Consider the following 72,089-nt stretch of genomic DNA (forward strand, 5'->3'; position numbering starts at 1 on the left):
CCCCATATATGCAAGCAAAGTGAGTAGCCAACAAGATCAAATCAATCATGTGAGCAACCAATCAGTAGCAAGCCACTGAGGTCACATCACACTTAGCACCAATTAAAGAAAGCCAAATAGATCACATCACTATCCAGAAATGGATTCAGATTTTTAACTGCTTGTAAAAGAATCATGAACAACAAACTCATATACAAGCAAGACATTTAAATCATCACTGCATAAGCAGTTCATCATAATTAAATAATCCAAGCATGAATTTATTACAGATCCATGCTAAACATGACAAGAACATACCTGTTAAGCAAGACAACTTAATTCATAGCCACTAGAGCAACTCTAGATAGCTAGAGATAAGCAACAAGACAAGTAAGCAACCACACAAAGTGATGCTTGAGCATCAGCATCACTAGATAATTGATTCATATAGCCACAGAATTAGCCAGTAAGCAATCACTGACAAGCTATTGATCAAATTGATCAATCATAGCAAGCCAAGCTACACAGAGGGATTAGCCAACAAGCAAGAAATGATCCAATGGATCATTGGCTTGCAGAATTAGTACTGAATTATATCACAGGCACCTCTGGCACACACACAAGTGTCACAGATGCATCACAAGTGCACCTAGACAAGCAAGTATGAATAAACCAGTAAGCATAGCAAGCCTATAAGCATGAACAGCAGGGTATATCAAGCCATAAGCAAGCACAGCATAGCATAGCATGGCAAGTATAGAGCAAGCTAGGAGTAGCAGAGAAGCAAGCATAACATGAACAGCAAACAAATCGACATGTGCCAGTACCAATAACTGGTAATCTGACCATAAGCTTGCAGTAAACCGAAGCACAAAGAAGATTGCGCAGCAGTAGCATGACTCTAGATGATCACAAGATCACCAGAGAGTGACATAGCATGAGGAGGAAGAAGCACAGTAACAAGGGGAGGCGCACAGAGGAGTAGGAGGAGGAACAGAGAACCTTACCCGCGCCTGGAGGCAGAAGCTATGGCATGGCAAGGCAGTGCCCGCGCGGCCATAGCAGCTGCAAAGCCAGGGTAGTCACCGGCGTTACGCCGACGAACACCACCACAAAGAAGACAAAGACGGAGACGACGGCACAGCGCCGCGAGCAAAGACCCGCGCCAGTCGGTCTCGGAGGCGCTCACGTCGATGGCGAGGGCGAGAGCTCGTCGGAGCTTCACAATCGCCCGAGGCGATTCTCCGGTGGATCCAGATCGAGGCGATCCGCCAGAGAAGACGAAGAGAGGAAAACTGCTCGGACAGATCGATAGATCTGCTCGAGGCGGTTCTAGATCGGTAGGTGGCTACGGCGGAGGAGGCCGGTGATGGCCGGAGCAGAGCGGCGGCCATGGCGGCGACGCCATCGCCACGGGATCGCCAGAGGCTAGGGTTAGACGAGTGAGGAGAGGGCCGAGTGAAAGTGAGTGAGGTGGGCCGCTTCGGCGCCACCGAACCCAAAAGGGGGCCAGCCTATTTGGGCCGTCCCTGGGTTAGTTTAATTGGGCTGGGCCCAATAAGGGTCCAGGGGGTATTTTGGTCATTTTACAACTAATAAAAGACCAAAACTTTACCAAATTTTTATAAAACATAAACAACTCTAAAAATCCAATAAAAATTGGATTTATAAATGAAAAATAAATCTTAACCAGAATAAAATATGAAATGAAATTATGGAACAAATTCAAAATTATGAATTTTTAGAATTTAAATAATAACTTGGAATTTTAAATTATTATTTCCTTGTATTTAAAATTCAAGGAAAAATCTCAAATAAGTTCAAATACTTATTTTCCAACATTTCAAAATGAGATTCTATTATTCCAAGTCATTTCATTTGAACAAGGGAATTTTTCCCAGAAAACTACTATATTTCTTTTTATTCCAAAAACTATAGAGGTAACTCTATAATTTCAAATTATTTTGGAATGACTAAGGTAATTATCAAGTAAAATCATTTTACTTTGAAAATTGTTGTACTTTGTGTGAATTACCATGATTAACACTTTTAAATCAATTGTAAATTACCGTCAAAGACATAAATCTTAAATACAACCCTAACTTGTAATAACTCAATGGGGTAAAGGGATTCAACATAAAATAATACATCCATGATTGCATTATTTGGAGTTTTATAACATTGTCCTTACCGGACAATGATGCTTCTTACGTAACCCGAGGTCCAAGGTTCCATCAACCGCATTGAACCGCACTATCTCGCAGTCCACGTGCAAGTTCACCCTTGCTCATGTCAACTTGATTATTTTCTATTACTTTAATGCAAAACTATATACTTATCATTCCTGCATCGCAAATGAAATGTTATTTTCCAACTATGAATATGACTATGTGGCTGGCAATGGAACCATGGTGTGTGTTGATATGGTGGAGGTTCCATTGCAATGGGTTATATCACCCTAGGATTAATTACCAATGCCGTCCAGTGATTCTAGCGCCGTACAAACCGCGTTGACCATGAGATCTATAATGGCTCTGGAAAAGCCAGCTGTATCTTTTCCCTTCTGCACACCAACGGATCGGAGAGACGGTGGGGTGCCGGAGGCACCGCCACAATAGGTTGGGAAATCCTTTTAAATCCCCATCCATTGGTGATGTTAATCTCTTCCGATCTATGAAGGATTGTCCAAAGTACACCATGAGTAAAGCCGTATTATCGGGGGAAAGTCTACTGGAGGTGTGCGGGTGGACAAAAGGGTGGGTTTGCAGTCGCGGAGAAGGCGGTGTGGGCTTGGATCTTTATACCTGGCCTCACACCAAAGGAAGTGTGAACGGGGGCACGTCTCCTGCGGATGGCAAAAAGGGTGAGATCTCTTGTGGGAAAAGTAACGCACCTCTCGCAGAGTGTATCAAATTGTGGCTGTCACTCCTTGTTCCGGGAAGGGAATCGCGAACGCGGCAGCAGAAAGGAACTCCACGAAGTTCTAGTCAACCTGTGAAGACTGACGGGCATAGTTTTCATAATAAAAGCAACCTTTTGAAGAAATGTTTTCAAAACATGCATTGACCTGCGATTTCCTGATCAATGGTCGTAGCTAGTGCATCAAACACCTTTTATTCTTTTAGAACTTGCTGAGTACCTCTGTACTCACTTTCTTTCGACACCCTTGCTAGACTGTGATCCTGAAGTGGAGGCTATCAACGATGGAGCACCAGAAGGAAGCTACGAGCTGGTCTACGATGAACCTGATCTTACCGGCGGAGTGGAAGGCGTAGACTATGGGATAGTCTACGGACCAGATGACACGGAGGTGGAGGAGTAGTGACATACCCTAGTACCATAGAGCCGAGCAACGTAGAACTTACCTAAATAAGTTGTTGAGCTCTTTTCATCTTTAGTATGAGTTGTAATTGTACTTTAGTAGTATCTTAGGGTGTTCTCATAGGACCTGTGAGAATACCAACTTGTTAAGAAAATGTTTGTAATAAAGTATGGAGTGTTATGACCTGCAATGTTTCTGTTGTACCACTCTGAGGGATATGGCAAATTGTGAGGAAGCCCCTTCACAAAGATCATATCAACGACTTGTATACTACAACATGCAGTGGTATGCTGGGTCACCGCAGAAGGAGAAGCAAGCGGCAAATGAAGCCGCACAAGCTCAGCGTGACAAGGACTACATGGAGCTCCTCAAGCGGACTGAGGAAAGTGATAGGAGGCTTGCTCACATGATGTCCATCTTCGGAGCATCTGCGAATTAGCTCCTGCTGCTGGTCGTATCCCTTTTTTGTGTCCCGCCATGGAACTTGGTCATATCCTGGCAGCGTGACAATAACTTGGTCATATCTGTGAACTTCTTACTGTGAATCTGTGAACTTTCTTGACATGTTGGTGAATCTGTGAACCTGGTCATTTTGCTGCTGTCACTCTGCTGTGAAATTTGCAGATTTGAAATGTTGTCTTTTATATTTTGCTGTTGAATTTCCTAATTTAATATATGCACTGTTGGGCTATTGTGGGCTCTTAAAAGGCCAAGGCCCAAAGTAGCCTAGAAATATATGGGCTCTTAAAAGGCTAGAGCCCAACAAATAATTAATTGCATTTTCGAAAAATGGGAGTTGAAAAGGCCAAAAAAGGCCGAAGCCCAAAAAACTTGCAGGACCGTAAAAAGGCCAAAGCCCATAACTTTTATGGACCCAAAAAGGCCAAGGCCCAATATCTTTATGGACCCCAAAAAGGCTGTGGCCCAAAACCTTTGTGGACCCTATAAAGGCCTAGGCCCAAAATCTTAATGGACCCTAAAAGGCCAAGGCCCAAAACCATATTGGACCCTAAAAAGGCCAAGGCCCAAAACTGTAATGGGTCCTAAAAAGGCCACGGCCCAAAACTGTAATGGGTCCTAAAAAGGCCACGGCCCAAAACTGTAATGGGTCCTAAAAAGGCCACGGCCCAATGGAAATTGGCCCAGGCCCAGTAAGTACATCAGCTAAAAAGGCCGTTGAAAAAAAATAAGCTAAAAAGGCCGAGGTAATTTGGCGATTACGGCCAAGGCCCAACAAAGCCGAAAAAATAATCAGAACTAATGGGCTCAGCCCACATAAGGAGCTGAATGGACCGGGCTGAATTCAAATAACGACGTTTCTAATTCGTCACAATTTTGCCACATCGGATTGCCACGCTGGACTCGGGGGCAGGTGCCCATGACGTTTTGGGAACGTCATGCAGTCAGTGACATTTTAAAACGTCACAAAGCTCTACGACGTTTTCAAGTGGAACGTCTTAAGCACTCACTGCTGACTCCCAGCTTTCGACGTTTTGAAAGTTGTCACAATAACGTCACAAGTAGCCATTAGTGACGTTTCAGTGACACCTTTATTTCGTCAACTTATGGCAGATTTCTTGTAGTGTTTGCCTTGCAGTTCCTTCGGGAGGTGTAGCTGCAAACGCTGCTCCCATGGCGCCACATCCTGCCATGGCCATGTTATACAACGCTTCTCTTGGATCTCCGGGAGGTGGTCTGGACGCCAGGATGTAAGCTTGTGTCGCCATGTACCACCGCTTCGGTGTTTTTGGGATAAAAATCCCCCTCGTGTCGATTGACATAAAGGACATGTCGAGGTTTTGGATTAAAGTTTCTCTTTCAGCCTCCCGGTATATTTTGCAGCCGAGATCTTGCTCTCCTCCGAGCTTCTCTCGTGACTATCTCCCGAAGTTCTGATCAAGTCGACTTAACTCCGCTCTTCGCCTGCTTGACGCGGAAGCTGCTTCCTTTCTTCTATTAAGAGCAGTTGTCTGTTTTTCCAATTCCCTTCTTTCTCTGGCGAGCCTATATTGATATGCTTGCAGTTCTTTTTCCGTGGCAGTTGTTTCCATTGGTTCAGAGCCATCCAAAGCTTTCGCAGCTCTATCCCATGCTGCTTGTGGAAGTTGAACTCTGACACGTGGTGTGGGCTCGACATATTTAGTGTCCAAACCTCTCCTTAGATCTGAGGGATCGACGTAGGGATTTCCCAAATCGTCGAAAGCCTCCGATGTTTCCTCTTGATCGCGACTTGCTTCTCCAATGGCATAAACTTGATGATATTTTGGAGTTTTCACTTTGCTTGGTTTGGTGACACCATCATAGAGATTGGTGAAGACCTTCCCAATAGAGATGGATTTGTCGATGAAGTCGAAGCTGTCGGTGTCGCTCGAATCATCGCTTATATAGGAGTCCGCAGATGACTCGAAGGACATGTCGCTGAAGATCTTGGCGAGTTTTTCGCTTGCCCTGCTGCCGATGAAACGTGGCGACGAAATATCCTCGTCGCTTGACTCGATGGATGATACTGAGTTTGAGAAGTCAGGACCAAACGCCGATAATCCCGACGAGATCGGAACTTCGAGACGATACGCTCCTTCTTTCTCGACGCGGAAGTGGAACTTTCCAAACGTCATCTTCATGGGCTCCTCCAGATACGCATATGCATCCAAACGGGAGGGCGGGTGAGGTATAAAATCAACTAGACCAGTTTCGATCTGTTTACCTCTATCCATGATGTTGCTTGCCACCGATGAAGTCGACGATCTTGAACGTGCCATCGAGATCAGCTCCTTGTCGCCTCTATATCCCACAGACGGCGCCAATTGACAAGGTATTAACTTGTCAATGCCTACGGATTGTAGACTAGGGTTTAGTTAGATGTAGAGGGCAAGTAGATCTCAAAGGTTTCAGCCGAAAAGTACTCGACGAATATAAAACTAGGGTTGTGTTGACAGTAGATTCGATGCTTTCTTTGTCCCTCGACTCCCGCTTATATAGGAGGTGGAGCCGAGGGATTCGTATTGTACAAGTTACAGAGTCCGGGAAGGTTTCTAACTCATCCCGCAAGATTACAAACATCCTCTCCTAATACAACTCTAGCTTTCCTTAATAACAACTTGGGCTTCCGATTCTTCTTATTCTTCGAGTCACGGGCCTTCAGTAAACCCCGGGTACTATCTTCGGCAGGCCCATTGGGGATGCCTATGTCACCGGCTGAACCTATGCGCCTCCGACTCCGTCGACAAGGTCCCGACCACGGCTCGGCAAGCTCTCCAGGACCCTCTCTGGCGTGCCGCTATGGCTACTGAGCACAAGGCCCTCATCGACAACGGCACTTGGTCTCTCGTGCCCCGCCCTCCTCGAGCCAACGTCGTCACCGGTAAATGGATCTTTCGGCATAAGTTCCACTCCGACGGCTCCCTTGCTCGGCGCAAGGCGCGCTGGGTTGTTCGTGGCTACTCCCAGCGTCCCAGCATCGACTACGACGAGACGTTCAGCCCCGTCGTCAAGCCTACCACTATTCGCCTTGTTCTCCACCTCGCGGTCTCCAGCTCGTGGCCTATCCGACAGCTCGATGTCAAGAATGCCTTCCTCCATGGCACCCTTGATGAAGTTGTCTACTGCCAACAGCCTCCAGGCTTCGTCGACGCCAGCAGATCTGAGCATGTGTGTCGTCTGCACAAATCCCTCTACGGTTTGAAGCAAGCTCCCCGTGCCTGGTACCAGCGGTTTGCTGCTTACATCGCCACCATGGGTTTTGTCGCCTCCGTCACTGACACTTCCCTGTTCGTTCTGCGTTCTGGGAATGACACAGCTTACCTGCTGCTCTACGTTGATGATATCATCATCACCGCTTCGACCACGGCTCTTCTTCAGCGGCTGTTAGACATGCTCCACAGTGAGTTTGCTATGACGGATCTTGGAGACCTTCACTACTTTCTTGGGATTGCTGTCACGCGCTCCTCCTCTGGGCTGTTCTTGTCCCAGAAGCAGTACGCCACTGATGTTCTGCAGCGTGCTGGTATGGCTGAGTGTCACCCGTCCACGACCCCTGTCGACACTCAAGCTAAGCTCTCCGCAAGTGATGGTGACCTGCTGCTTCCAGATGGTACGGAGTATCGCAGCCTGGCTGGTGCACTTCAGTATCTCACCCTCACACGTCCGGACATCTCCTACGCCGTTCAGCAGATATGCCTTCACATGCATGCACCTCGCACGTCTGACCTGGCGTTGGTGAAGCGTGTTCTTCGGTATGTGCGCGGCACTATGGACTTCGGACTGCATCTTCTCGCCTCGTCCTCGACCTCCCTGACGGCTTATTCTGACGCTGACTGGGCTGGTTGCCCAGACTCTCAACGCTCCACGTCTGGATACTGCATCTACTATGGAGACAGTCTGATTTCTTGGTCCTCCAAGCGCCAGACCACTGTCTCACGTTCCAGTGCTGAAGCTGAGTATCGCGCTGTTGCCCATGCAGTGGCTGATTGCTGTTGGCTTCGTCAGCTTTTACAAGAGCTTCATCGCCCCCTCGCCACGGCGACGATTGTCTACTGCGACAATGTCTCCGCCATCTACATGTCATCCAATCCAGTGCAACATCGTCGCACCAAGCACATTGAGATTGACATCCACTTCGTCCGAGAGCGTGTCTCTCTTGGTGAAGTTCGGGTCCTGCATGCTCCCTCCGCTCTACAGTTCGCTGATGTCATGACGAAGGGACTACCGAGTCAGCTCTTCCTCGACTTTCGGTCCAGTCTCTGCGTCCAAGAACCTCCCGCTGCGACTGCGGGGGGGGGGGGGGGGGGGTGTTAGATTGTATATATTGTATCTATCTAAGACCTAACTGTAATTGTATCTAAACCCTAATTGGCCTGAGTGCCCAATATATAAACACAGGAACCCCACGGCCTTTATCGTGCGAGGCTTCCCCCCAATATCGTTCTACAATGTGTCTACACAGTTGAATGACATAACGAGAATTATTTTATCCAATATACTTAGATGACAACATGATCTACGGATTAGTTCTCCATTATCCTACACATAGAATTTCTTGATTGCTACTTGTAATTAGTGTTTATTTTCTTTTTCGTCAAATTTGTTGTGGATGTGTGTATTTCAGTTATGCAAAGACCGATTGTAATGCTTAAATATTTGAAATAATAAAAACCCATTATAAAAGAAAAACTGAAACAGCTGTGAATCATGCACAACCTGATCGCTTTGGGGAAACATCCTTTGTCGCGCGTGAAACTTCCCAGGAGATCAGGTCGGTTGAGTCCGTACCACTCAAACGTCCCAAGGTTCATCAGGATCGGGATCTCCGCCTGGCGGGAGCCGATCGAGACGAGCGGCAGCTTTTCTTTCGCGTCTTCCCGTTGGTCACCTCGCCTCCATCAAAAGCTGAGCCGTTCGTTTTCTTTTACCTTGCTCGTGCTAGCGTCCACGTACGTACGCCGGAGTAGTAATGACAGTCTGGTCCGGTCTGGGATTACCGAGAATCTCTCGTGCCTGCCTGCTGCCCTTCTCACTTCTCACCGGCACGGAATGCGATTTAACCCGATCGATTCGTCGCCGCGGAGGTCCACGGTTACTACACTGCAAGTTCCTGACTGTCCGGCAACAGCGACTCCCGCTTTTTTGATTTTCATGTCACGTGCGAGTCTTTATTTAACACGGAGTACCACTAGCTTTGCTGCCTTCACACGATTAGAGCTCGCTGTATCAGGATTAGTTTTCTTTAATATCCAATTTTAGAATACCATGCACTTCAAAAAAAATGAGTAAGTTCTCTCTAATACGGATTCATGCGATCACCTCTAATTTGCTAAAACGGTTTCTTGGTTAACTTCCCCTTCGTGCGAGAGGGTCTTAGGTGAATAGGGCTTCCTACCTCCCGTTGGTGGCACCATCGATCTGCCTCACCTTCTGTGGTCTTAGAACCATGAAGACGCGGTGTATCTCGATCCTTATTGATGAAAGGGTTTCGATTTTTTATGTTTTCCTTAGAGCATCTCCACCGGCGTCTCCTAAATAGTCATCGGCAGAGGCGCCGGCACATTCGTATGGGAGACGTCGGCACTGCATCCTCTATTTGGGGGAGCTGTTCCCACACCGGCACCCCCATACGTCAGCCCCGATAGATTTTGAAATTTAGAACACAAATAAAAGCATAGAAAATCGAATAAAGAGAAGAAACATTCCATTCCACAAACTAATACATAATTGGGAACGTGGTTTACACGAAGATATAGTTTGGAACATGGTTTTCCACAAACTAATACATAGTTTGAACCATGGTTGACACAAATATAAAACATTGCAAAAAAAAACTAAACCTAATTAGGCCGGTCATCGCAGGTTTCGTGTGTTCGCTGCCAAGAAAGAACACTTGAGGGCACACCCAGTCACCCAAACTGGAAAATCCAGCTGGTGAGGGTGCCCCTGTTGGTTCTTTCGAGGAAGAACATCCAAAAATATGTGCCCCAATAACTCCCGTCGCGAGGTAGACGACAGTTAGGTTAAAATTGAATGAGCCGCTGATCTGTCGGCCCCGCCACTCCCCGCTGGCGTCGACTTTTGGGATGTGTGGCTGACAGGCAGCTCCCACGCCCAAAATTTTCCGCCTCGCGAGGCGCTGACGCACCCGATTTGCGCCCTTGGCGAAGGGGCCGGCACGGGGTTGTCGGCGATTGTATTGGGCTCGAGAACTAGCCGGCACTGTTTGGGGCGCGCCGGTGCGAGCCCATATTCGCTCCCGGCCCCCAAATCGCTATCGGAGCCGCTATGGGGGCCGCCGGTGGAGATGCTCTTAATCTATCTGTAGTCTGTGCCGTATTCAGAAAGATGGGGTGGCCAAGACTTCCTGAAGATAGAACAAGGTCATTCCGCCCCCACGGTAAATCTAGCATCGACAGTGGGCATGTGGAGGTTTGTATCTTGTGGATCTCGCCCGATTTGGTCGGTGTTCCTTTTGACGCACGTTTCTCTTCATCAGTGAGGCTGGTTCCTTGGAGCCTTAACACAACGACTTTTCGCATGTTTACTATAACAAGCTCTACTATGACAAGCTTTTCCTAATTTCAATGAGCGAGAGACGAGGACGGCTGCACACCTTTGGCTCGTTTAAGTGTTCGTGGTTATCGCTAGGTGGTCTAAGGACCTATTTATAATTTTATTACTTTTGAAATTTCTTGTACTACTGTTGAGGATTATAATATATCGGTGGACTTTTTGTTAAAAAAAACTTCATTCTAAAGATGTTGACATATTTCATGGGTAAAAAAGAGATAAAGGTATCCGCATGTCTTAAGATAACATACCGTGCATATGAAACACAAAGTCAAAATCATTGGCATAGTTGAAATCAGTGACATAACATAGGAGACCACAAGCTTAACGTTTTTTTTTCATCACTTAGGCCATCTTTTGCAACACACTTGAGCAATAGAATAACGTAAACACTACACATGGCAGTCCCGTCAAAGGTGATTCTTATATGCCGACCAAGTCGGTACCTTTGGTCGGGTCATGGGTTTGGTCCACTTACTATTTTTTGATTTGTACTGTTCAAAGAAATAAGAAATTTTATTTTCTTATTTTTGTGTAGGTCACATATGATCGTATTTTTCGTAAAAACTTACACGAGTAAGTATGAACATAATATATACTTGCGTGCATTATTTGAAAAATATCCAAACTTTAAATATCATTATTTTCACTTTTTCAAAACAGGGTATACGTGCGCGCGTACCCAGGTTCCAAAAGTGTCGTTCACAAAAAAAAAACTATAAATAACCCTGGATTTGGACCCAGTTTAGGATGCAAGTGGACATGTTTGTGCAGTTGACAGGTATAACCTGCCGAGCAACATATAAATTGTGTGTGTGCAGTTGTTATTTAAGTTGTCCATAGCATTTTTAAACATCACTCATGCTTTCTACATCCTCATTTATATGTTGCTCATGCTTCAAGTCAACACATTCCAGATTACCTTGTTTTTCTAATGGGTTCAATTGGCCGGCTACAATGATGTTGACAATGGCTTGTCGAGGTCAAGATTATGTTGCTCAATATCTAGTATATTCTAAAGCACTCCGGCTTGCAGGAGCGACTTCTTCATGCCATTGGAAGCAAATGGTACGTAGCACGAAGTCGTGTTTGCAGGTCATCAACAAGCCAATGATGTTCCCCATCAACGAAATGTGTCATTGCAATGATAGGTGGATGGCGAGATTGTGCTAGCTAGACGACACGAACACAATGATCAATTCTTATATTGTATAAAAAGGAGAATTATGATATCAGTGGAAGCAAAGGCTATTCTATTTGGTAGAAAATTATATCCTCGAGTAAGCAATGATGATAGGAAAACATATTGTTACATTCGAAGTACTGTTTCCTTTGGAAGCAAATTATATGCTCCTATGGAACCAATGTTGATACAAACATAATGTTGCAAACACTATTTTGGTTTGTAGGCAAATTATATTCTCTATTGGAAGCAATGAATATTTGTTTCATATTTCCTATGGTCAAAATAAAATACTAGCAAGTAACCACCTCGAATTGTCTTGGATGCAATCTAGCCGACAACAAAAGCAAAATATTGTTAGTAGGAAAAAAAAATCGCATTAGCAAGGATATTTTCCTCAAAAAAATGTGCTTCCATTTATTGAAAATGTTGCTTCTGTGGCACAAAAAGATGTTCCTTAGCACAAACAAATGTTGCCGCAATAGAGAAAAAACTTAACCAATTTGCTATATATTATTTGTAAGAAAGATCAAATAATTTCCCATATTATTATTACCCTAAAATAGAAGGGTTTTTAATTGATCGGAATTACGGGAGCAACTTTTTTGCAATACAGAAGTAGTTTAAACAGAAGCATGCAGTTATGTCCTTAAATCATAGAAATAAATATGCTGGCTATTTTTTGAGGTAAAGATAGAATATATTAAGCTAGCAAGCCACCTTATTAAAAATCTTTCAATCCCCTTAGGTACCCTGGCAAGGAAAAAAGTGCCTCTGAAACTTGCTGATTTAAATTAAAGTTCGGTTACATCGCTTACCAGCTTATCTAAAAGGAACCTAGGGGGATCACCATCCCAAGTACAAGAACTCGTATTGATAAAGCAAAATCTATCTAGCTCATGAGCAACCTCATTTGCTTCCCTCGGGCAATGTTTAAAGCTAATAGTATCTAAATTTGAAGCCAAATCAACACAATCAGCGAAAATCGCAGCTGATTCATTCCACCAAGATTGCTTACCAGTGCATGCTTGGATTACTTTAGTTGAGTCAGACTCTGCAACGACATTGTTGCAGCCCATTCTATAAGAAATTCCCATTCTATTTGCCAAAGAAAGTCCTTCACACATTGCAATAGCTTCAACCATCATGGGAGAAGCAACATGTGGAAGATATGTTGTTGATGCTGCAAGAAAAGCTCCATGGAAGTCCCTAACCACCGCACCAGTAGCTCCTGAGATAGAATCCAGATGGAAGGAAGCATCAACATTTAACTTTACCTAGCGTGGCTCTGGCTTGCACCATTTTGCACTTGTAGAATTCCCACGCTTCCCGTAAACCTTTGACGTGTTTGCTGTTATCGCGATAAATTACATTTTGCATTTATTCACAGGTGGGACAGGCTCATTGTGAGTTCATTGTCTCCGATCCACCACAAATACCAGCTTGTCACTGATATAATTTGTTTTAATCCAACATTATCGAAGCCCGTCATTGTATTATCTTGCCGGTTCATCAGGTATTTCAACGCAGCCGATCCAGCCACGTCTACTTAGAGGGCGTCCTGGATAATATAATGAATACCCAGACTTTGCCAGACTTCTACTGCAGCAGGACAAGTAAATAACAAATGCCAAACATCCTCTACACCCTGGTTACAGATTGGACAAGAGCCTGAGATTCCAATGTCTCTATTGGCTAGCACACACTTGGTAGGAATAGTACTGTGAAGATCACTCCAAACAAAAATCTTCACTTTTTCCAGAACTTTCATTTGCCATAATTTTTTCCAAACAGGGTTCCTAGTAGATACACCATGTACATCAAGCTGGCCAGCTGAAGGGCCGAATTGATAGCTCCAATGTAAGTGATAACCCGAACGGACAGTATATTGCCCATGCTTACTATAATGCCATGCTATAAATCATCGAAACCTTATTTGTTGATCGGTATTTGCATAATTCTTCTCACATCTAAAGGTCCAAATAGCCCCTTCAAGAGATCTTCATCCCACTTTCCAGATAGGGGACTAATCAGTCCATTAACTCGTGTATACACAGCACCTCCTCTTGGAGTTACTACTTTCTATTGGGACTAGCAGGGATCCAAGGGTCCTCCGAAATCTTGATTTTTTTCTCCGTTATCAACCCGCCAGATAAACTCACGTTTAAAAGTAGTTAACCCAGCTAAAATACTTTGCCAAGTGAATGAAGAACGTGCCTTTGGTCCAACTGTCATGATATCACCATTAGGATAATATTTTGCGCCAAGAACTCGAGCACATAGAGATGTGGGGTCATTGATTAATCGCCATGCTTGTTTAGCTAACATTGCTAGATTGAACGATTGGAAATCTCTAAACCTCGTACCACCATCTTTCTTCGGTTAACATAGCTTCCACCATGCGAGCCAATGCATTTTCTTGGTATTCTCATCGTCCCCCCCCCCCCCCCCTCCCCCCACCAGAACTGTGAGATAACATCCATCATTCCCTCACACACCCCTTTTGGTAATTGGAAAACCAACATCACATATACTGGGATTGTTGGCCTTGTTGAAAATATGATGGCCACACTACTTCTAATCATAGGCTAAATAGTGGTCGGGCGGAAGCAAAAGTCGGCTTCAGATTCCTATCGCTTCCCAAAATAAGGTAAAAGAAAATAAAAAAAAGTATGGCACAAACTATAAAAGCCCACATGTATTGAGGCCCACCATGTAGCAAATGATCAAAATCATACCAATCCAATATGATACGGGGCACGAGGACTTTCCATAGCCATTATTTTGTAATAAATAGGAGTTTTAATAATTAAGTTTTAGGATTTTAATAAATGAGTTTTGACTTGTTTTGGGTCTGTCCAAACAAGTCCAGTCCTAGGCCCATTAGGTGGCGCCTATCTAGAGGTGGCGCCCCAGCCTCCCCTCATATAAGGGGCTGGGCGCATTAGGGTTTCTCAGCTTTGGTTGAATTAAATCTTGTAATCCTGAAGCTCAACACCAGCCCTTCGGGGTTGGCTCCATGACGGTGTCTCGGACGTTCGTCTAGTTATCTATCAATAAAGATGTGTGAGTTCTTGAGTTGTCAAGAGTAATCATGTGTGCTTGGGTATCCTTGAATCTGTCAAGGGAGTTCAAGATCTATTGGTCCTATGGATCATCAAGGTGCATCATGAAAGATCGGGAAAACAGTTCTCATCATGTGGTATCAGTTTGCTAGGTTGATCACGGTGCAGATTGCTTTGTTGCTCGGTTGTTTCTACTCGGTTGCCGTGGCCCCCATTGGGTACGTCGCCGCCATGTTGTTGGTGAAGATCGAGGAGGAGGAAGTGAGCGACAGAGTCAAGTTTCAGGATCATCTGCGGGATTTGCAACTTCAGATCGGTTGGCAGGCCAGATTTTGTTTAGCCGCGGCGTCTAGGCAGGAAGAAGGAGATCGTCCCAGATTAGTTCTTTGACGGCGCAGGTGGAAACCATGAAGTGCAGTGATTGAATTCGTTCCGTCCGAACCAGGACGGCATTTTCGGAGCCGATCGACCGGAGCGTCCGATGGGCCTGAGTTGGGCCAGCACCAAGCGGTTTCCTGCATGCCAGATATGATCAAGGTTGATCGCGTGCTGGTGTCATCGTGCAAGAGTCCAGGAGATGCACGTTGGTTTTCCATCGCGCGTGTTAAAAAGAAAAAGAGGAAAGTCTGGTGCAGCTCGGACTGGTTTTAGTGGACACGGATTTCTAGGGATTTTCCATTGATACATGCTGTATTACGTGAAGATCAAGGACTACACGGATTGACCGGACCAGAATTTTCACAAGGAAAGTTTCCAATGGAGATACAGTTGATACAGAATCGCCCCAGATGTGGACATACACAGTTTATTTGGACCCTTGGTATGCAGGAATTTGTCCTATAAGTTTCGGGTAATCTACTCGGTATGTTTTTTCGATGGCATTCAACATGTTTGTGTCTCAATCAGTGTCAAGTTATGCACGCCGAGAGGGAGGATGAGGAGTGGCAGGCGAGCACAACTTGAAGACGGCTAGTCGAGAGAGAGGTGAGGCATGGAAGACTAGCAAGTAAAGTGGCGATATTGCTCATTTGACATCACCTTTTTCCAACCCGACCCTCACGCGTTGGGGACAACGCTTCTTGAAGGGAGGTAGAGGATGATACGGGCACGAGGACGTGCCATAGCCATTATTTTGTAATAAATAGGAGTTTTAATAATTAAGTTTTAGGATTTTAATAAATGAGTTTTGACTTGTTTTGGGCCTGTCCAAACAAGTCCAGTCTTAGACCCATTAGGTGGCGCCTATCTAGAGGTGGCGCCCCAGCCTCCCCTCATATAAGGGGCTAGGCGCATTAGGGTTTCTTAGCTTTGGTTGAATAAAATCTTGTAATCCTGAAGCTCAACACCAGCCCTGCGGGGTTGGCTTCATGACGGCGTCTCGAACATTCGTCTAGTTATCTATCAATAAAGATGTGTGAGTTCTTGAGTTGTCAAGAGTAATCATGTGTGTTTGGGTATCCTTGAATCTATCAAGGGAGTTCAAGATCTATCGGTCCTATGGATCATCAAGGTACATCGTGAAAGATCGGGAAAACAGTTCTTATCACAATAACTAAATAACAAATCTTCCGCGTAACACCTATAGATTGAAGTGGCCCACACCATGTACCCTCTACGGCTCTACCCTATCTTTTTAGTTCAATAAAGTGCAAGTACTTTTTTTGTGACATCATCATTTTAATTTAATTTATGAAAAAAGGTAAAGGGTATCCTAGCTCTGATCCACTTGCATTTCTATAAATCGTAGCGCACAGTAAGCCCTAACTACAATTGCGTTCCAAAAAAAAGTTATAGTTTTATTTGAAAAATGCAAATCAGATGTAGCAACACATTACATATACTCCCTCCGTTTCTAAAAAAGCTATTCAACTTTATCTAGATACGGAGCTATATAGACATATTTTAGTTATAGATGTATCTAGAAAAAACTTAAAACTTTTTTTCGGAACCGAGGGAGTATTACATTATGCATACATATTACATATAAATATAGACCTTGACTTAATGTCAAAAATACCAAATCGTACGTGTATCACGAAACAAAGCACACAACCTTGACTTAATGCACAAAGAAGGAACATGTCCAAATTCCAAAAATGATTGACTTCTCACTCAGTTCTCACTTCTCACGTACCGCCGGTCTACGCCATCGATGGCTGCACTTTGGACCCGCGTGCCGCGTCTTCGTTGTCCTGGGCCTCGCCGGACATCTCCTCGAGCGACTTTCCGTTGGCCTCGGGCACGAGGAATGTGAAGGCGAACCCGAGCAGGTTGATACCGGCGAGGACGAAGAGCGAGTTACGGATGCCGATCCCGGCCTTGTACCCGGCGTCCGGCTTGTGCGGGTCCTGCGCGGCGTAGAGGAACCCGAAGGCCCCGATCATGGCTCCGGCTTTCCCGCAAGCGGCTGATATCCCGTGGCACGTCGACCGAAGCCTCGCCGGGAAGATCTCCGCCGGCACGACGAATGTGGTGGCGTTGGGCCCGAAGTTGGCGAAGAAGAAGGTGAAGCCGTACATGATCACGAAGCCGACCTGGTTGCCGGGCGTCGTCCAGTGGTGGTACGGGACGGCGAGGCCGAGCATGAAGACGGTCATCATGAAGAACCCCATGAGCTGGATTTTGAAGCGGCCAACGACGTCGATGAGGAAGACGGTGAACCAGTAGCCAGGCACGGTGCCGCAGAGCGCGATGAGCGTCTGCGCGCGGGAGATGCGGAACACCTCCTCGAGGGCGCTCATGGTGCGGGCCTTGTGGATCCAGTTGATGGCGGTGAAGATGTCCTTCTGGAACAGGTTCTGGCTGTAGAAGGCGATGTCGAGGAGGAACCACGTGCTGGCCGTGCCGAGGAGGTGGAGGCCGTGGCGTCGCGCGAACTGCGAGGAGAAGAGGCCGAAGTCGTTGCTGCCACGGCTGACCATCTCCTCCATCTTCTCCGTCTCATCCTCGAGCTGCACCTGCAGCACCTTGGACATGTCGGACGCCGCTAGCTTGGCGTTCTTGGCGACGAGGGCGGTGTAGCGCGCGGTCTCTGGCATCTTCATACGCCAGTAGTAGGTGAGCAGAGCCGGCACGGCGCCGAGCATGAGGATGATGCGCCACACGAAGTCGGCTTCCGTCCCTATGGACCCGGCGGCGTTGTCCTGGTAGGCTGGTTTCGGGAATCCGGCCCTGAAGGCAGCGGAGACTATGAGTGTCACGATGCCGCCGGCGAGGATTCCGAAGCCCTGCATGGCGAACACGGCGGCGATGAACGCGCCGCGGGTCTTCTTGTTGGCGTACTCGGACATGATGGTGGCCGACAGCGGGTAGTCGCCGCCGATGCCGAAGCCGAGCCAGAAGCGGAAGAAGCAGAGCGTGGCCATGACGCTCGTCGGGGTATCCGCGAAGGAGAGGCCCGACCCGATGGAGCAGATGACCATGACCATTAGCGTCATCCCGTAGACGCTTTTGCGACCCATCTTGTCGCCGAGCCATCCGAAGAAGAGCTGGCCGGAGAGCGTGCCACAGAAGGCCACGCCGTTGACGGCCGCGGCTACGCCGGGAGGCAGGGTCCCGGGGTTGGGCTGTGACAGGTCGGTGTAGTATATCCGGCCGAGAAGCTTGGTGACGAGGGAGATGCAGAAGAGGTCGTAGGCGTCGGTGAAGAAGCCCATGCCGGCGACGACGATGGCCGTGAAGTGATACCATTGCGTCTTGGCCGCGTCCAGCGCGCTCAAGACCTGCAGCCCTTGCTGCTCCGACTGCGCCATTATTGCTTGCTGCACACAGCCGAGGGACGTTTGGCCGCCGCGATGTGAGAGTAGAAGACGAGTTGGCCTTTGTTGTGTGATTATCTGGGGCTGCAGCTGCGGGTATAAATAGGCAGGCGCAGCTCCAGCAGCTAATGGTACCCCCCTGAAGATTTAAACTGCTGTAGCCATCCTGAAGATTTTTCATGCTCGATCGTTGACAAGGACATAACGGTACGCAGTACCGTTCCTCGATTACGAATTTTTTTTTTTTAAACGGAGGCAAAAGCTTCGCCTCATCCATTAATTAAGCAGAAGGTGTCCGATTTTTAGGACAAAATCGGACAAAAACCTAGTACAATGACGGGGCAAAGCCCACACCCATCCACACGACACCGCAAAGGCACACCGAGCCACCCTAGCTACCCACATAAGCTACACAAACGCGAAGCTCGAGTTGGCCTATGCCAAACAGATGGCTCCCCAAGAAAAGGCCGGTAGCTCCGATTCTGACGACGAGCCGCGGAGAGGAGATGCACAAGAACTGCGCTGAAAAGGACCTTTACCGTCGGACCGCCCTCGAAGGTCATCGTACACCACCTAAAGGCAACTTCGACTTCACAAAAAGAGGAGGCCAACCTGAAGACATTCGGACACGCCGGGACGGAGCCGACTAACACGGTCTTGCAACAAGCAAACCATGCTCATCATCATTGTCGTTGCCGCCCAAGCCCACCGTCGAGAGTCACCTTATCGCCCAAGCGACCCAAGGTCAAGCACCCTCGAAGATGACGAACATTCGGAGCCGCCGCTCCGACATACCGCTGCTCCGTCACGCCCTGCGCGTCCACTAAGACCACCACCTTCCGGGGCCGCCGCCCCGACGTACCACCGCTCGCTCTCGAGCTGCAACGCCGCACGAACCGTTCACCCGCAACCCAAGCTGCACAGGGCAAAAGGCCGCAGACCACGGGCATCACACCATCTCATCCGGGGCCGCCGCCCCGACATAACGTCCGACCGTCCCCACCAGGACGCGTCCGACCGAGCTGACTACCCTACCGCCCACACGGCAGGGTCGCCACCCAAGCCGTGACAAGCCGCATCCCTGCACCCTAGAGATGTTGCCGCACCGCCTTCCAGGGTTGCCGCCCTGGCTCACAACCACCTACCCGCGAGGCCGCCGCCTCGGCATCCTCCAACGTAGACGGTAAGGCAACGCAGCCCGGCAAACACTGCCCTCGACGAGTGAAGCTCATGCCCTCCAAAGACGACGCCTCCAAGAAGGGAAGCGACGAGACCGCCGCCGTCGCCCGCTCCGGCCGAGGCTAGAGCTTGGGTTTTCACCCGGAGGGCACAAATCCTCAAAGGCAGTGCTCCACGACGATGCCTCCAAGAAGGGGAACGGCGCCCTGAGGCATCGCCATCGCCGGCACCGACCAAGTCGGGCAGAGCTTTCACCCGGAGCAAGCACACCCTCCCGCCGAGTCTTCCTTCACCGGCAGGGAAGCCAAAGCACGCCATCTTGCGCGCCAGCACCGTCGACCACCTCGCCCACCATGAAGCTGCCGCTGCCCGGGGTCTCCGCCCCGGCACACCACCACCACCCAGCAGCCGCTGCAAACCTGCAGCACCTCCACGGCCAGGGGCCCCGTGCTGGCCTGCCACAGCGCCGTTGTGATGCCCAGACCGCCCGCGCCCCGAGCCGGCCCGCCCGGCCCAGATCCGGCCCAGCCGCTCCCGACAGTCGCAGCCACGCCCTCAGCACCCCGCCGCGCCCGCCGCACCCCGACACGCCCGCAGCACGCCGACGCGCCCGCATCACGCCTCCGCACCCGCAACACACCACTGCACCCGCCGCCCGAGCGAGCTCCTTCTCGCTGGAGGATGCGGGAGGGGAAGAAGCTCCCCGCCGCCACCTTCCTCAGGGCGCGCGCGGCTTTGCCGGGGCCCCTCCGGCGGTGGCGAGGCAAGAGAGGGAGGAGGTGGGGTTCTAGAGGCGGCGGCGCTAGGGTTCCCCCTGGTCGCCAGAGGAGGGCGACGCGGGGGGCGTAATGTGTAATTGATTGATTACGAATAATCGTTAATAAGGATCGAAGATAGTTTAGATAATTAGTTGTAGACCATTTCTGATTGGGAAAAGCTTATGAAGGCTAAAGTGGATATAATTTACTACCAAATTTCATACTATTTGGCATTATTCGTTTCTGACAAATGAGATTTATACGGTGATAAGTTTTGTTAAGACAATCGGCTTATAATCAAAGTACACCAACAATGTACAGTAAGATTTATACGGTACACAATTATATCCATAGGTACGTTGTATTGAATGCGGATCTAAGAGCATCTCCAGTCGCGTCCCCCAAACCGTCCCCCAAAGGGATTTGGGGCGCGCCGGACAAAAAAAGCGTTCCAGCCGCGTCCCCCAAAGCTCTTTTTTGTCCGGCGCGCCCCTATACGGTGTCCGGCGCCCCGAGCCCGTCCCCGTCCCACAGGGGACGCTCCGGGGACGCCGGACACAACGAAAAGCGAGGCCAACCGACGCGGGCCCGACCCGTCAGCGGCACGGAAGGCTAAAACCCCGTCGCCTACCTTTGGTCAAGCGACGTTAATGGCGTCCCTGTTTTCCCAGGCGACGCAGGGACGCGTCTCGTCGTGCATGGCCGCGTGGCCGTCCGCGCCGGAGTTATTGCGTGCAACCACCCGCTGCCGCCGCTGTTTTAAGGCGCCCTGCAGTTAGCGCCGCTCATAATCCTTCTCGTCGCCGCCGCCTCCCCCTCCCAGATCCTCTCCTCGCCGCTCAAAAAATGTCGTCCTCCCGCAAGATCGCCGCGGCGAACGGCTTCGGACGCGGCAGCCTCACCGTGGCGGAGGCGTGGGCGCTGTACCGCGCCCGGTATCCAGTCCCGCCGGACATGCGGCTGCCAAGCAGCGGCGGCTGGAAGATGGCCGCGAACGGCATTGGCGTTCCGCCGCCGCCGAAGCCGCGCACGGACCAATGGTGGGACGCCGTCAAGGCCCGTCGGGCTCAACTCACCGCCCAGGAGCGGAGGGATCCGACGTGGGCGGTCGACAACAACGACGCCTGGTGGACGTCGTACTTCCAGGCGAAGTACGACGTCGAGATGCGCAGCACCGACGGGCTCGTCGGCGGCCCCAACAGCTGGAACAAGGACGGCCGCGCCCTGTTCTGGGGCGTTCCGGGGCGCACCCTCGAGAACGTCATCCGCGGCCTCCGCAACGGCGCTCCGCGGCTGGAGATGCCGTCGTCGCCGCCGCCGTCTCCTCAATGGCAGCCGAGGAGGACGACTTACTCGTCCTCCTCGCACTCTTCTTCCTCGGGACCGGCGCGATCGGCGCGATCGACGCCGTCCTCGTCGTACCGGTCGGCGCCCTACACCGTCCCCAAACGGGAGGTCAAGGAGGAGCCGGCGACGCCCGTCAACACGAGGCGTGGCGGTAGCGGCAGCGGGCGGCAGCAAGGGAGGCGCGGCGGCGCCCTCCTCATCTCGAAGCCGGAGGTGAAGGAGGAGCCGGAGGAAGCGTCGCAGGCGGCGCTGCTGGCGGAGTACGAGCGGCAGCAGCGGCTCATCGCCAGCAGCGACGACCCCGAGGACTGCCCAGGGCTGCGGGCGGCGTTCATGGCGTCCATGGACGACAAGGACGCCTGGAGGGGCGACCTGGACGCGGCGATCGCCATGTCCATCCTCGACTCCGGCAAGCCGCTGGTGGACCTCACCGACGACGGCGAGGCAGGACCAAGCGGCTTGGTGAAGGACGAGCCCGTGGACGAGCCCGTCGACGAGCGCGGCAAGCAGGAGGTCGTCACCGACGAGATGTACAACTTCCAGCAGTACTACGACGCCTTCGGCCGCCGCAAGCGGTTCTAGATTAGGTTTAGTTTTAAAGTTAGTCAAATTTCGTTCGAATCTATGTAAATTTGGACGAATCTAATCGAATCTAGTTAAGTTTAAAATTTGCGAAATTTTGTTTGGGGGACGCGACTGGGGAGCGACGTCCCCCAAACGCGGCACGAACGAAACACGTCCCCCAAACGCTCAATCCGGCGCGGTTTGGGGGACGCTTTGGGGGACGCGACTGGAGATGCTCTAATGGCATTAGATTATGTCATATAAGTTGTATACTCCCTCCTCCATCCCAAAATATGCTGCTTATAAATTTTGTCAAAGTTAAATTTTGTAAAATCTGATCGATTATATAGAAAAAGTGTTGTTTTTATAAAAGTTGGTATGTTTTGATATGATCAAACCTTACAAAATTTGACACACGCAAAATTATGCGCAACAAAAATTGGGACAGAGGGAGTATTTGATGGTGTAATTGTTGGTCAACTCTTTTTTTTTCAAGTTGGTCAACTCCTTTTTTTCAAGGATGTTGTTGGTCAACTCTTATCCTAACGGAACTTAATACGGCTAGATTGAGGTTCAAAGGGAGTAGTAGATAAATGATATCCGATGTGAACATGAGAATCAACTTCCGGCTGCAATTTGGTGGCAACCAAATTAGGTTTAAATTCTTTTAGCCGGGACAGCGTTTCATAAGAAAATTGCTACGAAATATGACAGAATATAAATGTGCAGGAATGCAGCGGATACTTCGGATATGCTCAGTATATCCGGTCAGTTCGTTGACAAAGAAGGCTCCATTTAGATATAATATGAGCCAACTATGGCTAGCTGTTGATGAGTTGACGTACTGATGTAGAAGTATGCAATTACATATATGTGTATTAGCTATCATTAGCCGATAATTTCTTATATAGACGATCATGATCTTTGGTAAGCGAATTCTCAAGGCAGTTTCTAATACTGCAATTGTCGGCTAACACCTGTGATGTTCTTGAATTAATGGAGCATGATTGGCTCTCGTTTATGCTGCACATGTTCATTTGCTCTCCTTGAGAATATCAGCCTTGACCCCTTGTCTGCGTTGACTTTTTTTTATCTTTTTTTTTGTTACAAATACATGATGTCTAGAATTCTAGATCAGCAAGATATAGAAATGGATTCTAGTATGATATGATTTTGAAATTTGCAACTAGAAAAAATAACATATCTCAACATTTTTAATATTATGAGGAAATGCATACATGTATAGTCCATATAGGAACCGTCACATGAGAATTTTGGTAAGATAATACGATCATTTGTGGATTATACTTAGTGTGTTTATAAACATTTTTATATTACATTACTGCAACTTACTATAACCTGATATACAATAACTTATAGTTTTTCCCGAGCTTGTAGAAATTAGCATATTTCAATCCAATTTCACATGTCTATGTATCTATGTATCTTTTACATGTTTGATTTTTCTTAATTTTGTAGAACTTAGAATATGATTTTCACTAAGTTGCTAGCATATTATGATCATAGTATACAACCGTAAATTCATGTTATGTCTACAATATGAAGACAAATAATACCTTCTTCTCCACCTTTAATTTCAGGTAAAGAAGCGGTACTTTTTAGATGGAAGTTTTACTTCAAGGGAGCATTATTAAGGAACCATGTTCATGATTTGTGCATGCATCTTAGGCTAGCCATAGTGCTAGTACCATAGCTAGTATCATGCACATTGGTCCCACAAAAATGCTGATGTGGCAACTAATTAAGGAGGAGAGAGGAGATTAGAGTATCATAGGTAGATACCGTATCATAGCGCTAATAACGAGAAAAATTAATGCTAAACAAATCTTGTACACAAATTTGCATTGAGATTCTAAAAAACAATAAATATAGCATGATTATGATACTACTTCATGATACTACCCACTATAGAGGTAGTATCATGTAGTAGTATCATGATACTACTACATGATACTTACCACTATACGAAATATTTTAGATCGTGCCAATTTATGTTAACGTCTCCTCTCAATTTGTGAGCCAGCTTTTGTTTTCTAGGATTGGTAGGAGTAATATTAATGGTATGACTGCAGCATGGTCTCCAAAATGGTGAAATGGTGCATTGAGAAACTCTCAATGCTCATTGACTAATTGTACGCAAATATCAACATCGCTAAGTTTTAGGCTTGAGCTAGCATATGTTGACATTGACTTTGTGGTTACAATAATTTAAGGGTCTAGTATGGCTGACTAAGAGTTTTAAACCATTTGACTTGCATGCATAGCCCTTTTTTTATGTTATCAACATTTTATTCCTAAAATAAAAGTAGAATGAGACAGGAAAATAAAACTAGAATGAGAAAGGAAATTCAGATTGTTTGACTTAACGCAATATAGAACACAAGAGTATCACCAAAATGCAAATGCAAAAATAAGATCGTAAAATACACAAGAAATTTGCAGAAATAGTCGCTTGCACATAATACGAGAAGGTTACTCAACTGTGACATGTAAAATACTATAGACAATTAGAAAAACAAATCCATAATTACAGAGTTTTGGTAGGGTCATATATGTGATTTCTGTGTTTTCATAGTTAAAATGTGTGTTGAAATTCTATAAAAAGATAAAGGGTGAGATTCCACAATGCATATATACAAGCCCTCCGTAAAATGCGGAAATAGGAATTACACATGAGGTTGTTCATGTTCAGTCCTATGGAAACTGAAACGGATACGGTTGCTTGGTAGCATTTTTTTGTGGAAACACAATGCAAACGAAGACATCATAAATACATACATACACTCATCTCTATAAATGCATGTATGCACACTATAGACACCTCCGAGTGACTGAGTCACGGTTTTAAGATTGATGAAGTTACCATGGGGAAAAGAAAAAATCCATCATTATAGGACACTAAAGCGTCAAATATTTCAAAACTGTATAAGATAAACAAGGATTTAAATATTAAATTATACGACATACAAGTGATAAAAATGAGACATGATACGAACTGGTATCTCAAAGAAATAAAAGAAATAAATTTGTGAGGTTATATCTAACTTGTTTCTTCAGCAACGTCTCAAGTCGCTTCCATGTAATCATGTGATGCAAAAGGGAAGAGCTTCTATGCATGAACTTATTTTCCCTAATTAGGTAGAAAACAGAATGCATATATTTCTTGCACAAGCTTTATTAATCAGAGTGCATGCAACCAAGGTTGTGTTTGGTTTGAGGGGTAGGGTAGGTTATGTTGGAATTTAGCCTTGGGCCTTAGCTCATAACCTGAAACCGGTACAAAATTTAAAATTCTTCTTGGCCCATTCATGTATGGCAAGGGGTGAGAGTAAAGTTTAGTAACACATTGATAGTAGAGAGAAATGTGGAGTGGTTTATAAGAGGATGAGATTAAAATTTGAAAATGCAGTTGTTTCGTTCCGGATTTTTTGGATCGTGGATGAGCCAACTCGGACGGGCTAAGCTCCACGACCTTTCCGAACCGCACTAGATAAACCCGTACCCAAACTCTAGCCACTTGTACGAGACATATATGCGACTGTCTCTTTCCAGAACCTTGTGCCATTGCCTTCATCTTCCCCATCCCGTCCTTCGGCGTGCACCGACCGACAGGATAGTAGACATCCGGAACCCTGCCTCTCCACGACCTATATAGGTGAGTGGCAATCCGGTTTTAGGGAGCGCTTACACACGAACTAAGAAATACCAGGAAGCGCAACTAAGAAATACCAGTTGCAACCCTCTTACACTTCCAATATCAGCACAGATCATGAGATAAATCAACTGGCTAAGAAATCGATTTATAGACTTAATAAAAAATCAGTGGCCTGATTTCTGGCAAAACAAAAAAAAAAAAACTGTCGCATTCTAACGCGACGAAAGTCCAGGCTTAGTCAAAGTTTCCGTCAAACGCAAGCTCACCAACCGATACGTGTCTTGCTTTTGACCGCCAATGGCGCCAAACCGGCCGGCAACGAGACCAGCCCGCCTCGTGCCTGTGGCAGGAGAGTCCGCAGCGCGCAGGATCAGGAAGCAGCGACCATGGCGACCCCATTGGACACCTCCTCGAGCACCCTTTGGGGCACTCTGAGCCAGGCCTCCAGCGTGGCGCAGCTGGTGGGGGTGGACGCGCTCGGGCTGGTCTCCATGGTGGTGCAAGCCGCCCTGGCAGCGCGCCGCCACCGGGACGCCTGCGTGCGGCTGGCGCAGCACGTGGAACTCGTCGGCGGCCTTCTCGGTGAGCTGGAGATGGCAGAGCTGATGCGGCGGGAGGCCACTAGGCGGCCCCTGGAGCAGCTCGGCGCCGTGCTGCGGCGGTGCTATGCGCTCGTCAGCGCGTGCCAGGACTGCGGCTACCTCCGCCGCCTGCTCCTGGGCGCGCGGATGGCCGACGAGCTCCGCGCTGCGCAGCACGAGATCGACATGTTCATCCGCCTTATCCCGCTCATCGCCCTTGTGGACAATTCTACAGATAATCGCCGTGTCAAGGTACCCATGCTTCAGCTTCTGCTTGGTTCGTACATTAGTTTTGTTCAGAATTGAAGCTTACGATGTCTGAGACTGAGGGGGCAAATGATTTAAATTCGATTGGAGTGACGAAACTGATCTGTTTGACTGATTCTGGGAATTCGGCATCTGAATTTGAGACCAATTGCAAAAAAAAAAAACATCAAATTTGTTACTCCCATGAATTTACCAATTCTGATTTCATAGGGTGGTTCGTGCTTTATAACAAGGCTAACCTCAACCATATAATCTGTGCTCGTCGATTTACGTCAATAATATTTGTCATTTTTGTTATCTTTGTCTATCAGACTGATGAAAGGGTGGCCGGCGTAATCACACATAGTTCAAATCGTCACGTCAGGTCAGATTATTTTCATTATGTAGTTTATTACATTTTAAACATTCGTCCTATATTCGCGCAAAAATAGTGAGTATTGCTCGTGTACTGAAATGTACTCCATCCATCCCAAAATAAGTGACTCAACTGACGCATTCTTAGTGTGTAGATACATCGGTATCTAAAAAAGGTGGAGTCAGTTATTTTGAGACGCAGGGAGTATCAATATTGAATCGAAAGGTGTACTTGCTTATTTTGATCAAATAGCAATGTGGAACGTTAACCACTGTGTATGCTGACATAGTGATCAGTGACAAGAATATTAGATGATTCATTAGCATACTTGGTTGACTAGTGACTACCGCTTGATCTAGATCATAGAAGTTGTTCTGGTTTGGAGCTGGTGCTACAACCTGTAAAATATATGTATATTATGCATGTGTAATGTAGATGTACAACAGATCAATCAGCTTAACATTGAAATATGAGTTTGTTTACCTAAATATATACTACATGCTTCAACAAATTTGTAGTACATTTGTCGATAAGCATGATGTTTTTTTTCTTAAAATGAACTGGTGTGATGCTTAAGTTATTTAAATGTGCCCTAAATCCGTCAGTTTTGCAGACTAGAGTGTATTAATTTTGCCACTTTTTAGGACTGTTAAAACCATTTGTAGGTGACATATCGATATAGTAATGGTGAGATATACCTTATTTTAGGTTTTCAACAAGAGCTTTGGAGTTCACTGAAGCACGCGTGCAGCGAGGTACTGAACTTTGCAATGTTGGAGATCAACCATTTGCAGGTAAGCAGTTACTTCTAATGGATTTCCCATCTACTCAGGGATGGAAACTAATAGACTGAAGTTTCAGGTCAAAGTTATTTTCTTCAGTTATTTCAGAATTGGTTTGTCATTTCGATGTACATTGCAATACCCAGCGGCTCATGTTTTTGATATATTGCACAGGGAATAAAAATTGTCCATCTAATTGATTTTGATATTTATTTTGCTCGTGCAAAACGTTCATGAGTAAACATCACAGCACTACATAGACTTCAACTGTGGTGAAATAGAATAAGCACATGTTTTGAACTAGCACTAGCTAATGGGAATAAACATATCTTGAGGATACAGACAATGACCTTCAAATTACTGAATATACAATTTTATATTGAGAAGTTCCTTTTCGGCACACAGTTACTCCAGTTAGTAACCACATGAAAAATATGAGTTGAGTAATACAAATGTCATCAATACATTTCATGACTTCTTGTATCACAATCTCCATTTTCTTGTAAGATGGCGCTCTTGTACATGGAAGTCCCTAATGACGGAATGTCGATGATCAGTGCAACAAATAGTGGATCATTTTCTCTATAATTTTGCATTCTCTTAGTCATGCCAATACTTTTTCAATCCCATTGATGACAATGATACACTATCATGACTCTCAGGAATATCGGACCTTCAAGAACAGAAAGTCTTTGACATTGAAGAACTTGTGGAGCTTTGCACTAGTATAGAAGAGGCTTGCGTGGGATTCTCAAAGTTCAGTTTCTTTCGGATCGTGGATGCTACAGATAATTTCTCAGAGAAGGCAATAATTGGGTGTGGTGGATTTGGTACAGTTTACAAGGTAAATATCAGCTAACATACGAAGCAACTAACTAAGGGATGCCTGTCTTCCTTGCCATTCCAATAAAGCATTGATTTCTGTTGAGACACTGTTATCTGAACTACCTAAGTAACCATTGCAGGGTCAGTTACCTGATGGAATTATGGTTGCAATTAAACGACTTGATGAGCATGCAACAATATTTGATTTCAAAAGTGAATTGCAGCTTGCAAAGCTTCAGCATACCAATCTGGTTAGGTTATTAGGGTGGTCCATTCATGGGAAAGAAAGGATTTTAGTCTATACGCTCATCCAAAATGGTTCCTTGGACCGTTACATATCTGGTACGTTTTCCCTTACAGGAGTTAATTTTCAAGCGTGCCTCATTTCATTCGTGCTCCCTCCTTTTCAAAATAGGTGTCCATTAAGCCTCTCCATTTTTTTTTTCAAATTACTGGTCTTTTTTCACTTCCGATGCAACTTTTTTGTCGATAAAAGGCCTTTATTTCTTTCAAGGTTTATAAGCACTCCTGATGCAACTTTAGTTTTTTTTTGGAGCAACCGGCAGCACTGCCTTTTCATTGTCTTCCAAGTAGCTTCTGTTACTCTTGGATGCCTTGCTTTGGAGAGTAAAGAGAGGCAATATAGTGATCTTGTGGGAAAAGAGATGGACAGTCTACATTTCAGCGACACTCTTAATTATTGTGTCCAACAATAGATAGGCGCTTATATAAAAAAGAAGGGAGTAGTAAAAAAAAAATCGACATGTAAAGGGAGTAGTAAATATGTACATGAATTCAGAATGTCTACAATTGAGAGGAAAGAGTGAAAGGCTACAAAAGCTCTAGGCCTCTATCTTCACCTGATTGTTTGTTGCTCGAATGATGATCGATTTTGAACCTATTATAGTTTGGTTTATTGCAGAACAGAAATTGCAGTTCATATTTCTAAAGGATAATCATTCTTTGAACATTTTGCAGATATAACAAAAAGTCCATAGCTAGACTGGTCTAAGCGACTCAAGATAATTACAGGGTTAGCAGAGGGCCTTGTTTACCTGCACAAAGGCTCCATGTTCTGGATCGTTCATAGAGACTTGAAACCACATAATATCCTCTTGGATTGCAACATGAACCCAAAGATTACTGATTTTGGATCAGCTGCAGTACTAAGTTCATACGCAGCAGAAGAGCATACAAGCAGGGTCGTGGGCACTTGGTATGAGCTGCCTGATATATCAATCTTTATAGATGTAATTTGTGTTAAGATGTTCTAATATTACAGCCTTGACCTCTCTTTTTTCACCCTTCAGTGGTTACAAAGCTCCAGAGTATGCATCTAGAGGAGTTTACTCAATGAAGACAGATGTGTTCAGCTTCGGCGTCTTGGTTCTGGTGATCATTAGCGGGCGTAAGAATACCATACTCGACAAACGAGGGGATACTGTTGGTGATCTTGTACGAGATGTGAGTGAACATGCAACATTTCTTCTATGCTCATGATCATTATCTGTTGTACTTGGGCCATACGGAGTATTTATGAATCAATCTACTTATAGTTCTTTAACGCCAAAATATTGAAAAACATTTCAGGCATGGCATATGTGGAATGAACAAAGGTTGCATGAGCTTGTGGACCGGACGTTAGGGAACAGATATGACATGACTGAGATAACGCGATGCGGTCAGGTGGCACTGCTTTGTACTCAGGAAGATCCATCAGATCGGCCCACCATGACAGATGTTGCTGCAATGCTGAACTCTGAAAGCATGAGCTTGCCAATGGAGCCTAAGATGCCTACCACACTGAGTAAAGGGAGTCCTGGTGAAGACGCGGTATCATCATATATGGGCCAAACAAGCAGAACAATAGACATAACCATAACGAGTTCGGCTCCCATGTCGACTAGAGTTCAAATCATTCTAGACCCGGAGGTTTGATATGATGATGAACATTCATTACCATATATTATCTAATGAAAATATAAGGATCATGGCCATCTTTCGGCTGAGATGGTGTACAAGATTACACATAGATAAGTTAAGTTCTGTGAGTGCAAACAACATGTTTCTGTTGTAGTAGACTGATTTCCTGCCATCTACTTCAAAATATAAATATAAATTGTTTCATTTTTTCCTATGTTATCCTCCATGGCCAGTTTTTTTTTTCTGAAAAGGACCACCGATATATTAATCATTATCAACAACAGTACACAGAACACTAAAAATAATAAAAAATGATGTATGGGGTCGGTTATCCTCCATGTCCCAATAAAAGAGGCTCTTTTTTTCATTGTTTTCTTTACATGATCTAGGAGGTTTGATCCAAAAATAATATTTTTTTCTTTATTTCAGTAGTATTACTATATTTTCTGAAAAGGGAACTTTTTTTAGAAACATAGTACAAACGCAGACGCTCACATACACGCGCATACACTCACCCCTATAAACGCACACACGCACACCCTACCCCTATGAGCACCTTCCAAGACCGAGTTGGCGGATCGGATCTTAAAATTGGCGAATTCACCGCAGGCGCCTCGTTGTCGATGAGAACGTCACCTCCTACTGAAAGAATATTCCGTTTTTATGAGACACACAGATGTCAACTTCGGAATTTGAACTCCGCTTAGGTGCACTACCAAACCTCAGGTTGATTCTCTTCAAAAGGGGACTAAGACTCCACCATTAATATCAATCAATGCACATCGCCTTTTATTAACTACTTTTACCATGGATTTCTAAATAAGTGATGTTCTCTACATACCATTTCTCCTATTTAAGGCATCTAGACATAAGGATTTCAAAATCTCATGATGGATCGGTCAGGTTTCTAAGGGCATCTTTGCGACTTGACAAACATCGACCGAGGCGATCCGTTTTAGTCTGCGTAGACAAGAAGACACCAAAAACCCGACCTAGCGGTCCAATGCAAACAGACCAACGCATGCGGACCGGTCCATTCCGAACCCAAATTGCGCCGACGCGCCGTTGACCGCTCGCGAGTCTTCCCGCCTCCTCCAAGGGCCTGTCTGGCAGTGTCTCCATGGCCGCTTAGTCTTCTGCGCGCGCTTCGGTAACATCGAGTGATGACCCATAAGTATAGGGGGTGTATCATAGTACTTTCAATAAATAAGAGTGTCAAATCCAACGAGGAGAAAAAGGTGTTGACAAGCAGTTTTGATCGAGGATTCACTTAAACACAAGCAAACAGGTTTGCAGGGGTATTTGGTATTGCACATGAATAAAGTATGAGTAAATAAAATGCAGTAATAATAATTGCAGCGAGTGGCCCAATCCTTTTTAGAGCAAAGGACAAGCCGGTTGTTTTACTTATGATGAATAAACGTTCCTGAGGACACACGGGAATTACGTCAAGTGCTTTCGCTTCACATAGCTGAATAATCTTCAATGGTTTGGTAAGTATTGTGTGGATGAACCTATGCTAATACACTACCCCATACTTGGACTAATACATACTTATGATTATACCTCTTGCAAACAACCGCAACTACAAGAAAGTAATTAAGATAAATCTAACCACATCCTTAAACTTTGAGATCCTACACTCCCTTATGCTTCGGTTTCCTAACGGGGGTTTGAGTTTCTGTCGCTCCCGCAACCCCACAATTAGTAGCCAAATACACAATAAATTCCCCTAGGCCCATAAAGGTGAAGTATCATGTCGTCGACGTTCACATGACACCACTAGAAGAATAGCAACACAACTTAAATATCAAATCATTACATATTACTCAACACAGTTCCACTACTAACAACATGACTTCTCCTATGTCCTCAAGAACTAGACGAACTACTCACAAGACATCATATGGATCATAATCAGAGGTGATATAATGATGAATAACAATCTGGACATAAACCTTAATTCAATGGTTTCACTCAATAGCATCAACTACAAGGAGTAATCGACACCGGGAAAATTTCCCCTATGAACTAGACAAGTATCAAACCCAAGATGTTACAGCGGGACGGCGTGGAGGCGGCGGTGATGATGGTACTGGTGGTGGAGATGATGGTGATGATGATCCCGATGAAGTCCAGCTCGATGGTGGTGGCGATGGCGACGATCTCCCCTCTCCGGGAAGGAATTTCCCCGGCAGATTTCAGCCTGCCGGAGAGCTTTTCTCTCTCTCTCTGGTTCTCCTGCCCGTAGCGGCGGCAGAATATTTCTCTCGTCGTACCCCCGATCTTAGGTTTCCCGAGGGGTTATAACACGCGAGGGGGCATCATCAGAAGTGGTCCAGGGCGCCCAGACCATGCCTAGGCGTGGCCTGGGGTGGGGCCACGCCTAGGGTTGGTTTGGAGCCCCCCTGGCCCATCTCGGCCTCCCCTTCTGGCTTCCTCCGTCTTCTAGAAAAATATGATTTTCTGTATCTTTGTTGGGAATTGTTGGTCTTCAGAAATATGGTGCCTTGACAATCCTTTTTTCCAGCAGATTCCTGGCTCCGATGGTTAATTCTCCAATAATCATCAATAATGCAAAAATAGATGGAATGACATAAGTATCACCTCTAAATATGAAATATATCAATCAATAACAGTAAAATATGATATAGAATAGTGATGCAAATTGGACGTATCAGCGAGCCGCACAGGTTTTCTGCGCCACCACCAATGGGTAGCTCTGCCTTCTGCCACACCATCAATGTCACATGTGCTTGGAGTCCAGTTCTAGCATTGGCACTCTGCCCCGCCCGTCAGTCCATAATGGCCCTCGCCATTGCCACAACGATCAAGTCATGTCTCCCATATCACCGACAACACCCCTCAACAAGGCCAGGGGCAAGTTTGTGTTTGTTTTGGAAGTCGAAGAACGAACATGAGGCCAGATCATCGCGGCCCAAGCCAAAGCGCAACCGCCGGTACATCGCCACAGATGTTGCATGGTTGCTCTACCACACGAGGACGTCGGCAGGGTGGAACGATGTCCACCTCCCCACTAGTTGGTTGCTCAACTTGCGCTAGGTGCTAGTGCCGTCGGTTCTACGGGATGGGTTTGTCCGATGTAGATGCCCTAAGATCATAGACGGGAAACCAAAAGTGAAATGATCAAATACCTCGGGATATCGCGTTGCCATCCTACGAGTCGACATGCGCGATCGTGTCCCCTAGGTCCCATCTTATCTCCTCCTATTGTCATCTTCCTCTCATTTCCTACCCTTTCCCTCTTCCCCATTGGGATATCCCCACACCAAATCCCCAATGGTCCTGCTGGCGGGTGCTAGAAGATGGTGAACACCGACGCGGTAGTGCGGTTATGCGGGCACACAATCTTCTACCTCCAGCGGCTGCACCACACACCGCCTTCGAGAGCTGCCGCGTCATTCACCTCAACCTCATCATCGACTTTAGTTTGGAACTTTTCTTCATTGTCTCCATCACTGTGTCTTTCAGGCTTTTGTAGTACACAATATAATCTCCTTTGACCCCCTTCCCCGACATACAAGGTGACGAGGGGTGGAGCTGCAGGTGTCGCTCGCCAAAGGTACAAACAACCAGCACTATATCTACCATCGGTGGAGTTGTATAAGTTGTGTGGTGGTGCTGCAAAATGAGGTGGTGATGCTACCGACCGTCGACAACCGTGATGCTACTGGTCGTCTACGACGGTGCTGCCCCATCAAATTGGGGATGCTACCAGCTGCAGTGATGACACTAGAGGTCGTCACCGATGCTACCAACAAGGGAGGTGGTGCTACTAGTACAGAGGGGCGATGCTACCGACAGTGCTTCGTCTATGGCGGTGCTCCAAACGATGGTACGGTAGAAAAAATGCTATGAACCTTTGGTGTTCTTGCTTTTGCATCCTTGCATAAGTGTTGAGCTCTCTATTACGATTTTTTTCAGCGGGGGACCGTGAGCTTGTTACTCTTGGAGGGTGACCTGCTAGTTGGTTTGGCGTTTGGTGCACCGATGATCTCTTTGTGATAGATTGTGGAGTGGTTGTGGAGCTTGTCATTTCTGGAGTGGAGGAAAAGTTAGCCATAGGGAAATGCCTTTTTCCTTCGTGGAATTGGCTTGGAGAAGGTGAGCCTTCATGGAATTCGAGAGACCTTTGTTATATCCCACATCTCTCCAAAGCAACGTACCTCACTTCATGTGAGGCAATACGGAAATATATATTCATCTCTGCGTGCCTCAGTTATGCCTATACTCGAGTTTACTTTCCTTGTGATAGCCATTGTGCTTGAAGTACTAAATCTTGCTTTTCACTTGTGGTGTATATATCTTGTGCGTCTTGCCTAGCTTAACTTGTTGTTGGTGCACTTAGTTGAGGTCGGTTCTCTTGGTGGTATGGATGAGGTGTCAACGCCATGCTCGCGGCGTATGGAGCTTTCCCGCGGCACACCAACGACCTTCAACGACAAGTTGTCTGCTTCCCGGCGGCGCACTCCATCGCGACGTGAGCGTATCTAGCTCCGCCACGCCCCGTCTCGTCGGGATCCGCAAGGTGGCAACACTTAGCGCTCTATCCGCCGCCGGAACGCGGCGGCTGTGTCGTCATCAGCGGTTCTTCCTCGGCGCGAGTAAAGAGGGAGGCGGTGGCGAAGGAGGAGGTCCATTCACCGCCACGCAGGTGAAAGGATCGTATGCCGCACCTAGAGGGGGGGGGTGAATAGGTGCTAACCAATTTTTAGTTCTTTTTCAATTTAGGCTTGACACAAAAGGTAAATTCTCTAGATATGCAACTAAGTGAATTTACCTATATGACAAGGCTAACAACTAAGCAAGATATAGCTAGGCAATATAAGAGATAGAGTAGGATAGAGGTAACCGAGAGTGGAGCACGTGATGACACGGAGATGATTCCCGTAGTTCCCTTCCTTTGCAAGAAGGTACGTCTACGTTTGGAGGAGTGTGGTTGCTACGAAAGCCAAACCAACAGCCACGAAGGCTTCACTCAAATCTCCGGTGAGCAACGCCACGAAGGCCTTGACAAGGTACTAACTTGTCAATGCCTACGGATTGTAGACTAGGGTTTAGTTGGAAGTAGAGGGCAAGTAGATCTCGAAGGTTTCAGCCGAAAAGTACTCGACGATTATGAAACTAGGGTTTGTAAACAATGATTCAGTCCTTTCTGCGTCCCTCGACTCCCCCTTATATAGGAGGCGGAGCCGAGGGATTCGTGCCGTACAAGTTACAGAGTCCGGGAAGGTTTCTAACTCATCCCGTAAGATTACAAATAACACTTCCTATTACAACTCTAGTCTTCCTTAATAATATCTTGGGCTCCCGAATCTTCTTATTCTTCGGGTAATGGACCTTCAGTAAACCCCGGGTACTATCTTCGGCAGGCCCATTTGGGATGCCTATGTCAGTAGCCCCCGAGATTTTGCTTGAATCGCAGAGTTAAGGAAAATCTCCACTGTTTATTTTTATTTGACAACTTCAACTTTTCTATATTTCTTCTCATAAACTTCTATATTGTACAGGGATAATGGTAGTTGGGGCTAGTTCATCTGACGGATCAGGTACTAGTTAACTGCTCTAGTGGCAATCCGCAAAAACCTACTTCAAGATCACGTCCCTGGACATGATCTCGGGATACTGGTGCAAACTTCGACAGGTGCCGCTTAAGGTCTTACCATTCTGTCGAGTCCCAGTAAAATTTATCGGGTACCTAACGCGTCCGTTAGGATTTTTCTTCGTATCTGTTGATACGGATAAAAGTAGCAGAGCGCAGTCTTCGGCGATGCCACGCCCAACAGAACGGATCTGGGGTCTTACCTTCGCAAATTTGCGGCATTCAGAAATTAATCGCAACTTTGGCGTTCTGAGAATATATTGTCGAGTGCTTTTTCGGCTGTTGGAATGGCACATTTTATCGAGTCAAAGATGACTTATATTGATCTCCCGATGGGAGTATATACAGAGTTATTTATAACTCGAAATATACTCTTTTGCTCTGCTATCTTTCTTTTTCTCTTTCATTCTTTTCTCTTTTTTTTTTTATGATTTCATCGGGCACGCGAGCAGCGTTCCCGATGGGAGTAGCCCCCGAGGCTACAGCCAAGGACTCGTACTTGGTTGTAGGCTCCATGTCTTATGCCGCTATATTTTCTTTTTATCTCCCGAAGTTTTATAATTCCTCGGGTGCGCGAACAGCGCTCCCGATGGGAGTAGCCCCCGAGGCTATGAGCAAATATTTGTATTTGAACATAGGCTCACACCATTTCTACTTTGTCTTTCTGGATCTTTTTCTTTTTTTCCAAAGTAGCCCCCGAGCATTTGATCAAAAACTTGTATTTGATCAAAGGCTCAGCATTATTTTTCCATGTCGCCTTTTATGAAGCTGTTGAGTCAAATTTTTTCTTCTGCCAAGGTGACGTTATTGCTGACGATAGCCACGATTGCTAGTCAAAAATTTGCGAGAAGTCTTCTCCCGCTGCCTTGCGGGCCCAATTGATCCACTATCTTGACACGTCGTGCGAGTGGGGGACACACGTCCTCCGCTTTTTCTGGCGCACACACCGTAACTTCTCCAATGTGAAAATACTTTTTTACCCTTGTTTCCACGTGGCTATCATCTGCCGCACACTTTTCTCATCCAACGGTCCGCCGCTTCACCGCACCTCTATATAAACACTCCTTCTTCCTCCTCGAGCACTTCCGCTCGCGCCGTTCTCCTGCTCTCATCTGCGAATTCTCCTCCTGCGACCCACAGCCTCCTAAGCTCCTCGCCTCCAAGCTGCAAACCCTGCGCCATTGTTGATGCCACCGCGGCGGTTGACAAGGCACAGTACGCCAGAATTCTCCATGGCCGCCGTGGATCTGGGGACGGCGGAGTGGGAAAGATCGAAGATTTCCACCCAGGACATCAACATGCTGAAGAAGCTGGGGATCAGCAAGAAGCCCAAAGCGCTGTGCTTCCCCAGTGAGGAGAGCTACCCAACCCCTCCAATGGGGTACCGGGTAAGTTTTGTCGACCACCTCATCTGCGGTCTTTCCGCCCCCATTCATCCTTTTCTCCGCGGACTGCTCTTTATCTATGGTCTGCAACTCCACCACCTCACGCCAAATTCAATCCTCCATATCTCCATTTTCATCACCCTTTGCGAGGCCTTCCTTGGCGTCCAGCCTAACTGGGCGCTATGGAAGCGCATTTTCTTCTGCCGCCGTAATGGCTCGCCCAATGTCGCCTATAATATAGGCGACGTTGTAATTTCTGTTCGGCCCACTGTCGACTACTTCGACGTCAAACTCCCTGACTCAGTTCAAGGGTGGTGCAAGAAGTGGTTGTACATTCAAGAGGAGAACCACGGATGTGCTGAAGACAACATCCCTCCTTTTGATGGCGCCGAAAAAATCCTTCGCCGCCGCTCCTGGGACGCAGAGGCTACCGAAGAAGAGAAAACGTCGACAGAAGCCTTGATGACTCGCATCCATGAGTTGCAAAATACTCGCGGCAAAGAGTTGTCGGGTATTCAAATCACGGCATATTTTCTTAGGACTAGAGTGCAGCCACTTCAGGCTCGCAAATACCCTCTCTGGAAATATGCTGGCGACAAGGACGCAGATCGGCTGTCGGTGGATTTAGAGGTCAAGGACTTGGAAAAGCTTGTCCGAAAAATCTCATCTCTCAGCAAAAAAGATCCTGTCCCTTCTTCTTGCCGTGTAAAACCATTCAGCGCCGCCAATCCACTTCCCAAGGTAACCTTTGTCGATTGTTTTGTTATTGCTTTGCTATCTTTTTTGTAACTCTTTTTCTGATGTCTTCCCTTGTTTTATTTTTGTTTTGTACAGGACCATCCAAACCTTGTCTCGCTTCCTCCTCTTCCTGAAGGTGGAGAAGTCGAGGAAAGGGCCGTTGTCACTGATGACAACCAAGAGGCCCCCTCTTTTGTGAATGAACCCGTGGATTCTCTAAAATCTGCGGGATCTTCTGAAAAAGATGCTGCCTCCGAAGGCACTGCGTCGGCACTGTCTCCTCCTCCTGCTGTTTCTCCAAGGAACAAAAGGAAGAGGAATGATGTCGAAGATTCCGGCACCTCCAAAGCCGAAGAAGTTGATCCTTCACGCCAGAAGGCAACTTATGATCCCTATCTTGAATCCCTCATCAGCTCGTAAGTCACTTTGATTTCCCCCTTTTTTTGTACTCGAAGATTTTTGTCTTATCTTGCTTTTTATGTTGTCGATCTTTAATCACAGTGATGATGAGGAAGAAGTACCAACTCTTGACGTGGCTCCTCGAACGAGCACGTCACATACTGTAATTGTTTCAGAGACACCAGTTGAGGGAGAAGAATCCTCGCCTCCTCAACAAAACGTTGGCGCCACCACTCCTCCTTCAAGCCCTCTTGTCCCTTCACCAAAGAGGACAAGGGTGGAAACGATCGTGGAGCCTACCCCTCAGTTGGGTAGCTCCTCTAATCCTCTCTTGGATGACGTAAGTTTTTAATTTTCTCGCCAATAGCTATATTTCCTCTGTTTGCTTTTTTATTTTCCCGTACCGATGTTTTCTTTCTTTGTTCTTCTTTGACAGCCTATGATCAAAGAGCTTGTTCGCATCGGAGCCCAATTCATTGGGTACCGTGAGTATGCTAGCAAGACTGAAGGTAGTAACTTTTTTTGCTACCCCTTGTTTATAACTTCTTGCTCCTGTTTTTGTCGCAATTTTGACGATTCTTTTCTATTTTGGCAGAGAAACTTGCAGAGGCCAACAAGCTTGTCGACACTCTTGCTCAGAAACTGGAGCAAAGTGAAACGGCTCGCAAGAAAGCTGAATTTGACGCTAGCCAAGCCAAAGCAGAGGCTGATGAAGCCAAGGCAAAAGCTGCTGGTGTCGAAAATCTGCAAAAGAGACTTGAGGATGCCGAAACTGCTTTAAACGAGCACAAGGCCACGCAGGCTACTCGTGAAAAGGGGATCCTCAAGCGTTTGAACACGCAAAATTGGCGCTTCCTCGGTAACTTTGTCGATCCCTTCTATTTTTCTTAGGACTTTTTTTTTGCTTGCTGTCGACCAACATATATTTTCTGTGGCAGGTCAAACAAGCCAAGAGTTTGATCTTGAGAATCTCACCAATGATCCTCTCCTTGACGCACTCTCTTATCTGGAATTTCATGGCCAAGAAATTCGCGAAGGCGTGGTGAATGCTGACGCAGGATTATCGAAGCTGTTCCCCTACTTCTTCCCGAAGAAAGAGGAGCCCAAAACTTTCCTTGCCCTTGCCAAGGACTTCAATCCACCGGAGGATCTTGGACTGAAGATGCGCCAGGAGAACATGAAGATTGCTGTCGAGAGCACTGTTGCCTTGGTTGCTGATACGTCTCCGACGTATCGATAATTTCTTATGTTCCATGCCACATTATTGATGATATCTACATGTTTTATGCACACTTTATGTCATATTCGTGCATTTTCTGGAACTAACCTATTAACAAGATGCCGAAGTGCCGCTTTGTTTTCTGCTGTTTTTGGTTTCAGAAATCCTAGTAACGAAATATTCTCGGAATCGGACGAAATCAACGCCTAGGTTCCTATTTTGCCCGGAAGCATCCAGAACACACGAGAACCGCCAGAGAGGGGGCACAGGCCCACCAAACCCTAGGCCGGCGCGGCCAAGGGGGGGCCCGCGCCCCCCTATAGTGTCGTCGCCCCTTCGACCTTCTGACGCCGCCTCTTCGCCTATATAAAGCCCCTGGACCTAAAACCTCGATACGGAAAAGCCACGGTACGAGAAACCTTCCAGAGCCGCCGCCATCGCGAAGCCAATATCTGGGGGACAGGAGTCTCTATTCCGGCACGCCGCCGGGACGGGGAAGTGCCCCCGGAAGGCTCCTCCATCGACACCACCGCCATCTCCATCACCGCTGCTGTCTCCCATGAGGAGGGAGTAGTTCTCCATCGAGGCTCGGGGCTGTACCGGTAGCTATGTGGTTCATCTCTCTCCCATGTACCTCAATACAATAATCTCATGAGCTGCTTTACATGATTGAGATTCATATGAGTTTTGTATCACTACTATTCTATGTGCTACTCTAGTGATGTTATTAAAGTAGTTTTATTCCTCCTGCACGGTGTAATGGTGACAGTGTGTGCATCCGTGTTAGTACTTGGCGTAGGCTATGATTATAATCTCTTGTAGATTATGAAGTTAACTATTGCTATGATGGTATTGATGTGATCTATTCCTCCTACATAGTGTGAAGGTGACAGTGTGCATGCTATGTTAGTACTTGGTTTAGTCGTGTTGATCTTTCATGCACTCTAAGGTTATTTAAATATGAACATTGAATTGTGGAGCTTGTTAACTCCGGCATTGAGGGTTCGTGTAATCCTACGCAATGGTGTTCATCATCCAACAAGAGAGTGTAGAGTATGCATTTATCTATTCTGTTATGTGATCAATGTTGAGAGTGTCCACTAGTGAAAGTATGATCCCTAGGCCTTGTTCCTAAATACTGCTATCGCTGCTTGTTTACTGTTCTACTGCGTTACTACTGCTGCGTTACTACTGCTTGTTTACTGTCCTGGGCAAAGCACTTTTCTAGGTGCCGTTGCTACTGCTCATACTTATTCATACCACCTGTATTTCACTATCTCTTCGCCGAACTAGTGCACCTATTAGGTGTGTTGGGGACACAAGAGACTTCTTGCTTTGTGGTTGCAGGGTTGCATGAGAGGGATATCTTTGACCTCTTCCTCCCTGAGTTCGATAAACCTTGGGTGATCCACTTAAGGGAAACTTGCTGCTGTTCTACAAACCTCTGCTCTTGGAGGCCCAACACTGTCTACAGGAAAAGGAGGGGGCGTAGACATCGAGCTATTTTCTGGCGCCGTTGCCGGGGAGGAAAGGTAAAAGGCACTCATACTTCGGTTCCAGGTAAAGTACTTTTCTGGCGCCATTGTGTTTGTGCTCGAAGCTATTTCCTTTAGATCCTGCAATTGCAACTTTTTGTTTCTTGTTTACACTAGTAAGGCATAATGGAAAACAACAAAATTATGAGAGAGCTTTATGAACTTTATCTTGAATTAGGACATGATGTGTTTGAAGAGAGAATTAAAAAACCCATGGAACTTTATATGCATGCTAATGGGAATGTTATTAATATGAATGCTTTGAACACTATTGTTGCTAATGCTATGGAAAATTCTAATCTTGGGGAAGCTGGCTTTGATGAGCATGATCTTTTTAGTCCCCCAAGCATTGAGGAGAAAATTTACTTTGATGATACTTTGCCTCCTATTTATGATGATTATAATGATAGTAGCCTTTTGTTGCCACCTGTTATGGAGGATGAATTTGATTATGATTACAATATGCCTCCTATATTTGATGATGAGAATAATAATGATAGCTACTTTGTTGAATTTGCTCCCGCTATTACTGATAAAATTTATTATGCTTATGTGGAGAGTAATAATTTTATGCATGAGACTCATGATAAGAATGCTTTATGTGATAGTTATATTGTTGAGTTTGCTCATGTTGCTACTGAAAGTTATTATGAGAGAGGAAAATATGGTTGTAGAAATTTTCATGTTACTAAAATGCCTCTCTATGTGCTGAAATTTTTGAAGCTACACTTGTTTTATCTTTCTATGCTTGTTGCATTATGCTTCTTGAACTTGTTTATTTACAAGATTACTCTTCATAGGAAGCATGTTAGACTTAAATGTGTTTTGAATTTTCCTCTTGATGCTCTCTTTTGTCTCAAATACTATTTCTTGCGAGTGCATCATTAAAACTGATGAGCCCATCTTAATGGCTAAAAAGAAAGAACTTCTTGGGAGATAACCCATGTGTTATTTTGCTACAGTACTTTGTTTTAAATTTGTGTCTTGGAAGTTGTTTACTACTGTAGCAACCTCTGCTTATCTTAGTTTTGTGTTTTGTTGTGCCAAGTAAAGTCTTTGATAGCAAGGTTGATACTAGATTTGGATTACTGCGCAGAAACAGATTTCTTTGCTGTCACGAATCTGGGAAAAATTCTCTGTAGGTAACTCAGAAAATTATGCCAATTTACGTGAGTGATCCTCAGATATGTACGCAACTTTCATTAAATTTGAGCATTTTCATTTGAGCAAGTCTGGTGCCTCAATAAAATTCGTCTTTACGAACTATTCTGTTTTGACAGATTGTGCCTTTTATTTCGCATTGCCTCTTTTGCTATGTGGGATGGATTTCTTTGTTCCATTAACTTCCAGTAGCTTTGGGCAATGTCCAGAAGTGTTAAGAATGATTGTGTCACCTCTGAACATGTGAGTTTTTGATTATGCACTAACCCTCTAATGAGTTTGTTTCGAGTTTGGTGTGAAGGAAGTTTTCAAGGGTCAAGAGAGGAGGATGATATACTATGATCAAGGAGAGTGAAAGCTCTAAGCTTGGGGATGCCCCGGTGGTTCACCCCTGCATATATCAAGAAGACTCAAGCGTCTAAGCTTGGGGATGCCTTGGCCCCAAGGCATCCCCTTCTTCATCGACAACATTATCAGGTTCCTCCCCTGAAACTATATTTTTATTCCATCACATCTTATGTACTTTACTTGGAGCGTCTGTGTGCTTTTGTTTTTGTTTTGTTTGAATAAAATGGATCCTAGCATTCACTGTATGGGAGAGAGACACGCTCCGCTGTAGCATATGGACAAGTATGTCCTTAGGCTCTACTCATAGTATTCATGGCGAAGTTTCTTCTTCGTTAAATTGTTATATGGTTGGAATTGGAAAATGATACATGTAGTAATTTGCTATAATGTCTTGGGTAATGTGATACTTGGCAATTGTTGTGCTAATGTTTAAACTCTTGCATCATATGCTTTGCACCCAATAATGAAGAAATACATAGAGCATGCTAAAATTTGGTTTGCATATTTGGTCTCTCTAAGGTCTAGATAATTTCTAGTATTGAGTTTGAACAACAAGGAAGATGGTGTAGAGTCTTATAATGTTTACAATATGTCGTTTATGTGAGTTTTGCTGCACCGCTTCATCCTTGTGTTTGTTTCAAATAGCCTTGCTAGCCTAAACCTTGTATCGAGAGGGAATACTTCTCATGCATCCAAAATACTTGAGCCAACCACTATGCCATTTGTGTCCACCATACCTACCTACTACATGGTATTTCTACGCCATTCCAAAGTATATTGCTTGAGTGCTACCTTTAAATTTCTATCCTCTACCTTTACAATATATAGCTCATGGGACAAATAGCTTAAAAACTATTGTGGTATTGAATATGTACTTATGCACTTTATCTCTTATTAAGTTGCTTGTTGTGCGATAACCATGTTCACTGGGGACGCCATCAACTATTCTTTGTTGAATATCATGTGAGTTGCTATGCATGTTCGTCTTGTCTGAAGTAAGGGAGATCTACCACCTTATGGTTAAGCATGCATATTGTTAGAGAAGAACATTGGGCCGCTAACTAAAGCCATGATCCATGGTGGAAGTTTCAGTTTTGGACATATATCCTCAATCTCATATGAGAAAATTAATTGTTGTTACATGCTTATGCATAAAAGAGGAGTCCATTATCTGTTGTCTATGTTGTCCCGGTATGGATGTCTAAGTTGAGAATAATCAATAGCGAGAAATCCGATGCGAGCTTTCTCCTTAGACCTTTGTACAGGCGGCATAGAGGTACCCCTTTGTGACACTTGGTTAAAACATGTGCATTGCGATGATCCCGGTAGTCCAAGCTAATTAGGACAAGGTGCGGGCACTATTAGTATACTATGCATGGGGCTTGCAACTTGTAAGAAATAATCTACATGATACATATGCTTTATTACTACCGTTGACAAAATTGTTTCTTGTTTTCAAAACCAAAGCTCTAGCACAAATATAGCAATCGATGCTTTCCTCTTTGAAGGACCATTCTTTTATTTTTATGTTGAGTCAGTTCACCTATTTCTCTCCACCTCAAGAAGCAAACACTTGTGTGAACTGTGCATTGATTCCTACATACTTGCATATTGCACTTGTTATATTACTTTGCATTGACAATATCCATGAGATATACATGTTATGAGTTGAAAGCAACCGCTGAAACTTCATCTTCCTTTGTGTTGTTTCGATACCTCTACTTTGAATTATTGCTTTATGAGTTAACTCTTATGCAAGACTTATTGATGCTTGTCTTGAAGTACTATTCATGAAAAGTCTTTGCTATATGATTCACTTGTTTACTCATGTCATTTACATTGTTTTGATCGCTGCATTCACTACATATGCTTTACAAATAGTATGATCAAGATTATGATGGCATGTCACTCCAGAAATTATCTTTGTTTATCGTTCACCTGCTCGGGACGAGCAGGAACTAAGCTTGGGGATGCTGATACGTCTCCGACGTATCAATAATTTCTTATGTTCCATGCCACATTATTGATGATATCTACATTTTTTATGCACACTTTATGTCATATTCGTGCATTTTCTGGAACTAACCTATTAACAAGATGCCGAAGTGCCAGTTGTTGTTTTCTGCTGTTTTTGGTTTCAGAAATCCTAGTAACGAAATATTCTCGGAATCGGACGAAATCAACGCCCAGGTTCCTATTTTGCCCGGAAGCATCCAGAACACACGAGAACCGCCAGAGAGGGGGCACAGGCCCACCAAACCCTAGGCCGGCGCGGCCAAGGGGGGGCCCGCGCCCCCCTATAGTGTCGTCGCCCCTTCGACCTTCTGACGCCGCCTCTTCGCCTATATAAAGCCCCTGGACCTAAAACCTCGATACGGAAAAGCCACGGTACGAGAAACCTTCCAGAGCCGCCGCCATCGCGAAGCCAAGATCCGGGGACAGAGTCTCTGTTCGCACGCCGCCGGGACGGGGAAGTGCCCCCGGAAGGCTCCTCCATCGACACCACCGCCATCTCCATCACCGCTGCTGTCTCCCATGAGGAGGGAGTAGTTCTCCATCGAGGCTCGGGGCTGTACCGGTAGCTATGTGGTTCATCTCTCTCCCATGTACCTCAATACAATAATCTCATGAGCTGCTTTACATGATTGAGATTCATATGAGTTTTGTATCACTACTATTCTATGTGCTACTCTAGTGATGTTATTAAAGTAGTTTTATTCCTCCTGCACGGTGTAATGGTGACAGTGTGTGCATCCGTGTTAGTACTTGGCGTAGGCTATGATTATAATCTCTTGTAGATTATGAAGTTAACTATTGCTATGATGGTATTGATGTGATCTATTCCTCCTACATAGTGTGAAGGTGACAGTGTGCATGCTATGTTAGTACTTGGTTTAGTCGTGTTGATCTTTCATGCACTCTAAGGTTATTTAAATATGAACATTGAATTGTGGAGCTTGTTAACTCCGGCATTGAGGGTTCGTGTAATCCTACGCAATGGTGTTCATCATCCAACAAGAGAGTGTAGAGTATGCATTTATCTATTCTGTTATGTGATCAATGTTGAGAGTGTCCACTAGTGAAAGTATGATCCCTAGGCCTTGTTCCTAAATACTGCTATCGCTGCTTGTTTACTGTTCTACTGCGTTACTACTGCTACGTTACTACTGCTTGTTTACTGTCCTGGGCAAAGCACTTTTCTAGGTGCCGTTGCTACTGCTCATACTTATTCATACCACCTGTATTTCACTATCTCTTCGCCGAACTAGTGCACCTATTAGGTGTGTTGGGGACACAAGAGACTTCTTGCTTTGTGGTTGCAGGGTTGCATGAGAGGGATATCTTTGACCTCTTCCTCCCTGAGTTCGATAAACCTTGGGTGATCCACTTAAGGGAAACTTGCTGCTGTTCTACAAACCTCTGCTCTTGGAGGCCCAACACTGTCTACAGGAAAAGGAGGGGGCGTAGACATCAGTTGCTGACAGCCAACAAACTGTTGACTGGATGAAGGTTGGCGACACCGAACAGATAGAGCAAACAAAATGGCGGTCGTTGATCAAGGCAGCCAAGCCCAACACGAAGAAAATCCTTGCCTATCTCGGGATCAAGCCATCTGCAACTCCTAGCTCATCGAGGCCGGAGGTCTAGTTGAATGCCTCTCCTTTTTTCTTTTTCTTTGCTCTCTTTGTTCCTTTTGCCCTTGTCGCCACCTTAGCTTTGGCGACAATTATCCTAGTAAACCTTTTGAAGAACTTCTGTAATATCAATGTAAATTTTCTGAAGATGAATGAAATTCTTCCTGGTGCTATCATTGATCCTGGGACTTTCTTTTCCAGTTAATATTTGATAACTACTCGACCAATCCTTGCTCTGCCGATGCTTCGCCTGCTTCTTCGTTCTCGAAGAAAACCCTTATCGAAGATTCTTCAAGTGAACCTTTGTCGCAAGATTTGCAAGAACTTCGACAACAGCTTCAATCCATGAAGAAACAAACTCTGGCGATGATGGAACAATCTCGAAAAGCATCTGAAAAAGAGAAAATTGCTCTCCAACAAGCCAAAGAGGCTATGGCTGCCAAGGATGCTGCTGTGTTGGAAGCTGAGAAAGCCACTACCCGAGAAAATAGCATGCTCGAGCTGATGTCTGAAGCTAGCACAGATATGCTAGGTATGTTTTTTCAACCTCACACTGCCTCTTCTTTGTTTTACTGTGCCTCCCCTTAAATTTCTTGCCTTGTCGCTTAATAGGCTCGGTTCTTGATGCTGCCGCCGAAGACCAAAGAGTGAACGAGAGAATGAATCTTCTTGTCAATCTTTCCCTTAACCATGGCTGTCTGTTCTGGGCCACCCCTGAACGGACCCAGCAAATTGTCAGGTTCCAAGATCGCGCTTGCCAGGTGCGTGAATTTCTCAATTTTTGCACGAGAACCTTGACCCTGGTTTACAAGACTTTATTTCCTCGAGATGAGGCTCCCAAAACTCTTCCTGGATTACTGGAGAAATTTAGAGATGCCCCTCGCATTCATAATTTTGTGCGAGCTCAATTGACTGCTGGAGCAAGGTTCGCCATGATTATGATAAATATTTGCCATCCAAAATTGGACCTGACGAAGATTGTTGCTGATTGTCTGGCCAAAAAATCGCGGCGAAAAAATGATATTGACACAATCAATGAGAAGGTAACTCCTGTGGCCGAGTCGATGATGGATGAACTTCTTCGGATGGATTCAGAATTCTTCGTCAAGGGGACCTATGCTGAACACAAAACAACCAGAGGCTTGTCCGTAGATAGTATTTTAGGCCTTGATTGAACTGTACTATATTGCGAGACATTGTGTCTGTATCTTTTTTGATCTCTTTTTTGTTCCGAAGAAATTTGTTGTATATTGTAAAGTGGTCTATATTGTTGGAGCCCCCGAGCCTCTGGCTAGAGTTTGTACTGTTTTGCTATCTCAAAGATTTTTCCTCTTGTCGTAAGAAGATGTCTTTATTTTTCCATTGATGGGTTGCAAGCCCCCGAGTATCTTAGTGTCGAAGTTCTATATTTTTGTTGCGAGGTTTTTAGACCAAAGCAATGAGATTTTGACGAGTACACTATATTTATAATTGTTAGCTTCCGATGTTTATATTTGGCGAGGTATTAGTGTACCAAGGCGAAATATGTCGGTAAGACTAGTTTATCTATATTGTACGTATTTTGTAGCTTGAAGGCGTTGAGCCCCCGAGCATATCGAAGAATAAGAAGTATATCTCCACTATCTTTATTATATTGCAGCACCGCGAGCCCGCCTCATTAAAAACCTTTCCAGCCCCACTCGGTGCCCCGAAAAGGAAAAGAGTGCGTCTGAAACTCGCGGGCGTTTCAGTACATTGTATTTTTACAGAGGAGGACTATATTTCGACTCTAGGCGTAGAACCGCCTGAGCTGCGACACGTTCCAGGGGTTTGGGGGAGCCCCTGTCTTCTTGTCCTTGATCCTGTATGCTCCTCCGTCGATGACTTCTGTGACGACGTAAGGCCCCAACCATGGTGATTCGAGCTTTTCAGTACTTTTTTTATTTAACCGTAAGACCAAATCTCCAACCTGGAAAGATCTTGGCCTTAACCGTCGACTGTGGTAGTTTTTGAGGTCCTGCTGGTACTTGGTGACTCGTGAAAGTACTTCGTCTCGAGCTTCATCGAGTGCGTCCATATCATCCTCCCGAGCTTTTCGTGATGTTTCTTCGTCATACTCTGTTACTCTTGGAGAATCATGCTCTATTTCAATTGGTAATACAGCTTCGGCTCTCTGGACGAGAAAAAACGGAGTTTCTTGTGTCGCCGTATTTGGTGTTGTTCGGATGCTCCACAAAACACTTGGTAATTCCTCTGGCCAGGTATGTCGAGCTTTTTCAAGTGGTCCTAGCAGGCGCTTTTTGATGCCGTTGCAGATGATACCATTGGCTTTCTCGACTTGGCCATTGGTTTGCGGGTGCCCAACTGACGCAAAGTGCAATTTAATGCCTACTTCTGCGCAGTACTCCTTGAATTCCTTGGACGTAAAGTTTGAACCGTTATCTGTAACAATGCTATGAGGCACTCCAAACCGAAAAACGAGGCCTTTCACAAACTTTATTGCCGACGCTGCATCTGGTGAATTTATTGGCTTCGCTTCTACCCACTTGGTGAATTTGTCGACAGCGACCAGCAGGTACTCATATCCTCCTGGCGAAGCTTTGTGCAACTTGCCCACCATATCAAGTCCCCATTGGGCAAAGGGCCATGACAATGGTATTGGTGTCAGTTCTGCCGCCGGAGAGTGAGGTTTTGCGGCAAATCTTTGGCACGCATCGCAAGTTCGTACTATTTCCTTGGCATCCTCAATTGCTTGTATAACTCCCCTTTGACCACTGTGAAAGCTTTGGATCGTCGAATAACTCGCCTTGCCTCAACTGGATCGTCGGGTATTTCCTTCCTGAGGATATATGATATATATGCTTGCATCCAAGGAACTTCTACCATCATCACGAGCTCTTGGTCCTCTTCGTCCTCCGTGGTTTCTTTGAGGGGCGCCGAAGTTTTTTCTTCCTTTTCTTTTTTCTGCACCTTTTTCGGCTTCGTGGATCTCTCCGCTATTTCTTCCCAAAATACTCCTGGCGGGATTGGGAGGCACTGCGACCCGATGTTTGCGAGAACGTCGGCTTCATCATTGCTCAATCTACTGATGTGATTTACCTCGCATCCATCAAACAGCTTCTCGAGCTCATTGTACACCTCCTTGTATGCCATCATGCTATCATTGACTGCGTCACATTGGTTCATAACTTGCTGAGCCACCAATTGTGAGTCGCCAAAGATTTTTAATCGAGTTGCACCGCAAGCTTTCGCCATCTTCATCCCGTGTATGAGGGCTTCATATTCTGCTTCATTGTTGGATGCGTTAGGGAACGTCATCCGGAGGACGTATTTTAACTTGTCTCCTTCAGGTGATATAAGTACCACTCCTGCGCCAGCTCCTTCTACTCTCTTGGACCCATCAAAGTTCATGGTCCAAGTTCTTGACAAATCTGGGGGTCCCGTGTTTTGCAGCTCCATCCACTCTGCAATGAAATCTGGCAAAACTTGCGACTTGATTGCCTTTCTTTTTTCATACGTGATGTCCCGAGGGGAAAGTTCTATTCCCCAGAGGGAGACACGCCCTGTAGCTTCTGGATTGTTCAGTATATTTGAAAGAGGTGCTTCGTTGACTACTATTATCGGGTGTGCCAAAAAATAGTGGCGCAACTTCCTTGCCGTTGCAATTACTCCATATGCTAGTTTCTGGTACTGCGGGTACCGCTGTTTGGAAGGTGATAAAACTTCACTGATGAAATATACCGTCCTTTGCACTCCATGGAGTTTTCCTTCTTCTTCTCTTTCGACAACTAGCACCGTGCTAACCACTTGGGGTGTGGCTGCAATGTACAACAGGAGAGGTTCCTTTTCCTTCGGCGCCACCAAGATTGGTGGTGTCGAGATTGTGCGTTTCAGATCCTCAAAAGCTCTATCGGCTTCTTCGTTCCACTGGAATTTCTCCCCTTGTTTTATCAAAGCGTAGAACGGTAACGCTTTTTCTCCCAGCCTGGCGACGAATCTGCTCAAAGCTGCGACTCGCCCAGTTAGTTGTTGTATTTCTTTCAACTTTGTTGGCTTCCTCATTGTTACGATAGCTTGTATTTTATCAGGATTTGCTTCAATCCCTCTTGCTGAAACTAGAAATCCCAGAAGTTCTCCTGCTGGGACGCCGAAGGAGCACTTCGTCGGGTTCAGCTTGAGGCAGAATTTGTCGAGGTTGTCAAAGGTTTCCTTGAGATCCTCAATCAGCGTCGCCCCCTTTTTTGACGTTATGACGACATCGTCGATGTATACTTGCACGTTTTTCCCAATCTGTGTCGCCAAACACTTCTGCATCATCCTCTGATATGTTGCTCCCGCGTTTTTCAGACCAAAGGGCATTGTTCTATAGCAAAACACGCCGTAAGGTGTGATGAATGCTGTTTTTACTTCATCTTCTTCTTTTAATCTGATCTGGTTATAACCAGAATATGCGTCCAGGAAGGAAAGACGTTCACATCCTGCCGTGGAGTCGATAATTTGATCGATCCTCGGGAGGGGAAAGTGATCCTTTGGACAATGTTTGTTGAGACACGTAAAGTCGACGCACATGCGAAGGACCTTAGTGTTTTTCTTTGGCACCAACACAGGATTTGCTACCCATGTGGCTTCTGTGTGCAACTCCTTGATAAAACCAGCTTCTCTTAGTCAATCGATTTCTGACAGCATAGCCTTGCGATTTGGTTCCGAAAAACGTCGCAAAGGTTGTTTGATTGGTCTCGCTAGTGGATCCAAGTTTAGGTGGTGCTCGGCAAGTTCCCTGGGTACTCTTGGCATGTCAGCTGGACACCATGCGAAGATTTTTCAGTTCTCACGGAGGAACTCGACGAGCGCGCTTTCCTATGCGAGGTCCATGTCGTTTGCGATGGACGTCGTCTTTTTCGGGTCTGTCGGGTGAATTTGCACCTCCTTAGAATTTTTCTCAGTATTGAAAGTTGATTCTTTATTTGGCCTTCCAACGTCTGGCAGCACGTCGTAGTCAGTCATACTCCTTGACGCTAAATACTCAGCTTGCATCCCGAAAGTTTCTGATATTCGATGAAAATCCTTATCACATTTATCGGCTAAGGCGAAACTTCCTTTGACTGTGATTGGTCCCTTAGGTCCAGGCATCCTCCACAACAGGTATGTATAATGTGGTACCGCCATAAATCTAGCATATGCTGGTCGTCCCAACAGAGCGTGATACTGCGATGGAAAATCCACAACTTCAAACTCCAGCTTCTCGATTCTATAATTCTCTCGGGTTCCAAACTGAACGTCGAGATTAATCTTCCCCAACGGATAACTTGGTTTCTCCGGTGTGATACCATGGAATCTCGTGTCTGTTGGCTTTAGGTTTGCTAGGGATATGTTCATCTTCCTCAATGTATCTGCATACATAAGGTTTAAGCTGCTGCCGCCATCTATGAACACTCGAGAGACATCAAATCCCGCAATGACTGCTGGTAGAATAAGTGCTGATTGCCCTGGTCGAGGAACTTGCTGCGGATGATCTGCTATGGTGAAGCCGATGTCTTGCCCTGACCAATTAAGATACTCGACTGTTGGTGGAGGCATTTTTTCTGCCATGAACACCTGTCGCGAGATTACTTTCTGAGCCCTATTGGATGGCCTTCCCTTCTGAATCATCGAGACCGCTCCGTTAGAGTTAGGATCAACGTAAGGCGGTGGTGGAGGTGCTGCCGCTATTCTGAGCTGGTGTCGATTGTCGTCCGTAATGGCGGGAGGGGGTGGTAAGTGAATCTCACTCCTAGGTTCTCGAGGATTTCTCTGTGCTGCCCGAGCATTAGCATGCTCTGCCCACCTTAACATTGCCTGAAAATTGCGACAATCTTTCTGCAGATGTCCGGACTGTCTTTTTCCTTTGCTGTCGAGGAAAAAGTGCATCTGACACGGCCCATTCATCATCTCTTCAGGAGACACGAAAGGCCTCGGGAACCTCGGCCCACTATTTTGCCTATTATTTCGAGAATCATCTCTATTGTCGCCTCGCTGCTCATTGCTTCTCTGATAATCATCTCTGTTGTTTCCTCCTGTGTTTGCTCGGAAGCCTGCCGAGATTTGACCTGGAGCGTCATAGCTCGGGTACTGCCGAGGGAATCGTCGCCTTGGCTGATAATTTCGACCGCGGTCTTCCTCTGGCGACCTGTGCTGTTTGTTGTGAACAGCATCTTCTCCATCTACCCATCTGTTTGCTATTTCCATTAGCGCGGATACTGTCTTTGGGTTGGTCCTCCCCAAGTCCTCGACAAAATCTCCACGCCTGATTCCTGCGACAAACGCATCTATCGCTCTCTCGTCAGATATATTTTCTGCCGAGTTTTTGATGATGTTCCACCTTTGGATATATTTTCTCATTGGCTCGTCTGGCTTTTGTCGGCATGCTCTCAACTCCTCTAACGACGCAGGTTTCTTGCACGTGGACCTGAAGTTCTTGACGAACACGTCCTCGAAGCTTTCCCAGCTGTCGATAGATCCTGGAGGAAGTTTTTTTATCCAAGACCTTGCGGCTCCACTCAAATGCACCTGGATGCTTTGCATAGCTGTTGCTCTGGTTCCTCCTGTGAGCTTCACCGTCTCGAGATAATCAACTAGCCAATCCTCTGGATCTTGAAGGCCGTCGAATTTTTTGAAGTTATCGGGTAACTTGAATCCCGAAGGGACTCGAGTTTTTCGCACTCTCCTCGTGAAGCACGGCAAGCCGCACATATCCTCATCGTTTAACTCTGGGGACTGTCGATGTTCTCTCCTGCTTTGTCGCGCTCTGTCGACCCTTGCTTGTGCTGCCGTATCCCTTGCTCCACTTGGTCCTTCAGGAGCTGCTGCTGCTGCTGCCGCAGGTCGTGGACTATTTTGCCTTGCTGTTCCTTCGGGAGGTGTTGATACAAACGCCGTCCCCATGGCTCCAACTCCTGCTATCGCCATGTTATACAGTGTTTCCCTTGGATCTCCTGGAGGTGGTTTAGATGCGAGGATAAAAGCTTGTGTCGCCATATACCCAGCCTCTGGTGTCTTAGGGATGATGTTTCCTCTTGTGTCTATCGACATAAAAGACATGTCGAGGTTTTGGACTAAGTGCTCTCTTTCTCCTTCGGGTACGTGTTGTAACCTCGATCTTGCTCTATTCCGAGCCTCCCTGTGGCTATCACCCGAAGTTCTAGATTGTCGACTCACCTCTGCCCTTCTCCTGCTGGATGCAGAAGCTGCCTCCTTTCTTCTGTTTAACTCAGCTGTCTGTTTTTCCAATTCCCTTGCAGCTCGTGCGAGCCTATATTGGTATGCTTGTAATTCCTCTGGTGTGGCTGTGGTGGCCATTGGTTCTGATCCATCCATAGCTCTCGCGGCTCTATCCCATGCTGCTTGCGGGAGTCAAACTCTGTCTCGCGGCTGTGGCCCGATATATTTATTGCCTAGACCTCGTCGCAAATCAGAGGGATCAACGTATGGATTTCCCAAATCGTCGAAAGCCTCAGATGTTTCTTCTTGGTCATGGCTTGGCTCTCCGATGACATAAATCTGATGATACTTTGTATTCAGATCTATGTTGGGTTTGGTGACACCATCGTTAAGATTGGCGAAGACCTTGCCCACTGCAGTAGATTTGTCGATGAAGTTGTAGCTGTCGACACTGCTTGAGCCATCGCTTATATATGAGTCCGCAGATGACTCAAACGACATGTCGCTGAAGATCTTGGTGAGTTTTTCTCTCGCCCTGGTGCTGATGAAGCATGACGACGAAGTTTCTTCCTCTCCTGATTCGGTTGACGATGTATAGCTTGAAAAATCGGAATCGACCGCCGACGATCCCGACGAAATCGGAATTTCGACACGATACGATCCCTCTTTCTCGACGCGAAAGTGGAACCTTCCGAACGTCATCTCCATAGGCTCCTCCAGATACGCATATGCATCCAAACAGGAGGGCGGGTGAGGAACAAAATCAACAGGACCAGTAGCGATCTGTTTACCTCGATCCATTGCGTTGCTTGCGATTGATGAAGTCGATGATTTTACGGTTGATGAAGTCGATGATCTTGAACGTGCCATCGAGACCAGATCCTTGACGCCTCTAATCCCCACGGTCGGCGCCAATTGATAAGGTACTAACTTGTCAATGCCTACGGATTGTAGACTAGGGTTTAGTTGGAAGTAGAGGGCAAGTAGATCTCGAAGGTTTCAGCCGAAAAGTACTCGACGATTATGAAACTAGGGTTTGTAAACAATGATTCGGTCCTTTCTGCGTCCCTCGACTCCCCCTTATATAGGAGGCGGAGCCGAGGGATTCGTGCCGTACAAGTTACAGAGTCCGGGAAGGTTTCTAACTCATCCCGTAAGATTACAAATAACACTTCCTATTACAACTCTAGTCTTCCTTAATAATATCTTGGGCTCCCGAATCTTCTTATTCTTTGGGTAATGGGCCTTCAGTAAACCCTGGGTACTATCTTCGGCAGGCCCATTTGGGATGCCTATGTCAGGCCTAGCCCACTTCCACTAAGGGATTTCCTCGAGGCGGAAACCGGGCCTTTACAAGGTTCTTGGGGCACACATCCACAACCGAATTGGAGGCTCCCAAATCTGTTACAACACAACAATCAACAACAATACATCAACACAAATCAACTAGGGAACCAAATAGGAACACTAGCATGAGATCCCTCAAACAAGAGAGGGGGAAATGAGAATCGCTTCGGTGAGGATGTAGATCGGTGTCTTCTCCTTCGAATCTCCAAAGATCAAGGGCTTTGGTTGGGGGAGGAAGGAGGACTTGCAAATCTTGTGTTCTTGAGGTGGCTCTAATGGTGGTGAAGCTTGGCAGATTTTTCTTGCAATGATTGAGCAACTTTTCCCTTTGGAGAAGAAAGCTATTTATATGGGTGGAGCTTTCAGATCTGACCGTTGGGGACGAATTTCACTTACACCGGAAGTTCCGGCCAGGATGGCCGGAAGTTCCGGCTTCCACCGGAAGTACCGGCCATTCGGGCCGGAACTTCCGCCTTCGATAAGATTCCTGCAAAACAAAAGAAGGGGCGGAACTTGGGCGGAACTTCCGGTGACCGGAAGTTCCGGCCAAGTTCCGGAAACTTGCGAAAACCTTACTGGACTATACTGAGCCACAAACTCAGAATTCCGGAACTTGTCCGGAAGTTGGGCGGAAGTTCCGCTGGGCGGAACTTCCGGCCAACTTCACCGGAACTTCCGGTCAGGAAGAAAGGAGCTGAGCCAGAACTGCGCTGAGGAGCTTCTGCTGAACAAGCCAGGGCGGAACTTCCGCCAGATAGGTCCGGAACTTCCGCCAGACATAGAATACCTGCAGAACTTCAGAACAGCTATACCAATTCACCGATCCAACATAATTTTTGATAGCTTGTACCTGTCTACATCAACACACATAAAAATATACATAGTGTTGACGTCAAACACACAAAACCCAAAAGGGCGGGAAATGTTCTTTCAATCTCCCCCTTTTTGGTGTTTGATGACAACACAAGTATTTGCAAGGAATGGATAAAGTGAACAACAATGTGAGAGATATAGAGGAGCTCCCCCTAGATATGAACAATGGTACATAAGAAGCTCCCCCTATATCTTGCATCCGTCTTCCAAGGGTTAGCAATACAACATAGTGGTAAGCATATGGATAATAAGATCATGCACACAAAGATAACCAAGGAAGACTCACATACGGAGTTTACCATACACAAATAAGGTTCCAAGCACATAGATAGAGTTTACAAACCAAATAGCTAAGACATAGTTCGACACCATAAAGATAAATAGAATCACAAGCAATAAAAACCAAAGCCAACACGAGCTTGTGACTCCCCCATGCAAATACCCACCGAAGAGCAACCTAATAAGGTCTCACTCTCCCCCTTTGGCACCAAAGCACCAAAAAGGAAAAGGAGAAACTACGCGCCCCAGGGGTCGGCGTTAGCCCAGCCGGGAGGGAGGTTCGATGAAGCGCCGGGGTAGGGAGGAGTGTGAGGAGGAGACTCGATCTCAAGGCCATCCGGAGGAAGAGAGACACCATAACGGGAGACCCACTCAGCTTCCGGAGTGACATTCTCCTCGGATCCGGGGGGAGACACTTCCACCTCAAGGGCCCTCATGATGCTCTTCTGACGAACCCTTGACTTCTTGGCTTCAACATGCTGCTGATACTGACGGTGGTTGACTGCAGAGGTGAGGCAAAAGATCTGTCTCATGTGGCGTGCTAGCTTGGAAGCCCAGCTAGGTGGCTTCTCATCCATGGGGTTAACATCTTCAAGAGGAGAGTTGTGGCGCTTGGCCCTCAATGACTTCACTTCATGGGATGTGAGAGTGAGTGGAATGGATTGAACGAGTCTAGCCTGACAAGTATCAACCCAAGTGTCCTCAATGAGCTTCATAATGTACGGAGCATAGGCGGGAAGCTTCTTCTCCATCACACATGACCACATCTCATGATAGATGTAGTCCATCACATCAAGCTTCTCACCGGTGCCCTTCTTAGCAAAAGAGTTTGCCATTAGATCCACTTCATAAAGATGTAGCTCATCAAGGTTGCCACCCTTTGGTCCAATGGTTTCCCGGTAGACTCTAAGCATAATATCCCAAGTAGGGAGAAGATCCGCACTCTTGCCCAGTACACCCCAACCGGGGATGTAGAGGTGCTCCAAGACTTCCCTTGTTTGAGCCCATGAGCTATCATGGCACCTCCAACCATTTGCATCAACACCCGGGTAGCGAGGATATCCAAGGGCGGCTCCAAACTTTGCCAAGTTAGACTCAAGGAGCCTCTCATGAGTCATCCACCGAAATGTTCTTGCTTCATCTTGCTCAAAGTGGACGGTGGCATAGAATTGTTGAATCAACCCAACATCATAGTCCTTGTTGAGCTCCATAATGGGATAGAGCCCAAACTCTCCACACATAGCATAGGCTTCTTCAAAGTACTTATTAGCGGCCATCTTCCCGGTGTCAATAGCATGTTGAGGGGCTACCCCCTTCTTGAATGGTATGTAGATCTCATAGAATATCTCCTCTTGGGTCTTGTTGTGGAACCGCTTATCCCCAACCCTATTGTTCCGAGGGGTGAGGTAAGGGTTCACGTCACGGAGCTCCTTGTACTCAAGATATTGCAAGCCCTTCACGGATACATGGATGTTCTTCCCACGAACAGCGGGTGACTTGAGCCTCTGAGCAGCTGCAGCTTGCTGACGAGCGGTGAGCTTGGATGGTCGGGTTTGCTCAAGTTCTTCCTCAACCTCATCCACATGATCCTTGCCTCTCTTCTTGGAACCACCTGGTAAAGGAATCAATATGATAGGAATGATGAATGAGTGCACATAAGCAAGGAGGCCAAAAACCAGAGCATGCACAGGATATTGGGTAACAGCAGAAAAAATCGCCAGGCCGGAAGTTCCGGTGAGAACCGGCGGAAGTTCCGCCCCGGGGCGGAAGTTCCGGCGTGAAGGGCTGGAACTTCCGGCTGTTCGAAAACAGCGGCAATTTCTCACCAGATCTGAGGCAATGGCCAAGTGAACCACATTACCACGACATCCTAAGCATGATCTAGTAGAGGAAAGGCATCTAGAGGATTTCTACCATAGCTTTGCCTAGAGTATGCCCTATATTTCATCTAGTGAGGTCTACCCACACATAGAGAGGGAGAGGGCACAAACCGGGGGGAGCCATGGAGGAGAAGAGGGAGAGGATGCCGATCCATGGAGACGATCCGGCGGGGAACGCCGGAGGAGGGAGATCCGACCGGAGGAGCAGCAGCCGTCACAGGGGAGGAGCACCACCAAATAGATCTTGGAAAGGGGAAAAGTGAGGAGGATGGAACTGCACCCCCGTTCGGCCCAGTTATATAGTGGTCACTTAAGGCCGGAAGTTCCACTCGTTGGAGCCGGAACTTCCGGTCCCGCAGAAACCACACAGCTTGACTGGAACAGTGGCTGAACTGGCGGAAAAGATACCAGCCGGAAGTACCGGTCGAAACGACCGGAACTTCCGGTGGAACAAGAAACTGTGCCAAAAACAGGATTTTGACAAGGACAAAGGTGCACTTGGAGAAGGTGAAGGATATGTCTTAGATGAGATAGGCTTAGGACTGATACGCCAAACTGTGAGATGGTACATGATCACTCATTTTTGCAAATAATGCAAATGAAGGCCAAAAATGAGTGATTTCCCATAAACAAGGAGATGTCAATAAAATCCAATGAAGATCCAAACAACTCCAACTCTTCATGAAGAAGAGTGCGGTGGCCTAGGCCACCATATATGAGTGTTATGACATGGCACCGCGAAGATATATCTTGGGTCCAAACCAATACTCATCATTTAAGCTCACATATCAACATATGATATAACGAGAATGAAATCTTTAATGTTGGCATTATGGGGGGAGGGATAGCTCAATAATTTAAACCGCACTCCCCCTATCTCCATGCCCACATCTAAACCAAATAAAGTTTTGAGACGAAGGTGTGTTTGCAAGATGGTCAAGCTATACTCCTTGAATCAATGATATTTAGCTCATTCCTCAAATAAGTGAACCTTGCTTCATCAAGAGGCTTCGTGAATATATCGGCAAGTTGATCTTTGGTAGGAACATAGATGAGCTCAATATCACCACGGGCAACATGATCCCTAATGAAATGATTCCGGATCTCAATATGCTTCGTTCTTGAATGTTGCACCGGATTATAGGCAATCTTGATAGCACTTTCATTGTCACATAATAGAGGCACTTTGTCACAAATGACACCGTATTCCTTTAAAGTTTGCCTCATCCATAACAATTGAGTGCATCCACTTGCGGCGGCAACATATTCGGCCCAGCTGGTGGAGAGAGATATACAATTTTGCTTCTTAGATGACCAACACACCAAGGACCTACCAAGAAATTGGCAAGCCCCGGAGGTTGATTTCCTATCATCCTTGTCTCCCGCCCAATCCGCATCGGTGTACCCATTGAGAATAAAACTTGAGCCTTTGGGGTACCAAATACCATATCTTGGGGTATCAACCAAATATCGAAAGATTCTCTTGAGAGCTATCATGTGGCTCTCCTTAGGAGAAGCTTGATACCTTGCACACACACCAACACTCAACACTATGTTCGGTCTAGATGCACAAAGGTAAAGCAAGGATCCAATCATGGAGCGATATACCTTTTGATCCACCTCTTTACCATTGGGATCAAGTGCAAGATGACATTTGGTAACCATAGGAGTGGCAACACCTTTCATCTCGGTCATCTTGAACCTCTAGAGCATGTCTTGGAGATATTTTGCTTGGTTGATGAAGGTTCCTCCTCTCAATTGCTTGATCTCAAAACCAAGGAAGAACTTCATCTCTCCCATCATAGACATCTCAAACCTATCGGTCATAAGCTTTGAGAATTCATCATTGAAAGCTTTGTTAGTAGAGCCAAAGATAATATCATCAACATATAATTGGCAAACGAAAAGCTCCCCATTGACCCTCTTAGTAAAAAGAGTGGGATCGATTAGCCCAACATCAAACCCACGATCTACCAATAATTCTTTAAGGTGCTCATACCAAGCTCTAGGAGCTTGTTTGAGACCATAAAGAGCTTTATCGAGCTTGTAGACATGGTTAGGGAAGTTGAGATCCTCGAACCCCGGGGGTTGCTTAACATAAACCTCTTCATGCAAAGGAACATTAAGAAATGCACTTTTCACATCCATTTGTTGTAACTTAAAGTTATGATGCGATGCATAAGCAAGAAGGATACGGATGGACTCAAGGCGAGCCACGGGAGCATAGGTTTCTCCAAAGTCAATTCCCTCAACTTGAGAGAACCCTTGAGCCACCAATCTTGCCTTGTTCCTCACAACATTGCCAAACTCATCTTGCTTGTTCTTGAATATCCATTTAGTGCCAATAACATTGCGGCATTCCTTTGGCTTCTCTACTAAGGTCCACACTTTGTTGCGCTTGAAGTTGTTGAGTTCTTCGTGCATAGCTTCCATCCAATCCGAATCTTCAAGGGCTTCAAATACTTTCTTGGGTTCCACTAAGGAGATATAAGCATGATGGTTGCTAAAATTAGCCAATTGCCTTCTTGTGGAAACCTTTGCCCTTATATCACCAAGAACCTTATCATGAGTGTGATCACGAAGCTCAAGGTTCCTTTCTCTTCTTGCTAGACGACGGGCCTCGATCTCCTCCTTGGTTCTTCTTGGCCTTGGAGGTATCACTTGATCAACTTGATCTTTTGGGTCCCCGTCTTGACATTCAACTTGAGCAACTACAATTTCTTGTGAGTGCTCAACATCATGTGCTTGATCTTGGACATCATTTGGTGCAGAGCAAATATCAAATGGATACTCGTCGGAACCATCATGAATTCTTGGTTGATCTTGACCTTGATCTTGTCCTTGATCTTGTCCTTGATCTTGCCCTTGATCTTGTCCTTGATCTTGCACACTAGAGGGAGGGTTTTGTTCTTGTTCTTGGGTTGGTGCATCATTTGCTTCACTTGATGGGGTTTGTTGATGTTGAGAAGATGAGGGCTCCACCGTGGTAGAGCATAGTCCTTCCCGAGATGCCACACCGTGTCCCTCAACGGGGCGGAAAAATCCCACACCCATTCTTACTATGGCATCTTGAGGTATTTCATCACCTACACATACATCAACTTGCCCCACTTGGGAGCCATCATTTTCTTCGAACCTCACACTACAAGATTCAATGATAATCCCGGAGGCTATATCAAAGATTCTATAAGTGTGAGACTCGGCACCGTAACCAACAAATATACCCTCCAAAGCTTTAGGAGCGAATTTAGATAAACGAACCCCTTTGATTTTGTAGAAACACTTACACCCGAACACCTTGAAGTATGAGATATTAGGCTTGTTCCCGGTGAGTATTTCATATGGAGTCTTGTTCAAGCCCTTGCAGAGATAGAGCCGGTTGGAGGAGTGACAAGCGGTGGAGATGGCTTCGGCCCAAAAGTTATAGCGGGATTTATACTCCGCCATCATAGACCTTGCCATATCCATAAGAGTCCGGTTCTTCCTCTCTGCAACACCATTTTGTTGAGGGGTGTAAGCAGCGGAATATTGATGACGAATCCCCTCATCACTAAGAAAATCATTGAGTGTGTAGTTCTTGAACTCGGAGCCGTTGTCACTTCTTATTGCCATAATGAGGAGGTTGTGTTGGCGTTGCACCTCGGTAGCAAAGTCAATGAATATTTTTTGAGTCTCATCTTTCGTCTTGAGAAAGTAGACCCAAGTGTATCTTGAGTATTCATCGACAATCACCAAGCAATGTTTCTTTGCACCAAGACTTGCATGAGTAACGGGACCAAAGAGATCCACATGAAGGAGCTCCAAGATCCTCTTGGAAGAGATGATGGTCTTGCTTGGATGCGGAGAGTCATGCATTTTGCCTTCAACACAAGCCCTACAAACACGATCTTTGGCAAAAGACACATTTTCCATTAGTCCCACAATATGGTTCCCCTTGTGAAGACTTTGCAAAGTTCTCATGTTGACATGGGCTAGGCGGCGATGCCACAACCAACCCACGTCCGCCTTTCTGAGTCACATCGCACTTGTCGTGGTGGTCCCCGAAAAGTCCACCACATACAAGTTGTGTTCGCGATACCCAACGAATGCGACTTTTAGAGTCTTGCTCCACAAGAGGACCACAATATCTTTATCAATAAAGACGGCGAAACCCATCTTGCCAAGGGCGGAAACGGAAAGCAAATTGTAACCAAGGGTTTTGACAAGCATGACATCCACAAGAGTAATGTTGTGTGCAACCACAACCTTGCCAAAACCCAATACCTCGGATGTAGAATTATCGCCAAAGGAGACGGTGATATGATTTATGTTGGGTCTAGACTCCTTGACGAGGTTCTTGCCGCCGGTCATATGACTTGTACATCCACTATCAAGTACCCATTTTGAACCTCCGGCGGCATAGTCCTACATGAGATCAATTCTTGGATTTAGGTACCCATTTTTCAATGGGTCCTCTTTTGTTAGCAACAAGGGTCTTTGGAACCCAAATAGACCAAGCAACATAACCATCATATGGGCCAACATATTTAGCATAAACATCACCATAATAATCTTTAAAGAGAACATAGTGAGGGTTATCTATTCCCGCACCATCATCATTAATGGTGTTGCCCTTTCGGGTTTCACCATTAGCTTTCTCATGTGCGGGCTTGGTCTTTTTCTTGTTTGCCTTTTTAGCCTTGGTATTATAACCAAGTCCCTCCTTCCCATTGTTTGACATTTGCTTACTCAAAAGATCATCCAAGGAAAGTTTACTTTGGGGAGAGGAGGCCTTAGCAAGTTCATCCTTCAACCTAGCATTTTCCTCAATAATATTTGCATGATCACATGAAGGAGTAGAGGTACTAGGTATGTCATATGAAGCTAGCCTAATTTGAAGTTGCTCATAAGACTCGGAGAGGAGAGAGTATTCACTCTTCAAGGCTTTGTGAGCCTTGTCTAGTTCATCTAGATCCTTCACAAGTTTCTCATGATCAACACCAAATTTGGCATTTTCCTTTATAAGCACTTTAGTCTTAGCTCTAGCAAGATCTCTAGCTTTAGTGAGCTTGTTAAGTTTATCTTGAGGTTCTTCAAGACTTTCTAGCTTCTCTTCAAGAGATGCTATAGTTTCTTGACATTTCTCAAGAGCATTTTTAAGAGCATGTATTTCTAGAGAGTCTTCTCTCTCTATTTGGCACTTTTTCTCAAGAGTATCATTTAGTTGAGCCATACGAACCATGAGACTTGAAACATGCTTCTTAGTGTTACCTTGTAGGTTACTAATGAAATCATCAAACTCTAGCATTTCTTGTTTCACTTTTAGACTAGCGGGATCAACCCCTAGATCATTAGCAATGTTAGGCATAGAGGGGTTAGGAGATGATACCTCGGAAGATTTAGCCATGAGGCAACTTTCTTCCTCCACATGAATGACCTCATTGGGAGATTCACTTGTTGATGAAGAGTTAGTAGCGAGGGAGGCAAGGGCAACCAATCCATTTGAGGTTGCATCTTCTTCTTCATCAACATCTTCATCTCCGGAGGTATACTCTTCTTGAGTTGATAGCACAATAGATGTGTCCAAGGTGGACCTTGCCATGAAGCAATGTGCATTCTTGCGTTGAGGGTTCTCATTGGGTGAATCAAAGAGAGATGAAGAGGGAATGTTGGTGGTGACAATGGCGGCCACTTCTCTTGAGCTTTCCTCTTCATCATCACTAGCACTTGCAATCTCATCGGAAGAGTATTCTTCATTAGCCACTAGCACAATCCTTGAGGGCCTCTTGCCCTTCTTGTTCTTGTTATAGAATTTCTTGTTGGGGGGCTTTGAATATTTGCCCTTTGAGTCTTTGCTCTTGTCCTTGGGGATGAGCCTTCCACCATTAGTCTCCCTATTCTCATAGGGACATTCGGCAATGAAATGGCGCTTGTCATTGCAATTGTAGCAAGATCTTGTTCTTGGGCCCGAACTTGAGGGACCCCTTGAGTTGTTTCTCTTGATGTTGTCCTCCTTGGCCTTGGACGGATCAATCCAAAAGGTGTTTGCATGGAATGCCATGTGGTCATGGTAGTGGTGTTCCAAGTCTTCCGGGTAGGTCATGCTCCAAGATGCCCTATAAGATTCTTGAGGAATCACTTCTTGCACGGGGTTGACCACCAAGGCAAGGTTGGACCCTTTTGTCATCCCAATGGCACGATTGCGGGAATCATGAGAGTTTTGCTCAAGCACCTTGAGAGCTTGCATCTCGTGCATGGCTTGTTGAGAGGTGAGAGAGGCATATCATTCTCTTCCGACAAGAGTCTTGACATCAATAGGCTCGAACGGCATCATGCACTCAATGTACTTCTCCTTGATCCAAGAGTCATTAATGTGAGAGGCACCAACAATCCGGAAGGCGTCGGCAACGGTGAGAAGTCTTCCATACATGTCTTCATGATCTTCATCCGGAAGCCTCATGAATCCTTCGGCTTTATTCCGAAGAGCATTATACTTGTTCCTTCTTGTGCTCTCACTTCCAATGCAACCCGCGGCCAAAGCATCCCACGCATCCTTGGCGGTGGTGAAATGCCGAACACGAGTCAACTCCTTTGTCCCCACGGTGGTTTGAATCATGTGCAAGGTGGTGTTGTTGAGTTGACTATCTACCGCTTCTCTTCTAGTCAACTTCTTGGGGTTGTAAGGATTGAAGCCTTCCTCGATGATTCTCCAAAGTTCATTGGAGGCACTGCGAACATGAGAGCTAAACTCAAATTGCCAAGTATCGTAATCATTAACGGAAAACTTAGGTGGGTCGCCCCGGATGTTTATATGTGGATGGAGAACCGGTATATCGGGTGATTGGAAAGGTGGAGCTACTCGATTGTAGCTCTCACTTCCACTAGTTCCCTTGGGAGATGCAATGGGGGGTTTGATAGTGTTTAAGTTATCACCATTCATGGGTGCGGTAGCGGAGGGTAATACCGAAGTATCACCCTCTACAACCGCATCCGTGATATTAACCTCTATGGTGGGAGCCACGGGACGGGGAGGGGCCAAAAGCTCGGAAATCATTTTTCTCATGCTTTCCATTTGAGCATCCATGGATGATTTCAACGAGTTGATATCCTCCATGGTGACCGGCCTAGTCTCCCCTTCCGATGGTCCATCGTCCGGCATACTCTTAGGCGGTTAAGCCCGAAATAAGAGCCGAGGCTCTGATACCAATTGAAAGGATCGTATGCCGCACCTAGAGGGGGGGGGGTGAATAGGTGCTAACCAATTTTTAGTTCTTTTTCAATTTAGGCTTGACACAAAAGGCAAATTCTCTAGATATGCAACTAAGTGAATTTACCTATATGACAAGGCTAACAACTAAGCAAGATATAGCTAGGCAATATAAGAGATAGAGTAGGATAGAGGTAACCGAGAGTGGAGCACGCGATGACACGGAGATGATTCCCGTAGTTCCCTTCCTTTGCAAGAAGGTACGTCTACGTTTGGAGGAGTGTGGTTGCTACGAAAGCCAAACCAACAGCCACGAAGGCTTCACTCAAATCTCCGGTGAGCAACGCCACAAAGGCCTAGCCCACTTCCACTAAGGGATTTCCTCGAGGCGGAAACCGGGCCTTTACAAGGTTCTTGGGGCACACATCCACAACCGAATTGGAGGCTCCCAAATCTATTACAACACAACAATCAACAACAATATATCAACACAAATCAACTAGGGAACCAAATAGGAACACTAGCATGAGATCCCTCAAACAAGAGAGGGGGAAATGAGAATCGCTTCGGTGAGGATGTAGATCGGTGTCTTCTCCTTCGAATCTCCAAAGATCAAGGGCTTTGGTTGGGGGAGGAAGGAGGTCTTGCAAATCTTGTGTTCTTGAGGTGGCTCTAATGGTGGTGAAGCTTGGCAGATTTTTCTTGCAATGATTGAGCAACTTGTCCCTTTGGAGAAGAAAGCTATTTATATGGGTGGAGCTTTCAGATCTGACCGTTGGGGACGAATTTCACTTACACCGGAAGTTCCGGCCAGGATGGCCGGAAGTTCCGGCTTCCACCGGAAGTACCAGCCATTCGGGCCGGAACTTCCGCCTTCGATAAGATTCCTGCAAAACAAAAGAAGGGGCGGAACTTCCGGTGACCGGAAGTTCCGGCCAAGTTCCGGAAACTTGCGAAAACCTTACTGGACTATACTGAGCCACAAACTCGGAATTCCGGAACTTGTCCGGAAGTTGGGCGGAAGTTCCGCTGGGCGGAACTTCCGGCCAACTTCACCGGAACTTCTGGTCAGGAAGAAAGGAGCTGAGCCAGAACTGCGCTGAGGAGCTTCTGCTGAACAAGCCAGGGCGGAACTTCCGCCAGATAGGGCCGGAACTTCCGCCAGACATAGAATACCTGCAGAACTTCAGAACAGCTATACCAATTCACCGATCCAACATAATTTTTGATAGCTTGTACCTATCTACATCAACACACATAAAAATATACATAGTGTTGACGTCAAACACACAAAACCCAAAAGGGCGGGAAATGTTCTTTCAGCAGGCGCCTGCATCTCGGGCGCCGTAAGGTGCCTCTCCTCCCGTCGTTCTTCCGCCACCACCGCTGCAGTCGGAGAAGTAGTTGTGGGAGGTGGAGCTAGAGATGCTGGCGGCGAACCGCGGCGACGACGATCTAGAGGACGCGCCGGGGAAGCATTTGTTGTTGCACTAGTCGATCAACGAGGACGTGCCAGCGGCAACCGAACGGCAGGCAACATGGTGGTCGGAGATCGACAACAACAACATCGTCGACCTCGATGCCCCTGCTCCGGCACCGGCACCGACGGTAAAAACGGAGGACGGTGACGACAGCAGCAACTTCAACTTCGGTTCATCCTCCGAAGGCGAGAACGGTGACGACACCGACATCTTGGACTTCAGCGCGTTCGACCGCCATCATTAGATTAGGTTTTACCTTTTTAGTTTAAATTTATCAAACTTTGTGCAAATTTTAATGAAATCCGCTAAACTTTAAATTTTAAATTGATTTTTTAATTTGAGGTTGTTTTAGTTGCTATTGGAGGCACCGGTGGTTGGGACACGCTCTTGGAGATGCTCCAAAGCAAACTAGATTTAGATGTGCGCCTTGGCGCACGACCCCGTGGTACTCGTGTTACTGGAAATTTTGTGCAAAGATGATAAAATCCATTATATATGATTAAGATTAGTGACAATGTCCTGAATGTTAATGAGGATGTAATTGTACATGTAACAACATTCTGAAATTAGGTCATCTAACACAATCGTGAGAATATGTTTGATGGAGGGCATATGAGTTCCTACTTTCTACTTCCTAGGTTATTGGCTGCTGACACAGATCATTGGTAGGTCAAAATATTAACCATGAAATTAAACTTTCCAAAAAATGTAGCAATTATGAAAAAACAGTCAGAAATTAATCAATAAGCTTAGCTTAGAAAACCCTTTTTGCACATGAACAGTTTACCAGCCATATACTATTTAGAACAAAAGACTGAAACACCTTATAAAGCAACTGAATGAAAGGTAGGCAACATTCCATCATAAGCTATGCACTTAATTATAATCCGAAGAAAACATCAAACACAACTATCAACTCCCTTTTAGTTACAACAACTAAAACCTTAGGCAGTTTGCAAAAAACAAATGTAAGAAGAATAGACTCAAACCAACTAATCTACGTAACAGATGAAGGAGGCAACCCAAAATATAACTGAGTATTTATCATCTTGCTGCACATATTGATGAAGGATGCCAGTCATTCAATCCATGCTCTTATCATCTAAACCGGAGACCATGTCACTACATATCACAAAGAACAATGATACAAACTGTGTTAATGTAAAATCTTCACATAATTATTAGATTGTAATATGGAAACTACAAAGCCCACTATATATATTTCTAAATAAACCACTTGGCTACAAACAAAATCTCACAAACAAAGGTACGGGGCCATGCTTTAATGCATACTCGAGATACAAACCGAGATACAGACCTTGCTACTTGACAATTATGAACACATTTTCTAAGAAATAGTTTTATGGCAGGTCAATGAAACTATGATGCTAGAATTTGACACTCATTCGACAACACATACGCATGCCCATACATATTTTCATGTTATGTATAAAGGGGCCTAGAAAGGAGTTAATTATTCCTTCCTAAATAAATATAATAACAAATCTTAAAGTCAGTGTACTGCTGTGAACCACTACAGACTACACACCGGGAAAATGAAAACCATTATCGCAACAATATTTCTCATGTACCATGAAACAGTGAATGTCAATTATGCTACCAAACCAGAGCTAACATAGATGGAACAGATTGTAGCAATATGGCCTAGAACCAGCAAAATAAGGACGGTTAATCAGAAGTATAGACAATTCTCCTTTTTTGGCTAATAAAGCTAGTTATAACCATAAGAACTGCACATTACATATGCACTGCAAACCTAGAGCAAAGGGGTTGCAGTCAATTCAAATTCAAATACTAAATATGTTTCTTTTTTTGGGGTGTAAAGCACTGCTTACATGAGAAGAGCCATAGGAAATAGGAACAACATATATATGCAGTTCTAACACCTTCCCATCCATTTATGTTCACATTGAATAAGCCCATTCTTCAGTTATAATTAATACCATGAACCTTGTATCATTAGTTAATAGTATAACTCAACCACCCACAGCCCTCCACGGCGATTATGAGCTCTCCACCGTCTGATTGTGTAGTTCGACGGTCCTGATTTTCTCATCTCGCCAAAGGACGCTGAAATTGCTTCGGATCGTCGATTTGCGTCAACTGGGCCGCCTAAACGTTTTAGGGAAGCACACAATTTTCAATAAGTTCTGAATGGTCATGCTGAATAAGATCATTTCTTCAATTATAATTATTCCAAGATACATGGAAACAATTACATGAATAACTTGATTTCATAGCAATAAGATGGTAGATATCATGCTAGTAGTAGAAGAAACCAAGTACACAGATTGGAGCCAAATGGAATGAGCTTACTGTGGCTCAAGGTAGTTATCTGGATGTGATGATGCCTTGACATCGATCAACACAATACCCATGGCTGCAACACCAAACGCTTCCTGCACCATGTCTTGCCTTCCCTAGCAGCAAGCGTCCGATTAGTCTGACCTTGTCCATTTTCTCTGAAAAACCTATACAAAATTCACAACACTGATAAGAAATTCTAAAAACTATTTGAGCAACACTGTAGTCGCAACCTGAGATATTTGTATTCAAAGGCTAAATCTACACAAATTGACTGAATAAAAGTGCTTATTAAATTTGAGAATCACTATTCGCAGCGAGATAAAAATATTCTGAGGTTTTGAGTTATTTCAATGAAAAAAGAACTTGCATGAGTTTGCAGTGAAATATGTACAAAATCCATTATAAATTTTTTTTGAAAGACGAATCTAGACGGCAGCGAGACAAAAAAATTCAGTGACAACACTTGACACCACAGGGCAAACATAGTATATACTGATTCATTCCGCGAAACGGTTGATGCTTGCAAGATAAATGCATCACACGTGAACATGAAAGCTCTAATCTATATAATGAGATTGCACACACAAGTTTTAAAATAACATAAATATAGCTTGTGAATCTATAGGAATATGATATTATGCAATAAAGGAGTATGACCATTTCAGGACAACAATTTTTCTAAGGAATGAATGGGTTTATCTTCAATTCAGATTATTAGTTACAGATGTCCATTGCTTGGGTAACTGATAAACTGAATTTATTAGACGCTCACCACAACCAGAGCTGGTGTTCTGCCCATCACACCCATTTGTTCATGCTAACACATGTGACGAAATAATTTCATTTAACAGATTTCTCCTCTTAAGCTTCCACCTAAAACATGTGCCAATGCATTCAGATACATGAACTGGAGATTGAAGGGTAAGCAAATGATGCAAGGATTGCTAAGCCAGTTTCATGCTAACAATCATATAAATTATGATGTTCGATCAAATAAGCAAATCATAATTTTGAAGTCCTGAGAGCTACCCAAGCAACAGAGCTAGGAGGCTCAAAGCGTTACATAGATGTCGGCGACAGCTTCAATGGCCTTCTGCTTCACTTTGTTGTCGGTCATGGTAGGAACCCTGAGCACCAAGTTCTGCTGAGAATCGGCCAAACGATTTGAGGGTGAGGTGCCAGCCACAAGGTATCTCCAAGACGTATTTAAAAGATACTTAATGACATCTGTGTTATTGCAGCATTCAACATTAATGTGAGCCTGATATTTCTTGAGTAGGTACATGTTATAGGGGACAAACCCATCTATTGTCATGTTTTTCCCATTTTATAAATAAAGCAACCATTATTACGTCGTCTATAGAGGGCAAAGCCATTCTCATCAATAATTGTTTCAGGCTGAAACAGTTTTGGAAACTGTTTTCAACACTCATCATTCTTCATGCAAACACACGTATCATTTAATTCACCACATGGCCCATGCATTGTAAATTCAGAGACCAAACAGTAGCCTAAATGATCTTCAATAAGGTATGGAATTGTAGTAGAAACAAAAGAATCAATCAGCACTGCACTAACCTGATGATCCTTGTCTAGGTCATGCCAAATAAAGATATGTGCATGCCCTCTCTTATGAAAATCAACAATATACAACACTGCACCAAACAAAACAAAACATGTAAATACTAAATAAGCAGACGATAACAACATATCTCTATGCTGGAACGCAATACAAAGAAAAAAATAGTACCATCCATTACAGATCCGAAGACACTACCAGCTCTAATATCAGCTATGTATTCGGCAAGCTTGATGTCATACACCCTAACAATGATATCAGCTCTATCATACGGGGGTTTGGCCAGGCTCAAGCATCAATGGCTCGGTAATCTCAGCCCACTTCAGGTTACACGTAAAGGTGGAGAAAGTATCAGGAGCGCCATGCACTCGACCAATGGCAAGCGCAAGAATTTCATATCATGTATATAAAAATTAAGGGATTGATAGTACAAAAAGAAGATATCTACCTGACAATACGGAGCCAAGTAAGAATAGCCAGCAGCCAAAATATAGAGAATCATCCCAGTCTCTTTCCTGGCAGAAGACACTGCCATCGTTAGGCACATACATACAAACAACAACGACATAGAAAACATGAAGATGGACGAGAAGGACAAACTCGGTTATTCACCTATTGAGCAGCGATGATTTTTCCATGGCATAGACGAACAACAAGAAGCCTTGCGAACATTTTGGGACCTAAATAAGGGGAAAAGCCTTGGAAGTAGTTTGTATATTCTACAGGTCCAAATAATAGTTTTAGGTCCAAAAAAAATTCAAGAGCATATTCTACATAATTGAAAGTAGAAAAACTCAATCTTCCATCAGATTGTATGAGATCAAAAAAAGCATTGGAAGTTTACAACAAAACCAACAATAATTCAGTAGTGCACTAGTTAGGATAGCTATTCACATGACCAGGACATAGAGGTGTTCCAAGCTTGGCGGGAAAAAGAGAAAACAAACAAAACTCGTCAATGTGGCTAAGAGGGCGGGGGAGAAAGACAAACCTAGGATAGCTATTCATATGAGCATTGAATCTTCCACCAACATTAATACCTCACTTTAACAAATAATAGAAAGCACGATCCATCGGGAAACATATACTATATCCTTCTATAATCATTGATCCTTCTCTAAACAATTATAATTATAAGTAACTCTCCTAAGAAATAGGAAATATTATCTATGTGCCCCATGTCTGAATCTTTGAGCAACCAGCAAGAACTTCCCTCTATCTGTTTGGATGACGAAACAGTAGAATAACATCAACAAAAAGAAGATTGCTTTACAATCATACAATGAGATTGTTGATGGAA

The 72,089-nt window shown here is 45.5% G+C and overlaps 1 protein-coding gene and 1 pseudogene across 1 annotated transcript; one reads left to right on the forward strand and one right to left on the reverse strand.

Moving 5' to 3' along the window:
* Nucleotides 1-16,521: 16,521 nt before the first annotated feature.
* Nucleotides 16,522-18,415, reverse strand: LOC127312327 (probable inorganic phosphate transporter 1-8). Its single transcript, XM_051342861.2, has one exon. The coding sequence runs from the start codon at nucleotides 18,352-18,354 to the stop codon at nucleotides 16,744-16,746; it is 1,611 nt and encodes a 536-aa protein (XP_051198821.1). The 5' UTR covers nucleotides 18,355-18,415; the 3' UTR covers nucleotides 16,522-16,743.
* Nucleotides 18,416-26,170: 7,755 nt separating this feature from the next.
* LOC127312328 (putative cysteine-rich receptor-like protein kinase 20) lies at nucleotides 26,171-30,831 on the forward strand (annotated as a pseudogene).
* The last annotated feature ends 41,258 nt before the right edge of the window (nucleotides 30,832-72,089 follow it).

This window comes from Lolium perenne, chromosome 7 (assembly GCF_019359855.2).
Source record: "Lolium perenne isolate Kyuss_39 chromosome 7, Kyuss_2.0, whole genome shotgun sequence".
Classification (NCBI taxonomy): Eukaryota; Viridiplantae; Streptophyta; class Magnoliopsida; order Poales; family Poaceae; genus Lolium; species Lolium perenne.

Bases quoted from the DNA above. Each gene is read 5' to 3' on its own strand.
- LOC127312327 (XM_051342861.2), bottom strand. From the start codon at position 18,354: ATGGCGCAGTCGGAGCAGCAAGGGCTGCAGGTCTTGAGCGCGCTGGAC.